This window comes from Phalacrocorax carbo, chromosome 3 (assembly GCF_963921805.1).
Source record: "Phalacrocorax carbo chromosome 3, bPhaCar2.1, whole genome shotgun sequence".
NCBI lineage: Eukaryota > Metazoa > Chordata > Aves > Suliformes > Phalacrocoracidae > Phalacrocorax > Phalacrocorax carbo.
The window spans coordinates 113,400,091-113,472,179 of record NC_087515.1 but is presented as its reverse complement, the minus strand read 5'-3'; positions in this window follow the sequence as shown (position 1 = coordinate 113,472,179).

Below are 72,089 nucleotides of genomic sequence, written 5' to 3'. Positions count from 1 at the left end.
ATGTTTCGCTGGCCACGGTGGCACATGGCTGGAGTACTTCGGGTCAGTGGTAGGTGGTGAAAACAAGGACCTAAGCCTGATTTTTGACTGCTGTTATTCTCCAGGATCCTCAGTCTAATATCCCTATGGGAAAAGTCCTATAGAATTTAACAGAAAAAGTATCTATAGACTTCTGTGGATTTTTAATAACGCTGTAGAATCAGCTATGGAATTATACAGAACAGCAAAGGAATCATTAAAAGATAATACATTTTTATTTGCTTCTGTTAGGCTTTAGAGGTGTTTTGCTTGGCCACTGCCTTTGTTTTTCCAGCAGTTGTGTAGCTGGTGAGTGCCACAGCTCGTGTCTGTCTCGCCTTGCAGCACACGCAGCGGGACAGGATTGCTAACAGCTCTGTGTGAGCACAGCTCTGTGAAAGCAGAGCGGAGGGGAAAGCCGGTCAGGCAGTTAGCATTAGGAAGTGTGACTTTGCCAGCGACGATGGACAGGCAAGCGAACACACTGCATGATAGCCAAATGCCAGAGAGATGCTCTAGGAGGGGAGTGGAGGAGCGTGCAGGCACCTGCCGTCCGGAGTGGTATCCAGGCCAGTTGTGGAAAAGTGCATTAGGAAAATGAAGCCCAGACTCTCCAAGCCTCTTGATCTGTCCAGAGGTGTCCAGCCATGGGTTAATCCATACGCCATCCTGCACCAAAGGTAAGAGGGGAGAGTGTTACCACATAAACCACAAGCAAGTATCCTCTCATGGCATGTGTCTTCTCTGACCCTCTGGCTCTGTGTTAGACTCCACATCTTCCTTAAACTTCATAACAAGAAAAAAATCCTTAAAAATGGACCTTAAAAAAAAAAAGTTTTTAAAAAGTGCATGGACCCGCCCCCCCCTTCTTTGGGGGCTGGAGCCCCCAGACTTCTTTCCCTTAACCTCTGTGTTGTATTTGGTCATGGCTCAGGGAGAAGACTCTATGCTCAGGGAATCTGGTGGCTGCTTTCACTGGTTAATAACAAAAAATATTTTTTTAAATGCCCCAAAGAGAGTGGCATAAAAGGACATCTGAACTGATGAAAATGTTGGAGAATTGAGCACTTTGTTCGATGCTTTTTACTAAGGAAATTTTTGGAGATGAATGATTCAATGGAAAGCATTAGAAGCAATTCCAATTTCTGAGAAATAGGTATTTAGAAATTAAATAAATAAGAATGAAACAGGCAGTACTCCTGTACGAGAGCCCTGCTCTAGCACCGTTGATAACTCATAGGGAAAATATCAGAGAATTTGTAATTACTCAGCATTTTTACAGACAAATGCCACTAAAAATGTGAAAGGTGTTGTACTGAAAATATGTTTAGATTGGTACATGGAGATTCTTGGCTGTATGCGAAGAAACAATGCAAGAAATAGGAAGGTCATTTGAAAAATAGTAAAGAGGCAACTGCTAAATTATCACCTTCACCCGTTAGCACCCACCACTCAGTGGGTGAAAATGGTTTTGGAAAATGCAGAATTGGGTCTGTTGCCTCTACTCTGACTTCTTTGTTGCCATCAAACAGACCCAGGTCTTTAATTTCATTGTTTAATATTAGAAACTGATTCCAGGCGAGTAAGCATGACCTGCTCTTCTGATTTGCTGAGGCCCAGTTCACTAAGCAGGACAGAGATGGAGATCCAGCTACATGTAGCTACTTAAATTTAGGTGTCTTATTTTTGGCGTGTAGCTTTCATTTGATCAGAATTATTTCACAGGATGCGCTGTCTTTCTCTGCTGAGGCACATGGCAGCATTCACTTTACTTCCATTAGCATATCACTCTTAATCAAAGCCAGTATTCAGACCTCTCTGCATCTTGTCATCTTGCCAATCATTAATGCTCTTCACAGGAGTATATTTTTGCCCTATTTAGTATGCCCAGATAATTTTGCCTGGGTCCAATGACTATAGTGGGATACATCCCTGCTTTCCCTCTGCTTGCTCAGATCTGCAGGACAGCCGTCCATCCACTCCTCTGCGAGAGCAAGCACTGGCGGGAGTCTTATCTTTAAGAAAAAAGCAGACTTTTCATGACATTGACAGTAGGACTGAGAAATGTTCTAGTTATGAAAGGCCAAGCTTCACAGTGCCCTTAATCCAATTAAAACTATGTCTAAAATGCTGTTGTTATTTTGGCCTAAGTGATTAAGCAGTGCTCGGAGTCTTGCATTAGAACAGTCAATAAATAAATAATGATTAGGATGTGACAGAAAGTTCTTGGGTATATAATCAGCTAAGGCCTACAATTGATTAAGACCTATAAACCCATTTATCTCCAAGAGCAGAATTCTTCATTTTCAAAAACCAAGTCCCATGGTTTAAGTTTGTTATCACTTTGTAGCAGTGGATGTTAGCTGAGCGACATGAAGACTTTAATTACAGCCAGAAGCTTATACACGAAGAGAATAAAATAAAGAAGCAAAAATGGGCTGTTTAGTGCATTTTATCAGTTTTAAGGATTCTTTTAAAGCACTTGATCCCTCTTTGCTCTGATCACTCTGTTCACAGATTTTTCAAAATTGTCTATTTCTTATTTTGGGAGCCAATTAATTTATTTTTTTTTTAAGGATACTCTTTTGATTTATATTTGTCAATGCACAAAGCCACAGACTCATTGCTGACAACATTTTCCCAGGTTGAGACTACATTTTAATAACTGAACTCTACGTACCCAGTGGCAAGGAAGTTTGTGCAAATTCAATTTTACTTGACAAGTATAACAAGATTATAACTATGTGGAAATTACTTTAATGGACACAGATTCAGTGGTTTTAGACAGAAAGCTAATCTGGAAGAAATCTTTGTGGAGTTCAGTGGGGATAAAAAATTATATTGTGAAGAACAATAACATCCATTTGCAGTTTCTCATAAGAATTTAGCTCTTCAACCCTTTGGAATTTGCTCCATGGGAATTAGCAGGATTAAGCTTTTTTATATTATTAATTCAGTAAGGTGTTCCTTTCATTCTCTATTCCATGTAGTTCTGGCCCTACCTTGCAGATGCTGTGGTACTTTAAGCTTTCAGGTCTTCAGATTTAACTCTTCAAGTTTATGTCAGAGAGACTACCTTTCTCTCCCTTCATCTCATCTCCCCAGATTTATCATCAGCACCCCTTGCCTAATGATCAGACTCACTTCTCATGTCAACCGAAGGACATTCCCATGGTCAAGGCTCTGTGGCAGTTCAATAATATCTTGGCTGCAGAAGAGCCATTGCAGAAAAACCCACTGGCTGTGTTTAGGGTGCAGTTACCCTGGTCTGGAGCAGGTATGACTAAGTGCTATGTGGTCCAAATAGAGTACCAGCCATTGGCTTGGGTTGGTCTGGTTTTTTCCTCATTTTAACTTCTCTCGGAGTAGGCTTTGGTCACATTTGACTATTAAAAAAATGGTTACCACTATTGGTTATTGTCAGTGGTTGCTAAAAAAAAATATAAGTTCTTGTGCAGAAGACTGCAGATGGGAATGTAAGGTGTGGGAGGAAGATCTGGAAAACCAGAAGAGGACAATGACAGAGCAGGAAAATAGGAGATAAGGAAAAGAGTTTGGGAGGACAAAAGGCTGTCAGGACAGTGAGTACCTGGGAAAACTGCATGGAGTAAGGCCAGGGAAGAAGATAATGGGAAACTGGAGGGACCCTTAGCAGGAACAGGAAGAAATACCATGAGAAGAGCAGAAAGTCTTGTGGATGCAATAAGAAGCAGATGTGGTTTCCTTTTCATGAAGGAAAATGTGTACATATGATTCACTGAAGGCAGATTTGCAGGTAAATGTGACTCAGATCTGCAATCAAGTCAGTTAATTTTCCCCAAGCTGAAGTTCTGCCAGCTGAAGTATTTGAAAGGCATTTGTCAGGCTCGCTGTGTTTACTTGCATTATATCGGGCCAGCGACACGCAGTGCCTCTGCTGGTCTCTGTGTGGGTCCAGCCTGCCCTTGTGGTCACATTGTGTGAGGACACTGGGTGGATCATTGCGTTGGGTGCCCACAGCCTGATTAGTGTTTTGTTCTGCAGCAGGTGGGATTCACAGCAATCTGGGTTTGGCTCAGTTTGAATGTACAGGTCAGTGGAGACCATGCCAGCCTTCACACCTCTCCCAGGACTGGCCAGGTCACATACAAGCACAAAGATCCTTCCTTTCCCTTTGCAGACCATGTGGACACATGACATTGCTGCGTTTCCTCATGGTGTACACCAGGTCGAAGGTCTGAGTTTCAGCCATTTTTTGTATTCTTCTCTATGGAGCCTTCTTTGGGGAATTTTCAAGATTCCTTCCCCTGGGACTTCCCCCCACCATGCAATGTAAAGTGGAATTCAACCCAGATCTCCTCACTTGGGCGACTGAAAAGAATTTGGCCTAGGTTTCATCTGAAATCACTGTAGAAAAAGAGGAACCTTCTGGTAGTGCTTATATCTTCTGTTATGGATAGCTAGGACAGGTAGGATATTCCTAGGTTGGACTTTGGGGATGATCTGTATCTGCTGAGCTTAGATATAGAGAGAGTTGGGAAAGACTGACCTCAAACTGGCTGCCTAATGCAGCCTAGATGCCTAGCTATATGGTTAAAATTCGGTGAGATAAAGCTCAGTGTATAATATGCATATGTATTTCTTTATGAATTAGAACATGTATTTCAGTTTGTGGTAGCAACTGTATTAGGAAAAGGTGTGATTTTGTTCCCTATTGTGACATCAGAAACAGATAAGCTAACATTTTATTGGAAATTGGTATTACATTTAAACTGTGGAAGACTTAACTGGGTCTTTTCCAGACGTGTGGTAATTTCTTTAAATCTGCTTGGTACTTCTGATTTATTGTTGTTGAAGACCAGCCACCTTCCTCCCTCACAACTTGTTTTCTTCCTGAAGGTATAACACATATTAAACCACATCATTTTGGGATGTGTTTGTATTATTCATATCAGGTTGTTTGTGAATGGTAAGTAATTTTTCTACAAAAATGGTGAATTACTTATGGACCAGACTTGTGAATGAGCTGGGATTTCTTTATTCTTATTAGGAGTTCTATAAATAAGAAATGCTACTGTTATCTGTGGTACCAAAAAAGGGCCTCTTCTGAAGCATTTCTTCCAGCTAAGTATTAATTCAATAGGCATTCCTGTCTTCCTGTTTTCAGCACCTTTTGAAAGATTTGTGAAGGCAATCAACTTCAGATTTTAACTTCAAAAACCCAGTCCCTTTAAGGTCCCTTAATAGTCAATGGAGAAAAATAGGCACTTTTATGATGCAATGCAATTGCCCTGTTGGGGACATTTAGTAGAGGATGAGGTAAATCACACCGTCAGTGACTGTTTCTCTCCAAGGGAGTATATACTACTAGATCACAGTCATTTGTTTATGAGCCCACCCTTGTTTTGAAGATGTTATATATATATATATGTCTATATGCTGTGTGTGTCTACGTATATACATATATGGTGCGTATATGCACACACCATATATATAAATTATCTCTTCGTTTGAATATATGCTTGAATTTTATAGTCTTACTACTCCTGAAGCATAGTTTCTTTGTCATCTCCCAGTCTTTTGCTTCCTTTTTCTATGCAACAATATGGTCAGGCTGAAATCCTTTCTTTTCCTGGTGAGGTGAAAAGCTCTCCTTTCACATGCCTTTGTGCAGGACCAGAAGTCACCCTAGCCTCAAGGCAGGGCGGATGGAAAGTAGAGGAGGGAATCTTCACAGCTATGAAGCTGTGACCACCACTGACAAGTAGGAGAGTTTGAGGGCTTTACTCAAGGCTTCCCATGGGCAGAGGGTGGGGGTGAAGCCCCTCAGGGTCAGGAAAACTAAGAGTTGAATCAAGCACTTGGATTTTTTTTCTTAGATTTAGAAATGACCTTCCATCAGAAAAATGCTGGTGTCTTTTTGAGCTGGTATGTCCTACCAAAAGTGCATGCCTTGAAGTGAGATTTTAAATCAGTTTTGCCTTCTACCCTTAACTTCTTAGGCAAGATTTGAAGCACTGCAGCTGATGCTAGCTTCTTCTGAATTGCTTTCAGACACTTATGACTGGTACTGGATTTGGGCTATTCTCAGTTTAAAAGTCAACAAATATTTGGGACATCTATTGTTCACATTGTTTTTGGCATGTATATTGTGTCTGTAGGTAAAGGGCAGATGTCCAAGGACACCGCATCTCTCTCTTCCCTCAGGCTAGTTCATTCAGTGATGTAGGGAGAAGGGAAGCCAGAGTATTTGTTTTCTTTATAGAGAAATCTGTTACCCAGGCAATTAAATTAAATGCCTAGGCATGCTAATGAGTCTTTTTTTCCCCCCTCCATCTTTTTAAGACATTCCTATTCTTCCTCTTTTTTTTCAGATGTCCAAATGTGCAAATAATTAGTCACCTCTGTCTCCTTTGCTGAGGTTCATTAACCATTGCCAGGCCATAAATTGAGATTCAACACCATGGTTTCCTGAAGTCAGAGCAGGCTGAGTCATTAAAAAACTGACTGAGTACACAGTGTGGTGGGTTGTAACATTCTGATCCTGTCACAGATAAAACTCCTTTAGAGCACTCGTTAATGATTTATGCAGTATCTTTGATATCTGGAGAGTTTGTGGCCACTTTGATTACGGTTCTAAATATTATCAGTTGTGACTGCTTACCTTCTTAAAGTCTAGCATCTCACTGAAATGTCTTATTTTTCCAGAAAGGAGAAAAGCCTGGAAGACTGGAGTTTCTTCTCAGCTTTTAAAGGAGGTAATCCAGAAAGCCTCTGGTGGTGTTCTTTCATTGCAACAGACAGAGCAGAAACTTTGCAATGAGTTCAATCTTTCCAGCCAAACACAAAACCAGCAAAAAGGTATGCCGCATGCCCCTAGATGCTTCTGCAGCATCCAGCCAGTCACTGCTGGTGCTGTTTGCTTTGGCATTGCAATTAGTGCTTGTCCTCAGCAATTTGCAGATCCACCAAGTTTCACGCGTTATACATGAGACTAAGTTACCTGGCCCGCCTCCGCCATATTTTTGTCTCACATACTGTGAGTGGTGTCTTGCAACATCTCACTCGCTATTCCCACTTGCCACACACAGCAGATCAGCATGTGTGTGATCTCTTGATCGCTTGTATCCAGTAGGTGACATCTCGGGGCCAGAGAGGCAATGAGGCAACAAAGCCCAGAAGGAGCCTGTCTGGAAAAGCATCCTGAAGTAATGGAAAAGTTAATCTATATTTTTAAGCTTATTTCTACAAATCACCTGCTTCAGAGAAGGCAATTGCTATTGTAGAAGCTTTCTTTGGCTTTTGCAAGTAATGTATAAGTGTCTAAAATGACATTTTTTTTCTATTAGACTATGTCCTTTGTATTGGTGTTTCCCTACTATCTGGAGTGCCAAGCCCCCATTCATCTTCCCTTTGCCTGTAAGCAGGCAGGTAATCAAAAAGAGGCACTAAAACCACAGAGAAATGGGAACTGTCCAGAAGAGAGAAAACCATGGGTTAGCTAAGGGAACTGAAGAGACCAGGGAAAAGGAAAGTTGGAGACAATCTTCTGCATCCGCCTACCAAGTCCTTGAATCCTTAGTTTCTCAGGAACAAGCAGGCATCTTTTTGTGCCTATTTAAGCATCTAGGGTGAAAGAATGCATTGAAGATTGGATGAAAAAAAAAAAGGTAAATTTCTAAAAAAAACCCAGTAACTCTTGAGTCTCTCAGCTAACAGGAACAAGAGAAGGGACCTGGAAGGAGATTGCATCTGCTTCTGAAGAAACCATTATGGGGATGGAAATGATCAGTGACTCCTCGGGTATCGCTCAGAATAACAGCTACTCCTTCCAACAGCACCATGGCTATCCTAGCCCCAGCCCCATTCATGCTGCTTATTTTCTGCCCTTCCCAGACCTCCTTTTCCCTTGGGTGTTGGAAGGCTTAATGTGACACCATGCTAAGGTCTGAAGGTAGAATCCCTCTGCATGGAAGCTTGAGGGACACAGAAAGTTTGAGTCACGAAGCTGGTCTGACACCTGAGGAAAAATTTGGAGGAGTAACAGCAAGCAAACTTTGGGGAAAATGTCTTTCTTGGAAGTTCTCAGCAAGCTGTGAGATAGACAAAGGTACATCCTCCAAACCCACAGTGCTCACACCTTGCTCATCCAGCTGCTTGTGCTCATCCCTGCGCTGAGCGTGAGACACGAGTTCAGGTTTCCCCTGTGCTCATGGCTTCTTTGAGCTGCCAGGACTGGGAGAAGAGAAAAGCACTCATCCTGTCCTGCAAAATGAGACTCACAGTGAATGCAGCTATTTTCAATATGCTATTTTGATGTCACTCAATTCCTTTCATGAAGTCATCACTTGATGCTTGTTGCTATAACAACCTGCTAGTCTTTTTTTGCTATTACTCATGCAACACAAATGCCTACAGGTGTGTCACTGTTGTGAAGTTCACCTTTAAAATGTTAATTTAAAAATATCTCTCCTATGCAATATCTCACTGGGAGAAAGCACACAGCTCTACAGAAATATTATTTTGGAAGAAAAGCCAGCTTAAACTCACCCTGTGCTCTCTGAAGAAAAAAAAAAAAGTAAACTAGAGGAAAGAGCGTTCTTTGGGGGAACCAGCATTTTAGCTGAATACTTCTCTTTTTCATGTTCAATATTTCCAAAAGTTTTTTCAAGACCTTTTTTTTTTAACCACTTAAGTTTCTTATTTTAAAAGTCTCAATCTGTGGAGGGGAGTTCAAACAAAGCACCTTCGACCATTGTGGTCTAGTCTGTGGCTTTCTGTATTTGTAATTTTTAAGGAATGGTGATAAACAGAGCAAGTGCCTCAAGGAACAGTGTTTATAATTTTTCTTAGCATTATTAAGCTAATGTGAAATATATGTTGCTTTGGTAACACTAAAGACCAACAGGGAAGATACCAATACAACAGATCATATTACGGATGGGAAATCCCTTTCAGTGGCGTTTTCATGCTGGTGCTGGTTCTGGACCAACAATTAACTCCGTGGAAGCAATGAAAGAGTGTAAGCATGACAGTGAGCCAGACAGATTTAATCATTATCTTGGAAATATCTTCAAACATTCTGGGGTGTAAACAAGCTGATCAATATTTATGGTCTTGCACTGTCTCTTACTGTGGTAGAGTGTGACAGTTGAGGGGACCCCATGCCTGTGCTGCCACAGACCTCAACGCTCAGCACTCATCTCTTGCTCCTTTCCCAGTCACACCCTCTGGCAGCAAACATTATATAGATTGCTAAAAAAATCTAAACCAAATGGTGCCAACAAGCATGAGCTGGTCCCTCAGAGATGCCTTTCTCTCTACATTTACCTTAGGAGAAGCCTAGGGAGGTAAGTCTCCGATATCAGGGCCAGATGGAAGTGTGCAAAGCTTGGATGGGATTGTCCTGGCCTTGGTGGCTCCTACCTGTGGTGTGGAAGCAGCTGCGGCTGTTGGGACATTATCCTTTAACTGATGCAATATGTGTTGTCTGAGTGTCAGAAGTTTGAGGGATGAGCGCTGTAGAATAACCACTTTCATGAAATATACACAAGCTTTCAGACACCATATTTTTAAGGGTTCATTTGTTATTTTGACTTAAAGCTTTTTATTATTTTTTTATTTCCCCTCCAAATTTTAAAATGTATTTTACAGTTTTTAAAGCTTTTGGAGCTCAAGCTAATTTTATTTTACTTCACTTTTCTGTAAAGGGGAGCTATGAAGTGGTGGTAAAAGGGCCTCAGTTTGTCCCAGTGAAGGTGGGTACGTATTTGAAGCTTGCTTGTATTACACTGGGACTCCAGCCCTCCCTTGCACCCCTGGGGGTGCAGACCACTGCTCTGGCAACAGGCATACCCGGCAGGGGACGACTGACCCACAGACAGCCCCTGTGTCCCAGCACACAGCACACATAAAAACACATAAAAACATAAAAACACATAAAAAGCCTGGAGCTCTTTATGGGGTGATGTTCAGATGAACCCTGGCTCCAGCATCATTCACTGTTATTCCTCCAGCAATAGATTTGGCTCACGTCTTGCCAAATACAAGTGGGTTAAACTCTCCAGAGGGGGTTCTACAAAACACGATAAACAATGGAAGTTGAAGCCTAATTCTTTTGTCTCTCAAAAAAAAATAAATTTCTTAATCTTTGGAATTCATGGAAGCAGCTTATGAAGTGGTATTCAGGCTTCTACTGTGGGACGTTCCTGCTTGGAAAAGAAGTAAAAGTAAAGATAAGAGGTACTTAAAGACAAGACTTATTTCAGAGGGGTAAAACTACCATTAAATTCTTCCAGTTTTCAGTCAGATAAACTTATTTTACCGTTTAAAGTGGTGCTTCAGTCAGGGACTACGAATCATTTCTTTTTCTGTTATAGACAGATATTTCAGAAAACTTACTATGGAACCAGTCCAAAGAAACCTATTAGATGGAAATATCAAACAAGTGTACAAAACAGTCTTACACCTCAATAAAAATACGGAGTTCAGCTTGCGTCCCCCTGCAGTTGTATTCATGTAACACTAGTTTAGCTACAGGATTCATGAGTCAGTGTTTCTACTGTCAGGTTTCCGAAATGTGGGCTGACAGCACTTAGCTTGGCCAGTACAATATCACAACATCCAGAGTAAATGACTGCTGCATTTTTTTTCGGTCCTACTTCAAGATCAGGGAAAAAAGCTGTAAGAGATCTGGTCTTGCCAGATTGCTGCATCTGAGATAAAGGCTTTTTAAATTCTTGTTTCCATGTCATTATTGCTTGAGCATGCTGTCCTTGCTCCCTCAGTTTTTCTTCAGTTACGTGATCTGACCTCAGTATTTTGTAATTAACATTGTTAGCGCTGTAACTTGCCTGGGAACCGGGGAGGATGGTGAGATTTGAATGGCAAGGGAAGAGAGCAAAGTACTGAAGAACCCACACATCAGTGATCTGAGCACAAAACAAATGGTTGTCTGAGCTGGGCACATCTGGGTACACATTTTAGCCAAATCCTTCCCCAAGTTGTACACCCCACCCCAAAAACGGCCCCTCCGCCTCTGGCTTTGATTGACTTACTGAACAGCCAGGGATTTGCAGCACTTCTTTGCTACTACCTTAGGAGGCAGCAGGAGGATGCAAAATGCATCTTTGAAGCATTTTACATCATTCTGGACTTGAGACCACAAAGAGATATTAGAAGACTTCATGAATAGGGATTTTTATTAAGTTAGGGGAGAGGAGGAAGGAGAATGATGCCCAGCTGATGGCACAGCCTTGCCCATGTTGGCTCTGTGGAGTGGGCAGGAGGGGGCTACAGAGAAATCAGGAGCCTTGCTTCATTGCCAGAGGGACATATACAGGGAGGAAAGGAGCTAGTAAATGGGGATGCTGAGCAACTTCAAGCATGATGCTAGTCTCTACTGTGGAGCTGAGACAGGCTTACTACATTTTCAGTACATTTCAGCTCTAAAAATGAGGCAGATCTCTGTGGCATATTGGAGCATTAAAAAGGGTGATGGTCAATCTCTTTCTGTGGTCCAAAGCATATTCCCTATTTAGGGGCATGAGAAGCCCGTCAGAAAAGGCCTTATTTGCAGGTGAATTTTAAAAGCTGTATGTAGAGAAGGAGTGCCTGGGAAACAGTGTCCATGGGTGATCCCTCTGCATGTACCAGGCAGGCACAGGTCCAGGGGCTGGCTGCAGCAGTCAGGTTCCTTGCTTTAGGGCATCTCATCAGCTTTCTCTGAATTACCAGGCAGCTTCTCCTTCTGCAAATTGTGCCTGAGTCGGCAATGTATTACCTGAAGTGCTGGTAAAGGCAGCACTGTGAAAGTCTTTGGGGCTTATTTCCATGACATTTGGATACCAGTGCTTCTGTTAAACCTAAACTTCACTGCTGACGTGGAAGGCACAGACACTGCACACGACCAATACAATCAAGCAAATGCCAGTTTATTACAGACACAGCATGGTTAATATAACTCAGTAATCACCTTATTACACACAAGCCTATTGTTTATTATACACAAGCCTATTAATTGTACACAAGCCTTGGGCTTCATCATAAGGATAGCCACTAGCAGCATCAGCAACCTCTGAATGTGGATTGTCCTGGTTTTGCTAAACTGTAACGAGACACTCCCGCCGGTGATATCGGATGCGGCCCCTGTTGACAGAGTAGCGCCTGTGGCCAACCTTGGAGTTTGCAACTTATTAGGAAGACGTAGTGCCATCCTACACCTCCCCACAGTAAGTTTGCACAATGCCACTTTGTAAGTCTTGGTAAATACAAAATCACATTTGTTAGTAATAGCTACATACATTGGTTTAAACTTGCAACATCCTTGAGGCCGCCTTGTTCACAGGCAGATTAAGTCCACACAGTCTGAGCCTGGATTGTTCACTACGTGTCCTTTGCTTTCCAGATATCCCACACTTCACTGTTCGGGAACAAACCCCACAAACACTCCTTCCTTTTCTGCCTGTGGCTAAGTTCGCACCAATTCATGTCCTTCATAGTCATCAAAAAGAAACACTGAAAGGAGAACGATGCCTCATCTCCAGATACGTGCCTGTTAGACTATAAGCATACTACTGCTTGCTTTCTCAGTTCCCTTCCATGTATTTACAAGTATTGCTCCTTGTTTGATGTATTTCTCCATTTGCTGTTCTCAGATTGTCAAACAGATTGTGACTCTCACAAATGTATTGCAAGTAATTGCCAGATATTTTTTATGTGCTGTACTTGAGCCGCAGCTTAATCATTGAAGATCCTTGTGAAATGTTAATTAAACTTTATTTCATAACTTTAAAATACCCTGCTTGGACTGGAAGCAGGAATCATGTGGTAGGTGATCGTTTACAATCATGTCCCCATTCATATTAACAGGTACACTCAATACTTTGTAATATTAAAATCACAGAATCATAGGATCATTTAGGTTAGAAAAGACCCTTAAGATAATTGAGTCCAACCATAAACCTAACTCTGCCAAGCCCACCACTAAACCACATCCCTAAGTGCCATGGCTACATGTCTTTTAAATACCCCCAGGGCAGTCTGTTCCAATGTTTGACAACCCTTTCAGTGTAGAAATTTTTCCTGATATGCAATCTAAACCTCTGCTCATGCAACTCATAAAAGATTAAAAAATAGAAAAGATTTTTATTATCATCTGTGTCATTTTGCTACAGTGTGCTATCAGGTGACTTAATAAACCTTTAATAGGCCTCTAACATATTATTTCTCCTGGACAGTGTATGTTATGAATTAATATTTCATCAGAAAAGGGCATCGTGGTTAGACATTCAAATGTGTTTGTTGGTTTGATTTTCTGCATGGTAAGTCTGTGATAAAAAGGAGTCAGATTTGTATTGCTTACTATGAAAGATTTATTGGTAGTTCTGATTTTCCCTATAAAGGATGTTTTCTTCACAGTAAATGTTATGTACCCAGGAATAAGTGCATCATAGCTACTCTTGAAAACTAGAGGCAGAATTTGGCACTCTCAGATGAGTGAGGATTCCGCCATGGATGTCACCAAGGACAAGTGCAGACCATAGGTTAGCATACTGCCCAGGATTTTGGAGGCAAAACTGAAAGGGGCTGATATTCAAGTAGAGCATCAGAACCCAGGTTGTCCCGTCTCCTTGTGTACACACAACTGCCTGGTTTCTTTCAGGCTGGGTGACTCTGACAGCCAGAGGACTTGTTGCTGTCTTACAAAATGTGTTTGAAATTAATCTCTCCACATTTTCTGCACCTAAAATCAAAACATTGGCTAATTTCCCAACCCTCAAATGTTCCTTCCTCACCTATTAACTTTCTTTAGCCCATGATACCATGTTGTTAGTATTCACTAAATACTCTACCAAATGGTGGTGTCCTAGAGGCAGGCGGTCTGTGGGGATGCTGCCCAGTGCCTAACTGGTACAAGAAAAGTTTCCTTTCGCAAGACCCTGCCTTCTGGTGGGCTGGTAACATTTCAAGCCATTGACTATACTCAAGAAGTAGCCAAATCGTTGTGCTCTGACTAGTCTTGGGTCACCTATTGGCAGTTATTGTGAAAGCATTTGTGCAGTGATTGGAGGCTATCTGTAGGATATAGACATTTTTGCACACTGATCACTACCTCCATCAACAGACCTTCTTTTCTATAAATCCCTACACTGTATAATAGAAATAGTAGATTTCTACAGCTTGTTTTTAAAAATATGTTTTAATAATTATGCTTCAGCTTGAGAATTTAAAATAACTTGACAATCCGTAGACTGCGATCCAAGGCATTTTTTCAAGAGATAACATTCAATTCCCAGTGCTGCTGCAACTGTACATCCTTCTGCAGTCTGTATAATGTCTTCCTCTTCTCTAAAGGAGCGGTATTCCTGTTTTCCTCCTGCACGATAAGGTTTATTTTTCCACAATATGGGTTTATGCTCTCTGATGGATTGTCTCTAGCCCCTTAAATATATTAACCCACAGATATATTTCTTCCTGTGCTGGTAGCCAATGTTTCTAGCCTCTAAGACAATCCTTGCTCACTGATGAAAAACACACTCAAATCCCTGAATTTTGAGGGGAATTACAGACAATCAAAGGATGTGTCTGCCAAGTACATAACCTGCTGCTGCTGTGGTCTATTAAATTATCAAAATCCCATAAGATTAATCAACTGGCTTTAATAGTTACAGGAAATCTTATTGTATTATCAAAAAGGTGTATTGTGTTTGCATGGCAAGGTTTTGGTAGCAGGAGGGCTACAGGGGTGGCTTCTGTGAGAAGCTGCTAGAAGCTTTCCCCATGTCCCATAGAGCCAATGCCAGATGGCTCCAAGACGGACCCGCTGCTGGCCAAGGCTGAGCCCATCATGATGGTGGTAGTGCCTCTGGGATAATGCATTTAAGAAGGGAAAAAATGCCCTGTGCAAATGCAGCCAGGGAGAGGAGTGAGAATATGTGAGAGGAGCAACCCTGCAGACACCAAGGTCAGTGAAGAAGGAGGGGGAGGAGGTGCTCCAGGTGCCAGAGCAGACATCCCCCTGCAGCCCGTGGGGAAGACCATGGTGAGGCAGGCTGTGCCCCTGCAGCCCATGGAGGGTAACAGTAGAGCAGATACCCACCTGCAGCCCGTGGAGGGCCCCACGCCGGAGCAGGTGGATGTGCCCAAAGGAGGCGTGACCCCATGGGAAGCCCATGCTGGAGCAGGTTTGCTGGCAGGACCTGTGACCCTGGAGCAATTCATGGAGAACTGCAGCCCGTGGGAAGGACTCACGATGGAGGATTTTGTGAAGGGCTGTCTCCTGAGGGAGGGACCCCACGCTGGAGCAGGGGAAGAGTGTGAGGAGTCCTCCCATGAGAGGGAAGGGGCAGCAGAGACAATGCGTGATGAACTGACCACAACCCCCATTCCCCGTCCCGCTGCGCTGCTCGTGGGGAGGAGGCAGAGAAATGGGGAGTGAAGTTAAGCCCAGGAAGAAGGGAGGGGTGGGGAGAAGGTGTTTTAAGGTTTGGTTTTATTTCTCATTATGTTGTTCTGATGTGATTAGTAATAAATTAGACTAATTTCCCCAAGACAAGTCTGTTTTGCCCATGATAGTAATTGCTGAGAGATCTCCCTGTACTTATCTCAACCCACAAGCTTTTAATTATATTTTCTGTCCCCTGTTCAGCTGAGGAGGGGGAGTGATAGAGTGGCTTTGGTGCTCACCTGGCATCCATCCAAGGTCAAACCACCACAGAAAGGGTTATGTTCCCAATTAACACAATTCTAAACAAAATCACTAAAGAAAAATAACAACAGATAGCATGCTTTTGCTTTGTTTTATGAGTGTTTCAGATGTTTGAGAACAACAAACAACCTTCACTCTGTTAGGCCTGATGTCCCTGGTGAGTTTTTAAAGTTACCCATCTGCGTTTTTGTTTTGCTGGAATTGCCCTGCCTTGCCAAGCTCACCTCTTGATCCTCCTCCAGTGGAAGTCAGTCTTATGAAGGAAGACAGGAGAGCTCTTCTCTACTTTTCATCTGATTCACTTGCCCATGCCTGAAAGTCTCTGAACCAGGTTCCTTCCATTCTCCCCAGTTCTTTGCACTGGAGCTTTCTCATCTCCTTTTTTAAAGCCGTAATGATCTGAAGCAAGAGCCTATTGGGTGGTATGGATGAAGCATTCTGGGTTTTTCTGGAGGTGGATATATCACAACAGATGCAAGACTTCTCTCAAACTATCTAAATTATGCACTGAAAGCAGTATTCACTCTATAAAATATTCATTATACATGGCTCTTGCCAAACTCATATTTTCTAGTTTATTATATGCTCTTCTTAGAGATAGCATGTGACATAGCAACAATTTAAAATTTGACACTTAGACCACTTTCTCTCTTCCTCTCTATTTCTCTCATTTATATCCAAAGGAAGAGGCAAGAAACCTTGAAATAGGTAGCCTAAGATAACCAGTTTCTAGGGAAGACTCCAGTAGAGAGTAAACCCTGAAGCATTCAGACAAGGCTAAATCACAGAAATGTAAAAACAGTCCATGAGCCACAGTCCCATCGGTCCTTTCTTTCTAAGAATCCATGAGGTACATGGCTCAAGCCATACATAGGCATTTGTCTAACTTCCAGCATCTTCAGATTTTCATTAAAAGCAAGAAGATACTAAATAAGTTCTGAGATGCCATAAATACTATGTCCTTTGGGCAGTAAGTAGCCTTTAGATATTATTAAGGAGAGTGATAAAACCATTATTCAGCTTCTTTTACTATTATTTTCTTTCTTTTCCTGCTTTTCCTTTGTGCTCTGTACAATTGGCATCTGGATTGCTTCCACAATGTGAAAATCAAGTAAACGGATGACCTGAGTGTATCAGTGAAAAAAAATGTTTCACCACAAGGTTTGGATTTCCAGAAAAGGAAATTATCTGTTGCTTCCAAAAGTAAATATCCATTAAGGAGCTTCTCTGCCCAGTGCTTTCTTTTGGATGTGGGCGAGATTAACTTTCACTGAATCCTAAGATCATTCAGGTGGGAAAGGGCTTCAGGAGGCCTCTAGTCCAGCCTCCTGCTTAAAGCAAGATCAGCCATAAGATCAAACCAGGTTGCTCAGGGCTTTATTCAGTCAGGACTTTCTGAGAGTTTATTTTTTCCTGTTAGATAGTGATGCTGTTCTTCTAAAATATTGTATTTTAGCTGTTTGAAAGAAAATAGTCTGCAGTCCTAGTTTCTTATGGAGTCCCTTTACAGCATAAATGCCAGCTTTCACAAGTGCCCTGGGCATTGCTGGCTTTCAGGTGGGGCAGCCTGAAAGTTCACACAGAACACCTCAGTTAATGTTAAGGGATAATAATATTACCATTGTAATAGTCAAAGGATGCAGGGAAGCAACACTTCTAGGTAAAGGTAACGCCTGCATTTAATGTCTTGCTAGAACAAATGACACAGTTGAATAAAGCGATCAAACTTTCTAGTTAAGTCCCTTTGTCATCTTCACTTGAGGAGCTCAAAAGAAAAAAACCTTTTAAACCAGTATACTTAATATTTGGTGAGTAGAAGAGTGTGGACTGAAGGAGGAAGGAGAGCATCATCTCCTTTGGCAGTGGAAAAGTGCTTTGTCATCCTACATGGAAGATGCTGGAAAATGCAAGTTCCCTGCAGGATTTCTCAGACGTCTTCAGCATTTTAAACTCCTTTAGCTCTGAGTAGCCCCACCGATTCTTTTGTAGAAAGACGAATACTAAAGCACAATGAAGACAACCAGAAACTGAGAACCTTAGATGACTGGAAACAGCAAAGTGATGCCAGAGGAGAGATGGAATTGGGCTGCTTTGTGTTTCCCATTTTGTATTTACAGAGTTTAATAAAAAGAAGTTGTGTCAATTGGGAGAAAGAACATGAAATTACATCAAATTATACACAGATCAAACATATGTAAATATAAGAAGCTTCATATTGCAGTAACCTTACTCTTTTGTGGGATAGACAGAGATCTACTGCCTTCAAGTTGGAAACAAGGGTAAAACTGACCATTTCTAGCATCAAAGGTGGCCATTGTAAGCTACTAGCAGAGAACATGAAATTATTCACACTCTTCAGTCTTTGGTTTAGAAGAACATCCCTATTGCATATAGGTTATAGGGCAAGCACAAGTCTGAGTGTATGAAGGAGTTATTGGATAAAGTTCTGTTTTCATCTAGGACCTTTCTAGCCTAGTAACTATCACAGAGGGCCATGACAATAATAATTGTCCTATGAAAGACTCATTTCAGCTTAACATCCACTCAGACAACACTCTGGTAGACCCGCTGTGATAATGCCGGCACCACACACTATTACTGACATTATTATTGACAGGGAGGTCTTGCCTTGGGCGCAGCGAGGGCTGGCTGCTCCATGGGGAAGACAAGCTGGGAGCCAAGCATGACCCAGTGCAAACCCTGCCCTCACCCACCGGCACAGTACCACAGGAGTTGATAATGGGGTCCAGCAGCCCCTGACATGGCAAGCAACGAAACAGGGCCAGGTTCATCCAAGGGCTCCAGCAGAAGGAAACAGGGCCAGAGGTAGGGATGGGAAGAAGCTGGGACATGGCTCCAAAGTCCACCCATACAGATACACCTACAATGTCACTGAGGCAGGGATCGACAGCTGAAATGGGGCTAATCAGGTGCCATTGCAATAGGAATTTTTTGCAGTCAAAGGAAGACAAATGCATCTTTTTATCACAACATTTAAGTGTTCGTTTTTGTTGAGTGTTAATCTAACATCAAACAGCCCTCATAAATAATCTACTAATACGGAGCTTTCATCATAAGGTCACTTGCTTAATCCCATGTAGGCAGTGACAAATGGCAAGCTGTGTCTGACTCAACCATTTCTTTTGCACCCTTTCATTATACACATTTGGAATAAAACTGCTATATTCCCTGCTGTGTAACCTTTACAAAGTGTGCTGCTTGTCGGGTAGGGCTCAAGGGAAGGCAGAGCATTTCAGACTTTGCATGAACAGACGCCAACTTTTAACTGGATTGAATTTCCACAGTAAGGCTAATAATTTTGGTACTAAAAAGCAAATAATTATGATTAAAATAGTAACACAGGTGTGCTGGCTGCCTCTCGACCTGGATGAAAGAACCAGGACTCCTGGTTTAAAAAGCTCACAACAATCCTGCTTCTGCAAAGTTCACTGAAAGCCAGTGGGAATAATTTTCATAGGTGCGTAAGACTCCTTATGAAAGGCCACAAATTTTACGTTCACTCAGGTGTCTGGGAAAATTTATTCAAGGTTAAGGTTAAGTTACCAGGCAAAGAACATACTTGGTCTCTGTGAATGAGCTGGAATTTAATGCAGCCCTCCTGTGTCCTGTAAGAACATGAAATGGACATACTGCTTCAGAGCACATATCCACCTAGCCCAAAAGTGCTCGTAAGCCAATACCTAGGGAAGCATAAAAGCAGGAGATTGTGTCCTGTGTGATATTTCTTCCTGCTACCTTACCCCACCTCCACCAATTTCATCTCAAAGGATTTCCCCTGCCTGTCCTGGCCTGTCTGTTCAGAATCCTCCAAGTGATCTCTTGTTTATGGAATTCCCCATTTCCCCCTTGAAACCGTTGTTTACCTGGTATTTTAATTTTCTTTGCTTTTTTGACTTCTACCAAACACTGAGTTGATGTCTTTAAGGAAATAGCTGCTGTTACCCAAGGCCTCACTCATTTTCCTAAGGTCCTTCCTAACACTGCTCTGTCTGCCTTTGGCCTTACTACTTTGAGCAGCTCTGCATCACCAGCAAACCTTTTGACCACTCTGACCTTACTGGCCTTATGAATATGTGAAGGAGGTGGTCTGGAGGGCTTCAGGGCTGGTAACTTCTTAGGTGTGCTACTTTTATCACTCATTCAGGTTCTTCCTGCACATGGGACTATCTTTTCCTTCAAGCACCCTCCACTTAAAACACATGCAACTTTTAAAAACAGAAATTTCTTTCAAATATTTTTTGGCTTGATTTTCCCAAATGGATTGGTATCTTGGCTTCCCTATATTTATTTATAAATATGACATTCACTTTGCCCAGGAGGCAAATGGTATTACCTTCACAAACTGAATGGTTTTTTGTATCTTCAGCACGCGTACATTTCTGTGCGTTCTCAAAGATGTGTGTATGGAAATACTGAAATCAATATTTAATGGGAATGCATTTGACTCTAGTCTCAGAAGGCAGCGGTCTTTTAATAATTGCTATGTTTTCAAATGTGGCTAATATCAGAAATATAAGAAATCTAAACTACCAATTTAACATTATGCCTTTCCCATGATATTTTGTTTATTTTCACTTCACAGATAAAAGAGTGACTACAGGGACTAAACTCGCTGAAGCCACAGGCTTTCCCTTTATGAAGCTGCAGCATAATGGACAAATAAAACATTAAATTGCTTCTCTTGTATTATCTACAGTTTTAATTTTTAGAAAAGTGAGCAGATTGAGGGGCAAATTAATTTATCATTTGCCAACGCATGATTAGATTCAAAGCAAGCGTCCATCCTGCTCCAAATTGCAATGATCTGTGCATTCCCCTTTGTGACCACTGCTCAGCTGCATGCAGAGGGAAGTTTTTCTCCAGGAAGATAAAAACCAAAACAAATTAACTTTCTTAAAAGCTCAATAAATCCGAAAGCCTGGCAAACATTGTTGCTCTCCTTTTGCTCAGCAGTGATGCTTGAGAAGGGAGATACCATTACAATGTCTTTTTTCAATGAAAGACTTAATTTAGTTCAACAAAGATAAAACAAGTTTGGATTAATAAACTGCAGTCACACTAATAAATATTAAGTCTGTTGTCATGCACCATTATAAATTATGTCTTATTATGTAATTCATATCCACAGAAGTTTAGTGCAAAGACTATAAACTTTGTTATGTTAAAAAATTAATTTTTACTCATAACCTTACAGAGCTGAAACTATGCCTTCTTAGACCTTCTGCATTAAGATTTGAGCTACACTAACAGCCACCATGTCTAGCTTGCAGATGCTCTCCTGATGTCTCCAACTTCTGAAATCAGTGACTTCTCCCATGTTCCAGCTAACTGTAATTTAGCAGTTTTAAATCACATATAAGTTAAAATCTTGGAGGGAGTCACACTGATATCCTGCTTCATCAGACAACAAGGAATAGGTGTTTCAAAGCGAGCAGAGCGGTGGTCCAGTATAAAGATAGGAAACATATAAACTGAAGGCCAAGATTTAAATGTGATCAGCCACCTGTATGTCACATGATTGCTAATACCAGTATTGCAAAAGTATCATAAGAATGGTTTCTCACATTGTGTCAATGTTTTTATTTAGAAATGTCACTGAACATTATCTCTACTAAAATCTGAGACCCTGCCTCAGAAATATCACTGCAAATCTTTGAAGGAAGAAACATGATGAGAGTGTTATATTTAAATTCCATAATGGATACATCTTATTCTCTCAAGGCACTGTTCACTGCTACTGCCTTTATTTTAATTAGCTACCTAAATACATATTTTATCGTAAAATCACGCTTTGCATTTAGCTGGATGTTTGGTGATGATGAAATAAAATACACATGTATGTCATTGCATACATTATATGGGGCCTTAGTTTTTTTAACTCTTCAAGCTTCCTTAGATGCTCATGTCTACTCACAAGAAGATAATCTGTCTTCAACCACTATGTCTTTCTTCCCTCTGTTAAACAGGCTGAGGGCACCTGCCTGTGGTGAGAGCACCTCCTGCCTTGCCAGGGGGGTGGGCTTGGGGAACACCAGCGGCAGTGTGTCCCTCCACATCTGCTTAGTCACCTGAGGCAGATGATGCTACATCATTTGGCATCCAAGATCAGCACTGCCAATAAAAATGAGTTGGTGCAAAACTTCTTTCACATGAATTGTGTTAGGTTTGGAGGTTGCATATTGGTAAATATCCAAGGACAAAACTGTATTAAAGACCAAAGATGGATCTGCATGCTAGACCAAATTTTTACATGGCACTCAGTGGGTTCAAGAGAAGCATATGAGTGAGAAGCTGTAGTTGAAAAAAGATCTGATGTTATAAGAAAAAAAATTCAGATGATATAACATAGATTATATAACATAAATTAAGTTGATATAAAGTAGGATTAAGCACAGAGCTCTCCTGCATTCATAGTTATAAATAATGTATGATTAGGTTATTGCAAAATTATCATATTGCTACCTTTTAGCTATTTTATATGGGCCATTCTCTAGCAATTTGGGCTGATGTGGCCTTCTGCTCTTTTTGGCAATTCTCCAGCTTCTGGATAGAGGTGGCAGCTTCAGGCATGGACAACGTGTTTCTGCTCTCTCTCAGGAGGGGAACAGGGAAGGCGGTGGGCAGCAGGTTGGCAGGACGAAAGCATGTGCCTCCTATTTCTCACCAGAACGGCATGTCTCTGGAGCAGGCAGAAAGGACACCAGGGAAGGAAATCAGCTGGCAAAGGACAGAGGTGTTTGTAAATTCAAGCTATGGGACTGAACAGCCTCTAGGTACTCTGAACTCATCCCAGTTTGGAAATGCCACTGCATCCTTCTCATTTCTGTGCTGAGCCTCCAGAGCCAGACGAGGATGCCCTGGGGAGTGTCTGAAACCACAGATGTGGCTTAAAATGGCTTTCTGAGACTGAAAAAAGACTAGTAACCCATCAATCATGGCATTTAAGCTTTCCCTGAAGAAATGTGAGATCCCAGCCAGCCCAGGTGCTATTTGGGGTTGGCAGATCTCTCACACACAACTTGTGCTTTCTTCCTGAAAGGTTGTTCTCTGGAGGGACGAGGCAAGGGAGCTTTTACGGGCTGACACAGGCTTGGTTTGCAGTGCTGCTCAGGGGAAACCTGCCTCCCCACTCCTGCTTCCCCAGGCTCTGCAGGTGGCAGATGGAGGGTGAGCATCCTCTGCTGAGCTGACTGACTGGCTCCAGGCAGATGGAGCAGGCTGCAGGTGAAACCTCGTCTGGAGTGGAGAGGTGGAGCTGCACTGGGCCACATTTGCATCCCAGGTTGCTCCAGGTGTGCAACCCATTCCCCAGGCTGGACTTGCTGATATCTGGGGATTAGCAAAGAAATTGGAAGGATTCAGTGGCATTTCCATATTGAGGTGAGTTCAGAGTATCTAGAGGCTGTTCAACCTATAGTTTGAAACAGTACAGTTTGCATTAATTTCCTTGCCTTTATGGCTGGAGTTAATAATTTCCTGATGTCCTTCATATGGCGCCAGTGTCTAATATAACCTAGAAAATAATTAAATGCATCAGAAGTCCTTCAGTTCTCTCTTGTGTTAGCTTATCCTTCTGTACGCTGGCTGTTAAAAAGCTCCATTTTTGTGTCTTTCATTAGTAAATATTAGAGCAAAAACTTGCATTGGCCCATCTCAGGTCTTTCCAGCTGGAAGCACCGTAGTTCTGCGAGGAGGCAGCATAAATGGCAAGGAGGAATGCAGGAGGTGGACCAGAGAGTGAACTGAAATTGATAAAAACAGCTAAAGGTGATTGCCAATTTACATTGGAAAGTGATTATTCCTTTGGAAGATTCTTTACCCACAAATGCTGTAAGTAACTTCTGTATAATGTAAGGGACAAAAATCAAAGCCTAAATTTTTTTTGGCTTTGTCATGTTACAACTTTGTACACAGTCACTGCAATGCTGTGGTCAGTTTCTCCTATTCCTTCATTTACTTTAAAATATTTTTACATATCATTCAGAGAAATGAAATCTCAACAGCTGGAGATCTGCTTAGTATTTGTTGCTTGCAGTCTGGCCCAGGCTTGGAGCTTCAGGCTCCTGTGATGCTAATTGTCATGCGTGCACGCAAACACTGATAAATTGGCTTCTGCCCTGAGGAGCTTAGAGCTTGCTAAAAAAAAGAGAGCCTGTCTCCTCATTGTGCGTTTACACATTACTGATCCGTCAAGTCTCTCGTGTTGGCGAGAGGTTCCCACAACTGGCTTTTGTCCCGTGCTCCCGCCTCAGCTGTGCGCCGTATCACCTGTGTGCAGAGCCGTACCCCAGCATCTCCGCTGTCATCTGCCCGCCACTGGTCAGTGGTGGCCGGCACACGAGGTGCAGGAAGGAAAGAAATGCTGCAGAGCTGTGCGGAGATCAGCAGTGTGCTGCCTGGCGGAGACCTGCCCTCTGGGGAGGATGGGGGTTCAGCGTGCTGCTCCTCAGGGCCAGCCCCCCAGCATGCTGCCCGTGCCGCTGCAGTGTGATCTGATGCAGAGGGCTGCACGCACAGGGAAAGGAATAAATCGAGAGATCTCGGCACAAGAATACAGGGTAGGAGGTGTCTTAAAAGATAAGAAAGCCCACAAAGGTTTTGGACTTTGACTACAAACACTCTATGTAAAACGTATTTATTTGTTTTAAAAAGTTACTGGGGCTAAATTGATACTTTAGAGACTGCGTGTTAAAATCCAGTACATCACAAGAGGATTATTACTGCTTATTGTTACTTGCTTCATTAATGGTTGCAAACTCCTTTGAAATCCCCAGATGAATCCTGAGGAATAAACAAGCAGACGTTGTTCTTGATTGCAAAAATCTTTGGTTACCAAGACATGAGGTGTTTGCTACTGACCTGCAGCTGAACCTCAGGTGAAGCTACCTGGGGCAGTCTGCAGGCTGGCAGACCATTTATTTTTTTTTTTTTGGTTTAGATTGACCTATTTCCTTTATTTATTTTTTTTTTGCAAATTTCTATTTCAGTTGGCTCATTCTTATGTCTGGGCTTGCAAGGGCCAAGGACGGGGGTCACCTATACTTGCCTCAACTATATTTGAAGAAAAATCTCTCCAGCTTTGAAGGAGAAAGAGTGGGAGGAGCGAACCCCCTTGAGGCCATTGGATTGATGGATTTCAAAAGCAGATCTAGGGGAAACTGGAGAAAAACAGGAGAGCAGCATCCAGCAAATAGGTGTGATAAACTGATTTTTGGAGGTGAAAATATCCTCTTCTCTGTTTCTGGCAGTTAGGGAGCAGCAAGGGCAGGGAAGGGGAGTCGAGAACCTAGGGCAATACAGGGCTGGCAGGGCAGCAGCCTCCCTGACCACAGCACCAGAGCAAGGTCAGCAGACGGGGTCGAATGAGAGTCCAGTGAGCACCCAACAAGTCCTCAGTGGCAGGGGAGGTCCTAGTCAAGCCAGGGAGCCAAGTCCACAGGTCCAGCTCAGGGAATTGTGAGACTGGATGCAGACATTCCTGTGATGGAGGTGTGGTGTAACTCTGTGCAAGTGCACGGAGTGCACAGACAAAGTGCAAGACCTTCAGCTTAAAAGAAGCCCACAAAGGTGGGGAGAGCATCTCTAGACACTTCCTCCAGCTCTTTCATTTGAGACCACTGGCTGCCCTCTCTCATCTCACCCTGAGCAGGCAATCAAATCCCTGGGAGGGCCCTCATGTTAACAGCCCAGTTCCAAGTGACCCTCCTGGGTCCGGGGTTCTGCCAAGGGTCAGCAGGAACAGCTGAAAACGCCCTATCGTACTGCTGCTGAGGCTTGGTGGTAAACCCAGGCACCATGGATTAGGGGCAAGCTGAAAGCAAGGCAGATGATGGTTCCTATGGCTTCTTATTGCTTCAGTCACACAATTACAGATGTATGACTCAGTTGTAAGAAATCTACAGTTTAAGTCTACTGACCAAATTCTTCATTGGAGCAAAATATTGCTTCTCCTTGCGTTCACTAGAATCGCAGTAGATTTATATATACTGGTTGCAGGTTCTACTGCAGCTACAAACAGACTTCCCAGTACAAAGGCTGATCTTTAAAAAATGAGGAGATATCACCCTATGAAAAAAAACAGCACTTATAGAAAATATATTTAAGCGAAGCTTGCTTCATCTGTACATATCCAAAAAATAAATTACTAAAGAAAATGAGATGTCAGGAAAGTCGACAAAAGGTTTTACGCCAAGTGATTTGATGGTATTTTGTATTGACTGAATGGTGCCCTTTGGGGCTCTAACTCTAAAATATAATATGGATACTCTCTGAAGTAAGACAGTTTTAGAAATCTGGATGGAGAGAAAATGCAGAGCTCTATAGATTACAGCACAGCGACTGCCCCAATCAGCCCAGCACCACTGATCTTGACATTTACTGTATTGCTTTTGTCTGAAAGAAACAGCATCTTTCAGCAACTGCAAATAGGTCTAGTGAAATGCAGAAGATAACACTTCTAAGAATTAATGCTTTGACATGCACTTTTTAAACCATTATTTTGGACAGACCTCTGCTTCAAGACCGAGAGTCCAGGTGTCTCTTTTGATGACAACAATCCTCTATCCTGTCTGTATATCTTTCTAGGCAGCTTTCAAACACTATTTACGGAGTGCATACATTACTTGGGACCTCATCAACAGTAAAGAATCCAGCTACGTGAGCTGAAAATGTGAGATTTTTTCCACTTTATGTGTGAAGAGTCTGAGACACTCCTGCACTGTAAAGGGCGTGAGTGAAACCTGACCATTGCTAAAGGCAATTAAACCTCAAATCGAGGGAGTGGTGTGGTTGCTTTGCCTCAGTACCTCATTGCGATACAGCAGCAAGGTACAGGGCTGGCAGGCACAGAGCACCAGGCTGGGGTGTGAAAGTCTGGAGTGAGAGGGGCTTTTTCCTCAGCCCTTCTGGTTTCACCATTGCTCTCAGGATAATTGAGGGAAGTGAAAAAAGTCATCAAGAGACAAGCCTGCAGACAAGATTTCTGGGTTGTACATACACCTTTCCCACTCACACACACACATTCCTTGCAGAAGACAGTGAAAGAAATTTTGATGAGTTATAAATGAAGACTGGAAATATCTTTACTTGAGTCAGAGGAGGGAGCAGCCCTGCCCAGAGCCCTTAGAGGAGGTTGTCTGCAGGAGGAGAATGTCCTACTGGTGATGGATGCTCATGCAGGCATATGTCTGAAGTGGTGCTGTTTTCTGCATGAGTGACTGACCCCTAAGGGTCTTTCAAAATCATCACTGGATCGACTTCTCTGTCCAAATGCACAGTCATCCCCGTCACAGGGAAACTGCTGAAGAAAACACCCAGAAAGGTACACATTAAGGATTCCCTTCTAAAAAAGTATTCAACCTCTGCTGGAGCCCCTCAGACACTCCTGGTTGTCCTTCCCCTACCAGGGTCTTTTTATTTAAGATAACCCCTGTCGTTTAAATGAGAAGACAGATCAACAGACCGGTGTGGTATAAAAGCTCCTTTGCCATTTACTAGCATGGAAACTTTGGCGTTGATAAGTAGCTGAAGGGCTTCTTGCTCCACCAGCATGGCACATTTATGCAGCAGCTGCAATGCACGTGCAGGTGTTTTAGCATGTCTTCCTTGTAGGTGCTTCATGTGCTGCACATTAGTGGGGACCCGGCTACCGGTGCTCCTGTGAGCCGTCAGGGCACAGGGTGGATGCTCTCTTCTACTCCTTCCCAAGGAGGTGGCTGGGACCTCAGCTAAGCATCTGGTGTGCAAGCACTGATGGGCTCTGAGCTAGCGGAGGCTTTCAGGGAGGAGGACTGTGGACACTGGCACTTCTTTGTATGTCCCCTGCATAAGATTTTTCCTACTTCGGCAATGTATTTCCAGTCTGCATGTGGCACCGAGACCTGGAAGTTTCATGGACCTCAGGTCCACCTATTTTTCATGCTAAATCACCACGTCCTCTCTAATTTTATGTCCTTCATGGGGCAAGAAGCTTGAGCTATGCCTTACCTGTGACACTATGTCCCACCTTTCTGAGGAGCTTCTGTGAACCGTACAGGTTTACTTTGCCACTATACAGGGATATACAGCTCTCACAGTTGGTGTTAGCAATATGTAGGACTGTAACAATTCTGTTTTCCTTCTACTCCTTTCTGTCTGCTTTTCCTGTTTCAGTTCCTTTGTGCGCGAACATGGTTCCCCTTACGGGCTTTGCAGCTGTACAAATGGAAAGATTTGTCGGTGAAGAGGTGATGAAACCATTAAACATTGTTATTATCTTTAATGGAACTATGAAGATAAAACTATATGAGCCCTATTATCTGGTATTGTATGTGCAGAATATGCAAGCATGATTGCAGTGGACTATGGTTATTTCATGGAAAGGTTTCAGTGGAAATATTAATGGATTGAACAAAATAATAAAAAAGAAGGATGGCAATGTCGTAATATTAAAAATGAATATTTAATTTTTTTAAGAGAAGCTCATCTGTCTCAGCATGGTTCTGGAAACATTTTAATTAAGGCTAGCAAGTTTTAATACCTGCCCTTTATTTCACCCCTTTCAGACAACACAAGGAGAATTGTAATTACTGACAACTTTTTAAGTCTAAAAGATAAAGAATGTGACATTTCTTATAGCAGAGAACATGAAAGAAGATTATTTGGAGGAATATATATATATATTTTTTCCTCTGACAAACAGTTCTAGGAATTCTGCTGTTTTGGTTTAGGTAAATCTCCTTGGAAGAAACGGAGTGGCTCTTGGGGAATGTACTATGAACAGAAATTTGTAACTCTACATTGTCCCTGTATCACGCTCATTTCAACCAATCAGCCAGTGAGGGACCTTAAAATATTCCAGTGAATGATGAGATGAAAACATATTTTTCAATTTTCCTTTTTTCCTGCCTCCTGTCCCTTCTGTGATTTTAAATATAGGGATTTATGATTATATTTAAAAATTAAATTTGCAAGCTTAGAAAACTAATTCTTAAAACAAATTCTGCTTCTCCCTTTCCCCTTCCCCAAATGTCACTGTTTATCCACACTAGTGGGTCACGCTGCTCAGCTGAATAAGACTCCAGCTAGTCATGCCGTGTCCATTTTTGTCACATGCAGTCATCAAAGATCTTCTGCAGAGGTAATTTAGGTCTCTTCATTCTTCCTGTTGGAATATACATGGTCTTTCTTCTAGGTGTGTGAACTCACCCCAGCCCTGGCTATGCCCCAGGTGAATCTCCAGACAAGTTGCTAATAATTAATATGCCTATATTCAAATGTGCGGTGGGTTACCACTGACAAGACTGTGGTGATTTATGTGGGATCTTAAATACTCGACTTTCTAATAGAGCCTCATTTCCAGTTACAGTGAGTACACTTCTGCCTGGTATTTACACGTCTCTGAAATGTTAAACTAGTTGTGTAACATCTATAGATTTTCGATTACATCTGCCAAGGAACGTGCAAGTCCACCTACAGTTTCAATGCAATGTCTCTAATTCTTCAGTTCCTATATTTTCTTCCTGTGATGCAATTACTGCTGAAATGACATTGTGGCATTTTTTTATACATACTTTACAAATGGATATTGTACGTGTGCCATCACTGGCACCAATACAATGAAAGCTGTGTTTGGAATTAAGTGATGACTCGGAGCACAGTGATGATTTTCAGTTTGCTAACTAATGACTTGCTCAGTTCACAGAATCACAGAACCCCAGGTTGGAAGGGATCTCAGGGATCATCTAGTCTAACCTTTCTAGGAAGAGCACAGTCCAGACAAGATGGCCCAGCACCCTGTCCAGACAACACTTAAAGGTGTCCAATGTTGGGGAATCCACCACTTCCATGGGGAGATTATTCCGATGGAAGATTGTTCTCATTGTGAAAAATTTTCCTCTTGTGTCCAGTCTGAATGACCCCAGGAGTAACTTGCAGCTATTACCCCTCATCTTTTCTGTGTAACTCCTTGTAAAAAGGGAGTCTCCATCTTCTTTGTAGCCACCCTTTAAATACTGGAACATGGTGATAAGGTCTCCCCTAAGCCTTATTTTCTCAAGGCTGAACAAACCCAGCTCTCCCAGCCTATCCTCATATGGCAGCTTCCCAGTGCTTTGATCATCTTGGTGGCCTTTCTCTGGACCCCTTCCAGCCTGTCACATCCTTTTTGTACAGCGGGGACCAGAACTGTACACAGTACTCCAGGTGTGGCCTGACAAGTGCTGAGCAGAGTGGGATAATGAATTCTTTCTCTCTGCTGGCGATGCCCTTTTTGATGCAACCCAGCATCCTGTTGGCCTTCTTGGCCGCAGCAGCACACTGTTCGCTCATGTTGAGCTTTCTGTCCACCAGGACCCCCAGGTCCCTTTCCACAGAGCTGCTCTCCAGCCAGGTGGATCCCAGTCTGTGCTGCACTCCCAGATTGTGTTTTCCCAGCTGCAAGACATTACACTTGTCCTTGTTGAACTTCATAAGGTTCTTGTAGGCCCACACTTCCAGCCTATCCAGGTCTTCCTGCAGGGTGGCTCTTCCTTCAGAAGTGTCCATTTCCCCACTCAGTTTGGTACCATCAGCAACCTCCATCAGGTTACACTTGATCCCATCATCCAGATCACTTATGAAGATATTAAGCAACATTGGGCCCAATATTGATTCACTTGTGACAGGTTGCCAGTTTGAAAAGGAGCTATTGACCACCACCCTCTGGGTGCAGCTTGTCAGCCAGTTGCCCACCCACCGCATAGACCGCTTGCATAGGCCATCCTGCATCAGTTTCTCTAGGAGGAGGCTGTGGGAAGCTGTATTGAAAGCCATGGAGAAATCCAGGTAGAAAATGTCCACTGCTTTAGACAATGTCCTTTAGGCAGTGTCCTCCACTTTAAAGTTACAAAACTGTATCTGAAATTCACCTTCTATATCTAAGAGACTTTTTTGCTTCCTGGACAAAACTAAAATTTTAAATTGTGCTTTTCAGTTATAAACTAATAAATATCTGTTATGGAAATGGCAGTGTACATTCAGTAAAGTGCCGAGTGTTATCCACAGCCTATGGATGTGTTTGGCTTTACAGAGGGTGTCTGGGGCAGGTTCCCTTCCTTATGCTCATGCATGGTCTGTGAATAGCAATGGGAATCATCTGTCACAGTGATAGAAGAGGAACTCCTTTAATATAGGTAATAAACAAATGCTGCATTGAACTCAAAATAGCATTTACCAATGAAGGATTAAGAAGCAAGGTCAGAGAAAGAAATAACACCAAGACTGAGAGGGGCATAGACAAAAATGTATCTTTTATGTTCTGCTAGGCAGAATTTGGTGATAATAACCTGATTTTGTGTGATAACGAATACCTGCTGTTATTTTTCTCTTCGAGACTTGATTATAAGCATGAATGAGAAGATTTATTTTAAGGTATTTTGATTGATTGGGCTGGGGGTGGGAGGAGGTGCAACCTGTTTTAGAGAGTGAGATGCAAAGTTGATTCAGTTATTAATAAGCATTTGTGGTTGCATAAGCTCAGAGCAGTAGCTGCTGACATGAAGACCGCTCTGTGCAAGGTGCCTTAAAGTGTACAGGGACTGACAGCCCCTGCTTTGAAGAACTGACCTCAGAAATGAGTTGTCCACTATTTCTGTTTCTCTACCTTGAGCTTAACTTGCCCAGCTGGGCATAGGTGCCTTCCCTGTGATCACCAGGTGTCTAACCCTGCTGCGCCCGGTTTACAGGACCCTGCATTTAAGGATTCATACAGCTGTAAGATCTCAATATTTTGCACAGTTGCAAAATGTGCCTGCACTATGTGAGGAAGCCCTGCCACCACAGAGATTGTGCTTTTGTTGTTGCTTGCCCCAAGTTAGTTTTAGGCCAGTGGTTGTGATGTCTTGGCTTTGGGCTTTGGGCACTGAGGTTGATTTGTGCAAGACAAGAAGCTCTCTCCTGCTGCACAGGTCCTCCCAGTGCATGTCTCCGTAACAGATCCTCCACCTTTTGTAGAGGACAGTGTGCTCTGGTCCCTTTGGAGAGGATGTGCAGGGCAGAGGACTTCTACTCCCACCCTGGGCACCACAGCTCCTGCAGCCTGGCTGTGTCTAAGGCATGTCAACAGCTGAGAATGATTTTTAAGGTTGGCTTCTGTGAATCTGCTGGGAAAAAGAGACTCTAAAATGAGCTGTTTAACCTTTTCACACGCTCCTTTGTAGCCTTACATCTGTGAAAATAAATCCTAGGGACACAAGTACTTTATGATATACAAACTCATCTCTTAGCTCCAGTAAGTCTATTCTTCCACTGCAGTGCAGCACTGTGAAGTCAGAATTTATTTCTTATCCTCAAAGAAATGCTCTTCTGTGCTAAAGCACCTTCCACTTCTCAGCACTCTTTCTTCTTCCCTTGTTTTTGTTTTTAACTGACTGTCTTTTGACAGTCAGAAACAAACTGATGCCATTTAAGTAAAAAAAATAAACAGAACCAACCCCCCTCACTGATCTATAGCTGGTTGAGGTGAGATACTTGACACCTACAAAGAGCACTTTCTATTTTTCCTGAGAGTCTGTGATAAAACACACTCTGAAGTTGTGCTCTAGATATTTTTTAGTTTTCTTTTTAGCTTAACATATCTTGAGGAGGTTAAACAGAAGAGTATCTGAAAGTGAAAAATCCAGTGTCAGTCACAGATAGAAGAACATGATTTGTCTCCAATTAATCCCCTTAATCCTTAACAGGTTTATTCCTGCAGGTAAGTTTTTCTCATTTCCATTTAGGATGCTGAAACAGAAGTTGGTATTATCTCAGCATGTAAAACGTAAAGCCAGTATCTTTCTTTATCTCAGTCACAATGCACTTTCAAGTTAAAAATATGAAAAAGTGTAGGACAATGAATGAGAAGTGGGAAACTGGTATCCCTGGAAGTCAGCTGAGGGGTTCCTGCTGATGCTTTTGGGCAGGACTGAGGTGCTCTGTGGCTCACCCCCATGCCCAGCTGAGAGCATGGCTGTGCCAGGCAGAGCGGTGTTATCGTGGCTGTGGGTGCTGGGGGTGAAAGGGGTTGCAGCCACCACTTCTTCCCTCAAAGGCTGGTATCTGATATCTGTTCTGATTTCAGAGAGGAGGAGGGTTTGAAGAGGAAAATTTCTTCAGTCCCTTCTGTAAGTAATGATGGTGTTTAATTTTCTCATCTTGGCTTCTCTTTTTGAATTCATTTTTATCTTTTTCTGATTTCTCTTTCACTACTATTTACCTATCTGGAAGTATTTTTCCAACTATTCTCACTTTCTCCTTTTTAATTTTGCTCCCTATCCATCTCAAGATTTCCTCTAACTCCCTCTGTCCTTTCTACATCAATCGTTCCATATTCCCTCCTCTAGTTTCTTTTTATTCTCTTTCCCATGTTCTCTTACCTCTGTGTCCTGCTCTCTGCCTCCTTACCAAAGGCTGGAAATGGTTCTCCTTGTATGCATGATCGCTGCGAGAGCTCTGGACAGCCTCCACCTCCATGGGCTCCCTTTGCTGTCTTCCCAGTTCTTCCAGTTAATGGCAGATTGGACAGACAAGGGACCGTATAGTCTATGACACAATTTATCTCCTTAAACTAAGCTTAGCCTCTAAAAGGAAAAAAAAAGAAGAAATAAGTTGAGCTGCACAATAGAAGCTGCAGAACTTCCCTGAATTAAATGTTCATTTCTCTGACAATGCCCTGAAGCGGATTTGTAGGAAAAAATACAGGACTAGGACAATCACGTGTTATATTTCCTCTGAGAATTTCTAGTCTCCATCCTGCATTGTCAGAAACTTTTTGAGCCTGCCTTGCTTTTATGTATTTCTTCTCAATGCATAGTATATGCCAGAGACTGTGAGGCTGAGGAGAAAATGTTATCTCCTAAATGAATCCCTGCACGGCTTAGCTCAGGCATTATGTCTTCCTGTATCTTTCTACAGCAGCTCCCGGAGAGTGGCAAGGGCAGCGATCAACGCTCTCAGCCATTTCCCAAGTGAGGAGAGAGAACATGATTCGAATCACTTTCACGATGCTGCTATTTCCACAAAGTTAATGTAAGCCTTTCAGTGCTAAATATGGAAGGTAAATTTTTGCTACCTTTGATCTGTGATATTGCTTGGGTTGAAATTACAAGAATTGGATAACCTTTTTCTTATAACAACACAGTTGTGAATGATTAACCAGTCCCCACCTTTTAAAATCACAGCATGGCAGCGTGCCAGAATGCAGGAATTGGGCACTCAGCCCCTAATGCCTCTTGTTTCCTCTCTGGTGTCAGTTTAGATTCAGTCTTTGCTGGCATTTTACCAATGGTAGCAGAAAAGTGTTAGAATCTTGGTTTTAACTGGTTCCTTCTAAACTCTTGTATTTTTTTTTACTGAACTTTTTATTTGCTAAGAAGAAATACAGATTTGTTCACCCCAGGACTATGCATTCATTTAATGAATTGTGTTGTTGGAAAAATGTTTTTTAGCAATTAGATTGTCAATATTGGAGCTTTGTGCTTCTGATCTTGGTTCTACCCATGTATTTCCCTTTGTACTGACTAGACACAGTCACTGCTGATGTACCAGATGTGGGCTTATTTTTTTTCTTTGCCTCAGAGGGTGCCTTCCTAGATGGTGGCAAGCATTGGCTTTCTCTCAAATACTGCTTCTGATACAGTCAGTGAATCAGAGATATCGGCTGATAGGTGACTTAGTGCATCCCTGGATCCCTGCCTCTCCCTGGGTGAAGCATTTAGATCATCCGTATGGCCCCACACTCCAAAGCCCGGATACATTAGTTAGAACAGTTTGCTTGTTGGACACTTTGGCCTCTGCAGTTGTTGGCATAGCCTTCACAAACAGACCACCATTCAACCTAATGTCTATGAAGACTTTCTCCTTGATAATCCTAATGCACCTTTTTTTTCCAAAGCCTCACTCCTCTGATGGTGGGAAAGTCTCCTAACTGCCAAACTACATACACAACTCATTTATGCCCAACCTTTGCACCTCTGTGTGCATGTGTTTTCTGTTAGCTCTTCTGTGTTCATCCTCCAGCTATGCTTGTGCAGAAATTATCTTGTTCCAGCCTTCATCATGCTTGACTAAATAAGCTAAACTACTAAGTTTAATCTATTAAAAAAAGCTCATCTTTAGCCTAGTCATCTCAATTATCCTTTACTCATCTTTTGAATATACATCACTGGTACACTACATGGTCTCCAGGATTAGGTACAGTTTCATTATAGGAATTGTTTTGTGTTGTCTGGCCCTAAACAAAAACTCTTAGCTTTTATTTCACTAACAAAGACTTTTTGCTGTTGTTTTTTGGTTTCTTTTTTATTATTATTATTAATTGGGTGGACCTCTTCAGAAACTGCTTTTAAGTGTTTTGTTTTGGCACCTGAACTGATAAAACTATAATCCTCCTAGGTGCTTTGTTTGCTTGGTCAATGCATTTACAAGTATTTTAAAAACCTTGAAATGCTTTCTGCTCTTCTAGCCTTTCCAGGGTGCTAAAATGCTAAATAGTCCAGAATCCATCTCCTATCAATCTAAATGGGAGAGAAACCTCAATACCCATGAAGAGCTAGGTCCTTGTCATGGCACCACTTTTATAAACTTCTTGGAGTGTGCCTAAATGCAGTCAGCCATGCAAACCCTCCTTACACCGGGCTAGCAGATGCCATTTAAAGTTTCTATCCTCAAACCGGTCTACTGCAGCTTTTAAAGCAGAAATGGGGAGGAGGAGCTCTGTCCTGTGGCACACTGGATTCAAAAGCTCTCTGGCTTTCATGCACTAGCAGCTGTTGCAGCTGTCAAAACCACAGTTCCAAGAGCTATCCCCACCACTGTAGATGTAATTGGGGATAATGCAGCTGAGCACAAAATACCATGAAGAAGAGAGATCTTATCATAGAATCATAGACTTTTCTTCAGATATGTTCTTTTAAAACTCCAGAATTCATTAAGCTTTTGGTCACAGTATTTCTGACACTGCAGGTGCTTGCAGATTTATACAGAGGAATGCCTCCTCTTTCATGCTCTTCTCTCTCTCTGTGAGTGCCAGTAATGTGAATGCAAACAATCATTTTCATGGACACTGGAAAACAAGCAATTAGGGAATAAAAGCCCTCCGCTTCTGCTGGCAATGGATGAAGTGACAGGAACCTTAATTATGCTCGGATTCACAGTAATATAATATTCAGGAAGTGAAAAAATCATCAGGGTGTGAAAAAAATGGGCTCTTTTGCTTCTTTATGATATTGTGAAATTGTTCTGGACATGGGCCAAATCCACTTCTCAGTGATGCTGATGTAAATTAACAGAATCAATGTTTACGTGCAGTGAAACCTTAACTTGTATCAGTGTAACAGGAAGCCGAGTTTGCCACATACCCCAGTGGGACTGTAATGCTGATCGGCTGTCTAATTGCATGTAAAGGAGTTGGACAAATCGTTGTCCTCTGTATCTCTGAAACTGGAATTCAGGGCCAGAGCTGAACTGTAGTCTTAACTTACCACTGAGAGAGGCTGCACAATGCTGTAGAGAGATGCAGTCTCTGACTAACTTTTAACTGCAGGGGTTGAAGTCCATAACGAAACGCCATGACTTGAGCCTCCCTTGGTAGGAACGGGAGGGAACTCTGCAATCCAACTAGAAAAACAGTGTGAAACTCAAATACAGCCAAGTGGCCAATAACTATATCAAAGTGAGTTAGAGAGATGCTGATCAGAGAGTTCCGTCTAGAAAGCACGCTTCAAACAGCTATTCATTTTTGTCTGATCTACATATCTCTAGTCACTTTCTAAATCATCATAGTTTATAAGAAAAACCTGGACACTTTTTGAAGTGTGAATTGAAATGTACAGGGCAATGTTTTCAGCAATGAGTCGTCTGCAATGTTTGCAATTCTATCTGTCACCCTGCTTTTAGTGGGTGGCTTTTAGAAGTGCACGTAATTGATCTCTGAATTGAAAAGAAAAAAGAAAAAAGCAGAAGTGAAATGTGGTGGGATGGTCGGAGCTGGGGTCAGTTCCTGGGTGACATGAGCAAGTCAAGTGACTTGGTGCAAGTACAGGAGTTTTTGTGGGTGTTAAGTGCATGAGGTCAATTAATTATAGGTGATATATTATTATAAATTATGATTATAAAAGTTTTTGTTAAGTAAAATGGCCTATGGAAGGCTAACCTATTTTAAGTGTTCCTTAAAGTATTATTTAATTAGAGCTTTACATTGCATTCGTGAACTTGTCAGCTGAATGTCTCACTGAATCACTTTGGAATTACTAAAAAGCCAGTTGTTTCATCAATTGACTGATGCTGGAAAAATGCAGATTATCAATATTTCCAGTGCTGGTTTTCAATAGGCATAATTTTAATCAGAACTGCTCCTAATTTCCTAGCTCACAAACTGGGATCCTGAAGCCAACAGGAGAAACGTAATTTATTCTTATAAGAAACAGACCAGACCTTTAAGATAAATTGTGAAAAATCTTGTCTCATGAATTTTAGGCATGTTTTTTCTACTCCATTTTGTCCTACTCTTTTTTTGCTTTTTTGGGGATAATTTTTTGCTTTCTTTGGGATTATAATTGGACTGAAAATGAAACTAATTGGAACAGTTTGTGCAAGATGCTGGGATTGCCTAGCTGACTGATCCACTCACTTTTTTATAAATGAAAACAAAAGGAACACAAGATGTTTTTGACTTAAAAAGGTTAACAGTCTTTAAATATTAAATGTTTTCTCTAAACAATGATAATGTCTCTGTTTCCAGTTTTCTGGAAAAGCCCTTTCAAACACTCTGAATTCTATAAGAAGAGGATAATGCAACCCTATAGTAACAAGACTGTTGATTCTGATTGGGCAAAACAATGCTTTAAAAAGGTTTCTAAAAATGATTTTATCAAATGACCTTTGAAGAAGAGACAAAGATAAACCAGATGATATAAACAACCAAAAGGGAGAATTGAAGATGACAAAGCATGCGAAAAAAATCACTTGTCTAACTTGTTACTGTGTCTTTGCTGAAATGCTTATATGATCTTTCAATAATAAATTTTATTTTTTTTCTCCAAGATGTACATTTGAGTAAAATAATGCAGAAGTACTGAATGGTATAGAACTGAGCCTGTACTTGTACAGGCAAGATGAAAGGACCTCCCTCTTTATGCTCTCCAAATGCCTTTTCTTTTTTTTACATTATTTATTATGTGGAACAGCCCTGTTAAAACCTTGCATGCGGCAGTGTTTCAATCACACACCGGCTTGTCTGTCAAAAGGTCAGTCTCTCTAAATGTCAGCCAGCTCTTCCTTTTGTACTTATTCTGAAATCAGTGATTTATCTGGTGTGTTTCCCAGCAGACCTGCTGTTAGATGACTGGGTTTAAAAAAAAGGCAGTGAGCTGAAGAGAAACTTAATAAATGGTAGACAGGGGTAGAGGGTAATTTGGGAAAACAGTGCAATTTTCTTAACTCTAGCAGATTGATATTATGTAGTTTAGGTACTTCTTTACTGCAGTTTCTGCATACCTCAAGTCACTAAATCCAAAGGGCACTTTGTCAGACAGGGAGGTGCTGCTTCCTCCAACTGGTAGATGGTTGATAAAGCATAGACAAAGAGAACCAAACCCCACGAAAATCAGAGAAGTCTTAAGGAGGGAGATGTGTCCTGAGGACAATACTGCCTTTAGATTTGTCCCTCATCTCCATCTGAGGTTGTCACCTGTGCCTACCTTTGCAGTCCATGAGAGGAAACAGGCACTTCTGGGGCACGAGTCCTTATGCCTGTGTAAATGTCTACCTTAACATGAGAGGAACTGGATCTGAGATGCATCCTCAGATCTTCTAAAAACAGCTGTAAAAGGAAGGTAGGTGACTCACTGAGATCTAGATGTTTACATGTGAGACCTCAGGGGGATTTGCATCACATCAGAAGTGACCTGACTGGATACAGGAAGGGCCTGGTACCCTGGGTTACCAAGTCCTGACTCACACCCTGCCTGAAGGACTGTCCTTCCCTTCTTAACAGACAAACAAACAAAGCAGCCACCAAAGAAGGGGGGAAATTGTGCCTTTGGGCCAATGCAGCATCATGGAACTGTAAATCTGTGCTTCTAGCATACAGAGATCTAGTGTTCATCGAGTGCTTAGTGATGCTGAAGATAAAGTGAAAATGGAGCTGCAAAAAACTATTACCCACACCAGGGATATGACTAAGGATTGCTTTTCTTAGAAAAACCAAATCACATATAGTATTGAGTCATTTTAAAAAAACAGGTGCATGAATTAATGTATGATGGAAAGCATCCTTCCAAAAGCTGGTACCAAAATTCACTTTATAACTAACAGGGGAAAGTAAGTGCCAGAGGGAAATCCAATCTGCTGCAATGAAGGCATCTAAATTAGATGTCTGGTTCCTAATCTGTGTAAATAGCTGCTATATGCCTTCATTGTGGTAATATATCAAGTGGATAGTAAAGGGCAATGACACTCAATGGCTCAATTCAGTTGTCTCCACATATATATATAGTGCAGCGATTCTATAGGCACTGTAGGCTGTCCTACCTAGTCTTCATTTACTGCTAGAGAAGAGCATGGGTCTCCAATAGACCACATGTACATCTCTAGTACCCTCTCCGATGGCAATGCATACCTGTCTGCGGGCAATTGAATTATGCCCTAAGGATGGTTCATCTTGACTAAACTGAGATTTCTGCACAGCAGAGGCCTACATCAGCACTAGTTATGCTCAACTCCATAGTCCCTGAGAGAAACTAGCACTTTGAGAGTGCAATTCATCAACCCGTTTCAGAGGTCTACATAAGGGTGCAATAAATTGGACGCTACAAGTGTCCTTTCTGTCCAGTGAATATAAAAGGAGTCTAAAGTTACCAGCCTAAATGTATATGATTTAAGCAAATTAATCCTATGCTAAGTTACTGATTCAAAAGCAAATCAATAATACAAAAACAACAACTGGCTTTCTTATCATTAATACCTGGGGTCAATCTGTGTTGACATTTTTATCTTTAAGGAAATTGTATATTGAAAAATCAACAAAATATGAATGTTGTTTAAATAATACCATGCCTTTCTGGAGTCATTTTGCCCTACTTAGCGATAAGAAAATAGTTACAAATATGTTCCCATACTCCCACTTATTCCTTTTATGTGCAACTGAAGTTTATTATTCTATTTTTTACTTCCTTTTATCTTTCAGCGTATTTTTTTTGGTAAGTATTAGAAATTCTAGGGTGGTGGGAGGGAATGAATTTAAATGGCTGTTCTGGAAGTTTTACCCGATTTCTCTTTGTTTGCCATCCTAAATTAATTTTTGTTTGGTTGGTTTTAATAATTTGTACTAAATGATTTGTACTCTTTGGATTTTAATTTCTGAGAAGTGCCCTGTTGAATATTTGTCATTCCCCACCAAATAGATGATTACAGAGCAGTTTTGTTCTAAGTCCTTGTATTGTGTTTGCATGGCAAGGTTTTGGTAGCAGGAGGGCTACAGGGGTGGCTTCTGTGAGAAGCTGCTAGAAGCTTTCCCCATGTCCCATAGAGCCAATGCCAGATGGCTCAAAGACAGACCCGCTGCTGGCCAAGGCTGAGCCCATCATGATGGTGGTAGTGCCTCTGGGATAATGTATTTAAGAAGGGAAAAAATGCCCTGCACAACTGCAGCCAGGGAGAGGAGTGAGAATATGTGAGAGGAACAACCCTGCAGACACCAAGGTCAGTGAAGAAGGAGGGGGAGGAGGTGCTCCAGGTGCCAGAGCAGACATCCCCCTGCAGCCCGTGGGGAAGACCATGGTGAGGCAGGCTGTGCCCCTGCAGCCCATGGAGGGTAACAGTGGAGCAGATATCCACCTGCAGCCCGTGGAGGGCCCCACGCCAGAGCAGGTGGATGTGCCCAAAGGAGGCGTGACCCCATGGGAAGCCCATGCTGGAGCAGGTTTGCTGGCAGGACCTGTGACCCTGGAGCAATTCATGGAGAACTGCAGCCCGTGGGAAGGACTCACGATGGAGGATTTTGTGAAGGGCTGTCTCCTGAGGGAGGGACCCCACGCTGGAGCAGGGGAAGAGTGTGAGGAGTCCTCCCATGAGAGGGAAGGGGCAGCAGAGACAATGCGTGATGAACTGACCACAACCCCCATTCCCTGTCCCGCTGCGCTGCTCGTGGGGAGGAGGCAGAGAAATGGGGAGTGAAGTTAAGCCTGAAAAGAAGGGAGGGATGGGGAGAAAGTGTTTTATTTCTCATTTTCCTACTCTGATTTGATTGTCAATAAATTAAGTTAATTTCCCCAAGTCAATTCTGTTTTGCCCTTGATGGTAATTGCCGAGTGATCTCTCCTTGTCCTTATCTCCACCCACAAGCCTTTCGTTATCTTTCTGTCCCCTGTTCAGGGCGGGAGTGATAGAGCAGCTTTGGTGGGCACCTGGCATCCATCCAGGGTTAACCCACCACAGTCCGAAGCAAATCATTCCATGAGCTATTAAGATTAATCTATAGGATAGCAAAATTTCATTCAAACTTAAAAAGAAATATTAGTTTGCAGGTAAGTTTAACATCACAGCTGCAGATTTGGTCAAAGGAGAGTTCCCATTTGACTCCTTCGACACAGCACACAAGGGGACTTGTGCAGTCCTTTACTGTCAGAATTTATAGCCTGCGGTCAACAAGGTCAGCTAATCGAAGATTGCTCTGGGTCTGTATGGATCTTGTGTTGTCTCTTAAATTCTTTAACAGGTTTACTCATCCAGCTCAGAAAACACACTATCGCTACAAAGAAATTTTCCCGATGTATTAAGATGAGAAGGCTTGATACATACCCAGTTCAACCTCAAAATAGTTTGCTTTTTCCCCCTTCCACTATCCCCATGGGATGATTGTTCCACAGCCTTACTGCTTTAAGGAGTAGGAAGTCTTTTCTGATATCCACCCTTAGTTTATTAAAAGACAATTCAACCCAAGTGTTGGATGCTTTGGTACCTGCTGAATGTAATTAGTAACCTGTAAATTACGGTTTTGTCCATGTTACCTGTGCTAATCTCAGTCAGCAGCTGTTGCTGTCTCAAGAAGATTTTTTCATGTCTGACACTATGTTACTGCTTCTCCAAATTAAAACAAAAAAAATCCTGATTTGCAAGAATTTTATTTTGTAGATGCACTTGTTGTGGATGAAATGAAATTGCAAAACGTTGCAGTTTCTTTTTAAGTGGAAGTCCCAAGGTCTGTTCAGCGCAGTTCAACAGCTCAGTACCAATTATGATGCAGACTGAGACTGAGCCAGCAAATTTACTTTGACCATGCCTGTGCTGTGTGTAAACACCGGTCTTTAAGTGCCCGGAGTTAGCAATCTAGCAGTTTTCACACACACTAAAGAAAGATTCACTTAAAGAGATAATATTACAGAATAATCAATTGTTCCCACAAACCATCTGTTCTTCTCCTACGCTACAAAAAAATCTGAATCCATTTCCTTTGTTTTGATTAAAGGTTTCTTTGCAAATTATTGTTTCTGAACTTCAAGAAACAGAGAAGGCCTTAATGAAACCCTGGATTGGAAGAGAAATTTAATTCTTCTCAGTATACTGTTAATAAATGGATGTTAGTTATCTGTGGGGTGTTAACAGTTTTAGAACCCAAACCTCTGTAATTTTGCTGTAAAACAGTGAAGCTATTATTTATATTCATCCTGACAGAGAGTTCACAAGAAAGGGAGTAACAAAATCCCAGGGTACAAGATCTGCCATTTGTGAGAAGCTTCAGCATTACTTACAAATAGATGCTTCTCTGATTTAGGAAAGAAACATTTTTAAAAGACATGTTTTTTGTGCCATACTTTAAAAGCTGCCTCAAAAAGCTTGTCTAATTTTCTCATCTGGGAAATGCTCTGTCAAGCCTCCAGGTTCACAAAATGCAGGACCTACCCCATCCTTTCTCTTCTGTCTGGGCCCTCTCTGTGCTCTGCCTCCTCAGCCAAGCTCCCCTGCCACCAAAAGGCCCTCCAGTTTGTCATCAAAATGTCCCCTGCCATGGTGACTGTGGGGTAAGAAGAAGGATACCCCCACAGTGACACCCTCCCTGACACCAGCCATACCAAAATGATGCTGGCTGAGTCTATCACAAGATAGCACTAGCACAAGTCTCTCTGATGGCCAGGGTCTGATTTTTAAGACCCAGCCTGAGCCAGGAAACAATTTGGGAACCATATTTCCTTGGTACCTGTCTTCTGTAGCCCCACCTTTTAATATCTCAAATCCAAGGGTCTAAGTATATCTAACAAATATAATACTCCTTGATTTTCCCAGAAGCAGTGCATGTCAAGGGGCTGAGGGTGTCTGACAGGGGAGAAACACTAAGCCAACAGAGGCCTTGCTATGGCAGGTACATTTCTGTACCCCTTGGAGAGGATTTATCTCCTCCTTGCTCCCCCTTCAGGTCTTCCACGAGTTGGGACACTGGTAGAAAAGACTGCAGGAAAGATGCTGCCTCCTCTGCAGCATCCTCATCCTTGCTGAAGTAGAAACATATACCACAGAGGAAGATACAAGCAAATGTCACAGGCTACTGGGTATCTTGCATCTTGGCGTGTCTGATAAGACCTACACAGAGGATGGTTGCAGAGGCTGCTCATAATAACAACAGTGCACATGATAGCGCTGATACTTGTCACATAATTGCCTGCTGAGGTGATGTACCAAGACCTGTAAAGAGAGGGGAACTCTCATTTCTAACCTGTTACAACTGTTTTAGCTAATCCTGTTCAAAAACCAGCTGAAACACCTGATGTCCATTCAGCCCATTATGTGAAAAGTTTGTTCATCTGCTAGTTTATAGGTGAGCATGTCAAATTACTACAGATCAGCTTGTGCTGATCTGAATTAGGAGAGAGGGTCTCAGAATCACCAGAACAAACTAAAATCCTTCATGAATGAAGAAGAGTTGATAGTTTCTACTTGCCTACATTTACAAGGTAGATACATTCAGTGCAGTGTATTGCATTTCCCATCACTGTAATGATGAGAATATTTGCCTGGATCCAGTTCTCAGCGATGCCCTGGGATTCCCAGTGGCCCAAACTGCAAGGGAAGACAACCTTGTTGAAAGCAAGGAAGGTTTACAGTTATCAAAGGGATGAGGGTTTCCATACGCTTGTAGATATCAAGATTACTTACCACACTCTGTGGGCCTTCCTCAGTGTCACAAAAGCATCACAGACTTTCTGTAGCAAACACCTATCTATCTGCACAGTACCATCCACTCTCAGTGGATGACAGGTTCTGTCTGGCACAAACTATCAGTGTCAAAAGCATGACAGAATCTCCTTCAATGCCCTATTGTCTTTCAGGCTTTCTCCTCTGGCTAATGTGTTTTTCAGGAAATGTGAACTGGAACACGTCTTTGGAGTGCTAACAAGTATGGTGTTACTCCCTTCCTAATGTCTGTTGCTGGAAAACCCAGCCTCCATAACACTGTCTTTCAGCTTCTCCTTGAGACTGACACATGAATTTATCTTAAAATGTCCATTAACATGGAATTATTTCTAATTGTATGAAACTTATTGCTCATAGAAGCTTCTTACCCTTTTTGTCCTTCCACAGCACCAAGGAAATCCCCTAAATATCACCTCAGCCAGTGACCATCTCGGGTGCCATGACCTCACAGCTGTTTCCTGGGTTGGCCTTCAAAGTCAAAAGAAGAAAATCTATGGTTTATCTAAGAAAAAGCATCAAGTTCATAGCATTTATTTTGAATTCCAGGCCACAGAGAACTTCTCACAAGACAGGTAAAATCCTACCATGGACCTGTTCTGCCACCTCCAAACTCAACAGCTCCAGAAGTCCCATTCTTGGGAAAGCGGGTTACTGTAGAGGAAGTCTGTCAACTCCTTCTACACTATGGACAGCAACAGATTAAACATCTCTACTATACCTGCCTCAGCAAGACTTTCTTCCCTTGTGAAACCAGTAGGAACAGCTGGTCCAGATGTGCAGTGGAGGGTTGCTGTCTGCACTCTTAGTTATTAATCATGGACACCCCTAATCTGGATAATATCTGAACACATTTGGGCCACTAATGCCACGTAGCTCAGCATCACTTGCTCAGCATGCAAAGCCTGTCTGTAGCCTGGGGGTCCTAATCCCCTGAGATGCACATGTTTTAAAAATTGACCACTCAAACAGAGAGAGACTGGAAATATCCACCTTTCTTGTAAAGTTAAAGACATTCTTTCCAGCTTCCAAAAATACACTACTGATTATGTACTTTGCTGTCAATAGCCTATCTCTGGTTTGGTGTTTTTTTTGTCTCCATGCCAGATCATAAAGTTGTTCATCCTTAGTTCTTTCTCCATCATCCAGATCCCTAGCTCTTTCTACATTACCCATTGTACATAAAGAAAACAATAGACCAGGTTTTCCCCTTAACAAAGCTGTCTTCTGAGTCCTGGTGAAGGTAGATCAGGATAGTCTCTACTGAAGCCAGTAGTGATGTATCAGGGAATCCAGTGCTGTGGATATAAGTTTACAGGAGAGAGAAACAACGGGGGCTGAACCAGAACAGACTCTGAATGTTGCTGAGAGCTTAATACCAGCATTTCATAAATGTCTCCTTTTTGTAAAAGGCTGTATTGCAGGGCTGGGGAAAGTAGGGTTGGAAGGAAACCTCTGTCAGTGTCTGTGCTAATAAGGCAGACGAGTCTGTCCTCTGGCAATGACAGCCAGTGGCACAAAACTCTCTGCCTCCATAAAAATAAACTCCCTCTTGTCCCAAATATGACCTCATCTGTACTGCAGAGAGGGATTTATATGTCTCATATTATCCAGAAGTATTATTTAGGAGTGTGCTCTGGGCACTGGAATATACCTTTCTAGCATGAGCAATATCAATTAAACAATGTGGACAATCCTTTAAATGTGCAGGTTCTTAGACCCTTGTTCCAGTACTGTGTAGTTTACAAGCCCAGCTGCAACCTCATAAAGCCCCCCAGTCAATCTCCTGCCCCAGGACAGGATCAGCTCTCCCACCTAAGAAATTCCTCAAAAACTGCTGTTTAACCTTGTCTTAAAAAAAAAAATATTCTATTTGAAACTCTACACCTGCTCTAGGCAACTATGTCCAACGCCCCATACACACATCAATAGAATTTTATTCCTACGGTCCCACCTAAGTCTCCCACTCCCTCACTTTATGCTCATTATTACTCATCCCGTCCACTGAAAGTGCAGATCCAAATATAGGCAATTTGCAGACATATATGCCATGTATCTGGCCCATCACTTGCTTACATTTAAGTGTGGAAATACGATGAGGTCATTCAAATACCATCATGAACGCACATCCTCTTACATGCCAAAGGAAAGGAGCAAGTACTATGACATTTAATAAAGTCGAGTTCAAAATATCATAACTTAAACAATTCATCCTAAGATAAATAAACTGTGAATGAAAACTCTCCACAGTTCCACCTAGCAAAAAAGATGCAGCACTAGGGTGCAGGAATGATCTTTACTTCTGTGAAGCTCAAATGAAACTAGGAGTGTTTCTTTTTGTGACTTTGCTCATTTATAAAGTGCCTGTTGCTATAGCAGTCAAATGCTAGTAACAAACATGGCTAAACAGAAATTCTTGTTATCAAAAGTGTGTTGTAATAATTAATGGCTGATTTCATTCTTATTTCCCAACTAAATGTGTGCGCCATGATCTGACACATGTGGAAGCATTGGCCATTGGGATTGCAAAGGCCATATATAGGGACATTTTTGTTCTATTCCTGTCATTTGCCTGAATTGATGATATATATAAAGCCATGGAAGTTTCCACTGCCATTTAGCACTTTAACAGAATAAATATCTGTAAGAATGTTTTGGAAATTTGTTATCTGGATGTATAAAGTACTCAGCTCCTGGGATGAAGGACTACGTACACTATCAGTACAGAATGACTACAGTCATGCCCTAATTTGGAAGTGGCGTGTTGAGGAATATAAAAGCATACACCAATGATCTAGAAAGCCTTCAGGTCAGCATAAGCTTAGGCAAGCAGAATGTCCCAGAAATATATATCCCCTATTGAAAGTCCTCACAAAGCCAGTCCTCTGCAACTGTACCCAAATGGTGCAGCCGGCAGAAGCTGTTGCAGGCAGGGTGTCTTCACCCTCCACCCTTCTGCCCATTGAGCCACCCTCTGATCTCCTTCCCAGGGCCATCTCTTTCTGCAAGACCCAGACCTGACCTGCTGCAGTGGTGGGAGCACAACCCTGCATAGAAATATCTTCCCAGATGAGTTGCCCATCGTCACAGACAATTCTGGAAAGAAAAGCAAACAGTTTTTGGCAACAAGAAATGGTAATGAACAAGGCATTAAAGCATTCAGGGTGCTGTACACCTGACTGACCTCTTTGATGATATTTTTTAATCAAAATGCTGTTTGGGACACATTTGTCCAAATCAAAGGCCTTGCAGGTTTCCTGTGGCAGCTTTTTCAGGAAGCCCATATCAGATTCTGAAAAAATCAACCTGTAAAAACTATGTCCCACCTGTTCAGATATTGTGGATGCATAGCTGGAATCAAGCACAGGGCTGACAGGGAATGCAGGCCAGGAGAGGGATGCAGCAAGGCAGCAGAGCCCAGGGGATACAATTGAGTGTCTGACAGCATTTTCTCCACAAAATAGGTGGTAAAAATATTTCTGTCTTTTTCTGGCTGTGATGGCAATGTGACATTGGGAGCAGCCTGGTTTGACCAGGTTGGTTACACAGCTGTGGGGTACCAGCTCATGACAGTGAGTCACTGCTCCCCTTCACAGTCTTTCCACCAATACATGTTGGCTTTCACAAGGCATACCTTAGCCCTACAGTGTGACATTGGCTTCTCACTGTTGGCACCCGAGGACACAAGAGGCAGGCTGAAGCAAAGCCTGAACTCCAATCCTGTACTCTCGGCCATGCCTCACAACCCAGGACAAGAGCCTCCTGCAAAGCACACTGCAGCCAGGGTTAAAAGACCAGCTGTGGGTGGCAAAGGGCTCACAGGTGGACATGGAGTAGATCTATAGTGACAACATGTAGATTTGCTCATCAGTGGGATTACAAGACAACTAGCAGGTCACCTGCTGAGCATGGTGGCACAGCTGTGCCCAAGGGGGATTCAGCCACTCAGTGGCATAGCTGTAACCTTTCTGGGGGACTCTGCCAAGGAAATACTCCTGGCAAAGTGAGAAGTCTCCTGCTGATGCTGGCACCATTCTCCTGGCTGCTACTTTCCATGTCACTAATTTGCTCAAGCCACCTCAAATGGGGTGGTAGTTACGTGTTGATTTTTATGCTATTATGCATTATTTTGCATTATGATGTCCCAGGCAGGCTGCACCACAGGGGCATGGATCCCCAGCTTTTCCTGGAGATTCATCGAAGAGCCAGTAGAGCATGTAACTGGGTATGTTAGATCCTGGATTGGCATATATATCCTTACAAAATATGGTGGGTTGACCCTGGCGGGCAGCTAAGCCCCCACCCAGCTTCTTGCTTACTCTGCTCCGGTAGGATGGGGGAGAGAATTGGAAAAGCAAAAGCTGAAAACTTGTTGGTTGAGATACTAGTTGAGAGTTTAATATGTGAAACAAAGCTGCATGCAGAAGCAAAACAAACTGTAAAGCACTTTTAAGCATAAGCACTGCTCAGCAATAGCTAAAATATCCCTGTGTTACCACCCCTGGTTTAGTCACAGCACCAAATCACAGCACCATATGGGCTGCTGTGAAGAGAAACCGCTGCCTCCCAGCCAGACCCAGTACATACTGTCATATACGTTTCTAGCATAGGTCCCTTTGCTTAGTCTCTCTTACTGGCTCTTAGGGCTTTTTATAATTTTTTTAACACAGTGATAGTGCTAGTAATGTTGTTAGTTATGGTTGTTATTTCAGCATTTATTGTAGAATAGCTATTGGTTTTCTATCAAAAATGCATACCTTTTTTCTTATAAAGAACTAACCAGCAAGGGGCTAACATTCTTTGCAATATTGCAGCTGAAGACTTATCCACTTATGGCATTTTCCCTTAGCAGTTGGAATTACACCCTATAGAAGCATGTGGGTAGGAAAGGTTGTGGGTAGGAAAGGCAATGTCTGCAATAGCATCACCTATCAGTGGGGAGAATTGGAGTAAGGAGCACATTATAACAATTAAGAGACTCATCGCTTAATTTGACCAGATGCGCATTGCTTATTTCAAGCGGAAGTGCAAATGAATTAGGTTTGACTCTGATTACTCTGACAGGAGTTTGACAGAGGAATGTTTGCTGACTCATGAAACAACAATGATGTTATTCAGTCTGAACTGTTCCTCGATATACACCAGTAACATATTCCAAGACTAAGCAGCTTAAAATAACTAAATGCAGAATGCAGCCTTAGAAGCAGACAGCGATGGGTAAAGCTGATAGGTTTTTAATCCTTATATATACAAAAGGGAGAACTTCAGTTATTCTTTTTGTTGTCTCTGTAGTGACCCCAAATTCCTTTAATAAGACTTTGGTATATGCAATTGCATTTCAAGAAGTGAAATGCCTGCTGATGGGGAACACCAGTTAGTGCAGCACCGGAGGAGGATGGTGGTGACAACAGTGCCAAACTTCTCTGCTGCAAGAGAGAAACAACCATGGAAGGAACAAAAAACACTTGAAGACCACCTAACATAGGAGACAATTTTTTTGCTAGTTTTGTAGGTCATAGTAGACTTTCAGTTATGGAAAATGTCCAAGCATTTTGTCATCCTCAGGAAGATGCTATCAATGGCATTTACTGGAATAATCTGCTCCAAAATGCGTTTCATTGTGATGATTAGGCCCTCATTTGGAGGCTACATCTGTAAATGAAGCAGGATCCAGTGCAGACCCGATGTCCCAAAGTGGCCGCAGAGTCCCTGGAAGTGTTTGGGCTCACTGCAGGGATCAGCCCCACTGGGTGGCTTGGATGGCTGTGCTGATGAGAAGACATTGGCCAGCCAGTCTGTGTCAGCTGGCCTGAGGGCCAAAGCATTTTGTTTCCAAGACGAGCTGTAGCCAGAAAGGAGCACCCAGAATGGAGCTGCCCTTCTCCGTGATGAGGACGAGTTCACCTCCCTTCACCACTGGTGACCACGTGACCTGGACTCCTCTGTGCTGCCTCTTTGGACGCATTTGCCTCCCATTTAAGGCATGATGAGGCTTTACTGTGATGGAGGATACCAGACAGCGCACAGCCTGCAGGATTTCCTGCATTGCAACCTCATGTGCTATCACCCCTTAGAAAATATTACTTTTACTGCACTTTCTTATCTGTAAGCAGGACTAAGGTCCTCACGAAGTGACAAGAAAACTCCAACTTTCCTCTGCTTTGTGAAGCTTAAAATATCAAGCTGGGGGTAGTACCCGAGCCGGTGCACAGGGAGGGTCCCAGTTCTGCTGTCCTTCACTGAGCAGAGATGCCCCCTGCTGCTGCTTTGTACAGCATCTGCTCCATCCCCAGGGCTGGGGACTGCATCGCACACACTCCCCTTCCCACAGCAGCTCTTTTCTGCCACCTGAGAGCAAACCTGAGGCTTCGTCCCTCCCTGGCTGGTGTGCATGGAGAGCACAGCCATGCTGCCTGGCCTGGCTGCTCTCTGCCTGATGCTTTCCAGTATAAACCTAGTAAACCCACAGTGCTGAACCAAAGCAATTGCCGCTGAGCTAGTGCTGCCTTGGAGTACCCACAGGTAGCTCAAAGGCCCCCCAGCACTGGCATTTTCTCTCTGTATCCAAACAGGTAAACTCCAGGAATTAAGAAAAGAGTCTGGGAGTCACAGTGGGAGAGCAGAGCAAGGAGCCCAAGGAGCAGGCTGTGACCTGTGGGGTTTTGCAAAATCCAGGAGTTTTGCAAGGCCGCAGGTCGTGTCCTTTCAGGACAAGCTCAAAAGGGGAATTTCGGCCTGTAATTCAGAGACTGTTTGTGTGTCAATATTTTTAAAATATTTGAGGAAATGTGCAAGATCTTCCTAGAGGAGATAATTTCAAAGCCTACAGGGGGCAAAAAAAGAAGTGTTTAAACCAAGAGCCAATAAGATTAAGGTGGCAGTTTCTAGAGACGAAAGAACACCATGAAGGAGCAATGCTAGAGGAAAGGATGCAACACACCATTTGAAAATCCACAGTGCTGGAAACCCCTTCTTTTCAGTAATTAATCAGAGGTACTTTTAATTGGATGCTTGCCCCCTTTTTTTTTGCCTCATTTGAACACCTACAAAGAGGTCTGAAGTGTTTTGAATAGTGTATGTTGGCCCTCTTTTCTCCTCTTCTCATTTGTGCACATCCCTCTTTTTGTTTCAGGTGGTAGGAACACGAAGCCTAATTGTTCCTGGGGCTGCCTGGGGAACTCTGAAGTGGTTATAGTAAATTTCACTCTTGGGGAGGTGAGGATACTGAATTCATAGCACAGGCTGCTTTTGCTCTACAGTATTTACCAGCAACCAAGCAGGCAAATGCAAAGATTGAAGTTGCGTTTCTTCCCCTTTTACTTTCAGTGATTTTGCATGTGCCAGTCACCAAAATATTTCCAGTACAGAGAATACTCACGCTTCTGATGTCAAAAGCAAGTAGGAGATATTCTGGACAAATCTCTGGGCTGCCTTTGTTCAACTAGAAAGGTGAACATAGACCTCCCCTCCCCAAGCCACTTTCCCTTCCTTTTGCAATCTACAGCATTGTTTGTGCAGCTAAAGCATAAAGGATATAATCTTTTAAACACTGTAGGTAAGAAGAGTAAATTAAAGCAAGGTGAGATTTGATTATGATATTCTCCATTGACTTTTGAAATGAGAAATGTCCTGATACACCAATCATTTAGCCTATTGTAAAGTGGTAAAGCAAGTCCTTCCTCTGGGCTCACGAGGAGTTTATATATATCAACAGAAGGGTAAATAACTAAACAAGACAGAACAATGGTGAATCATGTCAATGTGAGAAGGGAGTGCTGTACTACTTCCAAAGGCTTTGCTCTCCATCTCCGGTGGCTGGCTGGCTGTCCTGGTATTTGCATCAGCTAATTTCTGTTCTCATTTGATGCTTATTTTATCCATCATGGTGTTTTCTGGAGATACAATTTTTTGAGAAAAAGCTGTAATGTTTGTGAGAGATCCTGTGCTGACAGCATAGGAAATAATTATTTACTCCAAAAAGCAGCCATACTGCAGGGCATTGCACAGCCAGACCCATTCCTGGCCTTGGCCTCTGTCTGTTATTGTGGAGCGATCAGCACAGGAAAGATGGACTTTCAGTCCTCAGGCTTGGGAATTGGACATTCAGTCCAGTTCAGTCCTCAGGCCGCTACCACTAGAAAAGAAGCCAGTGAGTAAGAGGGATGCTTCAGCAGATGAGGGGCAGCGGAAAACATTGCTTATCTCGACTTTAGCAAGGCCTTTGACACACACCCGCAGTACCCACATAGCCAAATTGGTGACTTAAGAGCTGGATTAGTGGATGATGAGGTTAGTAGAAAATAGTCTGCACCACCTGGGGTTGTGATTAGCAGGATAAAATCTACCTGGAGTATTTCTCAGAGACCAATGCTGGGCTTGAGACCATCTAATGTCCTTATTAATGATCTGGAGGATGGGATGGAGCAGGTCCATGCATGATCAAAATTGGTCAGTGGTTGATGTACTGGAGGGTGGTGCTGACATCCAATGAGACCAGGACATGCTGGAGAAATGAGCTGGCAGAAACCTCCTGAAGTTCAGCAATAGCAAATGCAGAAGTTAAGCACCAGGGTTGAAGTACATTAACGTTCTGTGACTCTGAGTGAAAGACATACTTAAAAAGAAACTAAAAATAAATCCCAAAACAAATACAAAACCCCCCTTTCTCTGAAAGTTGTTAATTGCAGCATTAGGACATCAGTTATCTTGCCTGAAATTTCTGCCAGCTCTTCATGCATCTGGTTAATTGTGAGATTTGGTTGTATTGTTTTGTTGTTAATTAGCTTGTTCTCTGACTAAAAAGTAGGATTGTCATTCTGGTTTAACTGGGGTGCATGGAGGGTTTAGAGAGGGCATTAGAGAGTTATAGCCCTAGGGTGATCAGACTTTTTTTTAATAAGGGAATATTAGGTTTAGATTAGATATTAGGAAAAATTTCTTCACCGAAAGAGTGGTCAAGCACTGGAAGAGGCTGCCCAGAGAGGTGGTGGAGTCACCATCACTGGAAGTATTTAAAAGATGTGTAGATGTGGGACTTCAGGGCATGGTTTAGGAGGCATGGTGGTGGTGGGTTGATGGTTGGATCCTAGAGAAAAGATCCTAGAGGTCTTTTCCAGCCTTAATGATTCTATGATTCTATGACCTCTTTGTTAGACTAGACATCACAATTTTGCTTGTCTGCACTGAGTTAGAGATCTTACCACCAAGGCTGGGGACAGTAAACCACTTCCTAGCCATGATCTTGAAAGTGTATCATGTCTTTGAGGAACACATAGGGAAAAATCCCATGTCCTGAAAAAAATATCAAAACAGATGTTTTCCCCAAATTTTCCTCAGGTAACTATGACAGGCATAATATTAAGGCATCACTTTTTTAGAACTACTGGCTGTAGTATATCCCTTATGTCATCTGATGCAATTGTGGCTGTGTGGTTATAGAATATCCTTCAAATCATCCACCATTTATCATAAAATAGTTTAGGCAGAGGTATCTGGACTCCAAGCAGGGCCAACTTCTAAATCATGTCAGCTTCCTCCAGGTCTTTTTTTCCTCAACTTTTGAAAATCTCTGCATACGTCACAGCTGGCCTTGGTCATAGTTTCTAAACACAAAATCAGGTTTGGGTCAGCAAAGCCTGGTTGTCATTGATTGTGCAGAAATAGAGTATTGGTGCTCCAAGAACTGAACTTTTGCGAATGCAACAATTTTATATAAATTTAATTGTAGTTCAAATATAATACAGATTTATGGGATTTTTAAAATGAATTCATATAACTTCTGCCTGTTGTGCATTTCTTATGCTGTTGAAAGAGTGCTTGTCACCACATCTCTGTGAATTTCATTATCTGAAGCCTACTAACGGTTATTTGTTCTTTGCTAATATGGTTGTATGAAACAAGCTCGATTTCCTTTTTGGATCATTATCTGTACTGTTTATAATAACTGTACTGTTATTATTGCTGATGTAACGCCTGTCATGTGCAGCAGCACACTGCCCCTAAGTCCTTCTAAAGAAAGGTATACAAGAAATAAAACTGGTAAAGCTTTTTCAATGTCCTGTCTTTCCAGGTGGCTGAGGGGCCGCAATACTTTGAAGCCCTAGTTCCCAGCCAGACTCAGCACAGGTGGATGTTTGCACTGTTAAGTCCAGTTATATTGTACAGCTGTACTGTCTGGCATTTCATAGGACTCTTGCTGAGAAGGTGCAAGGCTTTTTGTTGTACATCTGCAAGTCGCTGGAAGGGAAGATGCTCACTGCTCATGAGAACTACTAGAAATAGTCCATAGTGAAAAGAAATGCAAAACTTATATTGCTCACAGAGCACCACATAGAGGTGAGAAAATGAACCATGCAGCCATGTGCAGAGATGCCAACTCAGCCCCTTGGTTTGGGTTATTTGCGCAAGTGCTACTGCCAGTTCTGGACCTTGTTGGTCTTGCTAGCTCTGAGGTAGGCATGGCCAGGCCAACCTCATGACATGAGGTCAAGTACTTTTAATTTCTCTCTAAATGGAATGAAGTTCCCTATGATAACATAGGGTAACGAGGCATGCATACACCTATTGTATGGTTTGAGAGTATATTTAAGTACTCTGAAATGCATTTGTTTGAACAAATTGTGCTGGTGTTAGGAGTATCTATTGGCCGCTCCCTGGATAGCTGCGATGCTGTCAGGTGCTGGTCAGTGAGCTACCAGGATCTGCAGATGGTGGAACTGCCTGCCCAGGGCAATTTCCACATTCTGCTTCAAAATATATCATTGCTATCAGCCTGAGACATCACTGCAGAGCCTTCACTAACGCCACAGAGGATGTCCAGCACATCTGGGACAAATGACAGCTCACAGACTGCTTCAGGGCATGCGACCAATGTAGGATAACAGAAACAGAGATATTAGTGTACCTCGCCTTACCTGGACATATTTAAATTACATGCCAAAACTGTCCTAAGCCTCCTTGCAGGGTACTTCGCACACTACAGACTCCAAGACAAGGAAAGGCAGCATTGCATTTATCTTCTTGTGAGATACCAAATGTAGGAGCTGCCATCCTGCTACGTTTCAGCACTAGTACTGTCAAGGCTGCTGAAGCAAGAAAACAACAAAAAGTTAATCTTCTTTGTAGGGCTTTCCCAGTCAGTTCTAGTCCAGCCTGTTTAAGTGGGTCGCTTCAGATATGACTTTCCACATTCAAGCTGAGGGCATTGTAATGGGCCACCATGCTGGATGTCCTCATAATGCCAGCTCTCCCTGGAGCCAGTTACAGCTGGTGGTTATTGCATTTCTCACTGATTTGGGAGTCGGTTCTTATGAATAATTCTTTCTTTCACTTCTGGGTGGATGACAGACTCCAGCCTACCCTTGAGAGTAAGATAAGCAGTTGCTTCATGGCCTGGATAATATATCTTAGCTGGATGGCAGCAAAAACAGAATCAGGCATGAAGCATGCAGTGCTTTGGCACTTCTAAATGGTGCAGAACACATTTCCTTACCAGTGCAACTACCAGGACACCAACCTTTCCTCCCTCATGTGAATTAGCTCCTCACAGAACGCTGAGGCAGGCTTGTGTTCTCAGCCCTTACGGCTAAAGCACTTTATGGCTCAAGGCTAAGGATATGCACAAGGCTGCTTACAGGCTCATGCAGGCATGCATATGGCTGTTGCCAACCTTCCTCCTCTGGTATACCACTTTTACTATAAGGAGAAAGCTTGTCTGAGCAGAATTCACTGAAAAAATCACTGTGAAGAAGTTCCCTAAGGGCCAGAGGTGTATCACAGATCTTGTTTTCAACTCTAATGGAAAAGTTCAATTTTTCAGCTGCCTTTTCTGCCTTAGATACATCATAAATTTGTCTGTTTTTAAAAAGTATATATAAACCCCACAACACACTCTTTCAAAATAAGTCACTCCTCTGCTTTCCTCCCCAGGGAAAATCCCCAGAAGGTAAACCCCAATATAGGAGAAAGTTAGTCATGTTGATTAATGCACTACAGGAAAACCTTTAGGTCACGGAGTGGTAAGTATTACAGGAACTTTGGTATAGAGTGAAACATAAACCTCTTGTAACCAAATACTTCATGTGCATTGAAAATATTGTATATAATGGGGTTTTTAATATTCAAGTAATTTCATAAACAAAAGGTTTTAAGAAGTACATTTTGCTCTTACAGAAACTTTCTTACTTGGTTTTTCCATATAAACAGCAGCACATGAGTACATGTTATAAGTACGCTTATTTTTATATCCAAAATGGATCACAAAGCAGAAAATTTGCAAGTACATAAATACTGTTTTCTGAATGTTTCTATGCCTTTCTTACCAAGTGGCTTGCGATTCTCTCTGATTTCTTGTAGAGCAGAAAGGCAACCTGCATCTTCCTCCCTCTGCTTTGCTCCTTTTCGTAAAATCAAAGAAATAAAATGCTGCCACATAAACATTGACCAGTTGTATTTTGGACCTCTGGAAGAAAATCTTAGCAGTATAGACATGCAGAGGTGTGTAGCTCTTACGGATCTGACTAATTAGCCAGCTCCAGTGATCTTGTTACCAGATTTGCACAGGGGTGGGTTGTGGAGGGCACAACCTCTGAAGTGCAGGTGAAACCACTGGTAAATCGGTCCAGCAAAATCCATATTCCTGGAGATGAGGTTTGGCTGAGAGGAATATTGGTTACCAGGATAAGAGTTAGCTTCACCTTGTACACTTTCTGTATTTGCTTTGTTATTTTATTATGAATTTGTGAACTCCTACACCAGTGTTTTTGCAGAGCTTCAGAAGAGCGTGGAACAGTGCTTTAGCAGGTTTTATATCCTGAAAAACAGTCCTGAGCTATAACAGATTACAAAATGCTGTCAACTGCCTTGGAGTACTGAGCTGGATGCGCTCCAGCAAGCATTACAGAGAAAGGCTGTCCTGGCCTCTGATCCTCACCAGGGACAACTCATAGAGAAGGTAGCTATGCTCTCCTGTTCTCTGGCTCTTTTCTTCTACTCCTGTCTACTCACGCATCTTGTGAACAAGTAATTTTTTTCCATCTAAATGCATTACTTCAAAAATTTACGAAGTATCCCAGGAGGAGAAAGATACTAGTTTTCCCCTTGTGGCTTCTAACATTCCTCATGAGTGGCTCAAAAATTCCTCACAGAAGACCCCTTGGAGTGGTCAGACAACAGACTGGGTGGTTTACCGCAACAGACTGTCTTGGGTTACTCAAGTTTTCTCCTGAGGGGTGCTGAGCACTTGCAGATGAAACTGATACTACAGGGTCTTAATTTTAGCTCTCTTCCTTTTATGTACCAGCAATCTATTGCTTTGTATCCATCATGTGGTGCTGAAGACAGGGAGCTGTGCTGGGGTGTCTGTAGGGAAGTACACTGCCTTTCCCCCATGATGCTGACATTGCTGAGTCACTATCTCCGTCCTATACCTCATATCACCTACCAGACCCTTGCCCTTGCCCACTCTGTGTCCTGAAGATAAATCTCATCCTTGAGGGTTTTCAGCAGCTGGAGATTCAAAACAGTTGATGGATTTAAAAAGCTGAAGGTATCCAAATTTTTTAAAATGTGCTACATGAATTAGCAGAGCAAAATCCACCGCTGCTATGAGCTGCTGGCTTATGCAGTGCAGAATACATTCCCCTGCAAACTCTTAAAGTGTTTCTTGAGGAAACCTGAGGGAAACAGCTATATTCAATGGTTATGTATTAGTTCTGCAGAGTAAAACAATGAAGTGCAGAGAAACTCTGGGTAAAAAGCATTGAACTCAATAGTGGGTTTTTTGGTGTGTTTTTTTTAATTCCTTTTATCAACCTTAAATAGATTGGTGTGAAAACAAATTGTGCAAAGCTTGTTCCCGGCTGATTTACTAGTGTGGATGTTTAAAACTGTACAATTACATGTAAATCCAAGAAGAACTAGAAAGACAGTCTAGCCCCAGGCTGAGAGCCGGTTTATAGGCACTTCTGAGGTTTAATGGCTGTTGTTATTGCAATGATTAAACCATTTGTGAGATTAATGGCTGAGATAAAATCCAGATATCACTGTTTCTTAGAGCTGTGGGGATACTTACATACCTAGACAGCAACTTGTTACAGATAGTTTGTGGACGGTGTTTGCTTTTGAAAATTCACTTAGGGTATCAGATCCTCTGTCTCTGATCCCATTCACCCAAAAAGAGGCAACAGAACTTTGGTGCCCTGAATAAAACCCTACTTCTAGTTCGTACCCTCTCTATCATGCTAACTGACTTCTGAAAGAGCTGGTTTTTAGGGTACCATGAAGAACACAATTCAACAAACTTTTCTTCCCACCATACCGCCCCCCACCCCCGGTAATAAAGGGAAAATGCTGCAATGGAAACTTCTCATGATGTTTCTTTTGGAAGAAATAATTTAATGAGATCACAAGAGAGTTTGCCTCCTGCAATCTCTAAGACTAGTGCTATCTTCGAGCTTGGCTTGGAGACATGTCACAGCACTGGAACAGGCAACTGCTGCTGTGCAGTCTGCTTTCAAATCTGTGGATACAAATGGGAAAAATTCCTTTATGACTTTTATCAATGACTTTTCTACAGGAGAAAACCAAAGTCCAAGGTCTATGAATCTCATAGGAATTTGCATGATGAAATTTGCCCAGGGATGATATCTGAGACATGAAAGACTAGAACTGGGGCTAAGGGCTAAATGCAGATTTGTGCTATTTAATTAAACTACGCTCTGACCCCTGTCCTGGGTCTTGATTGTTGATTCTGCTCACTTGTGAGACTCATCCTTGCCATTGGTTCAGCCATACCAATTAACTCCCTCCCAAAAACTTCCCAGTCATTGTTTCCAAAACAAAAAAAATATTTTCCAAGTGCCAGACAAATGAAGAGGATGAGAAGGCTTGGCCTATGAGCCCATGAAAGTTGTCACTCAGCTTTGTTCCTGGTGCTAAGGGGAGGCAGGGCTAAGGGCTCATCTTCCCCATGGGAAGTGGTACATCAAAAACACATTAATGCCTATTATGGTGCTTTCAACTTCTGGCTGTCCAGCTGGGCATCACAGGAAAGACAAAATGGCTTATAAGGAACCATTTAAGAGGGTCAACTCTGAGGAAAATGAAATGACAGCAAAAGGTGTGTCTGAGAATCAGCCTGATGCAGGGCTAGTTAGTGAGGCAGACATAGGCTGAAAGAGGAAGTGTAGAGCAGCCATGAAAAAGATGCTCTAAAAGCCCAGAGGTACTCTTCGCCTAATCATATGGCAGCAGAGCATGGTTATATTGTGGGGTGATGGCAATTTCTTCACAATGGACAGGGTGTTCCTAGCAATAATGTGCACTTAATGGGGAAATATCTTCCATCAACCTAAAAGATGGCTAGATGGTTTTGAAGAAGAAAGAAAGAAGGAGATTAATGGTTATATAACAAAGCTATAAAAGGTTATTGAGCAGTGCAAAGTTACAGCTTTTGGTCTGTGTCACTAAAAACTACTCTCTAGGGGGTTTTCTCAAGCAATCCACAGCAATTTGAATGCTAATGACAGCATCTGAGGCCAGAGAATGGTGCTTTCAACAGTAGCTGTCCTACTCTGATGAGACAGATGTCTTTAAGTGGCTTGGACACTTGTGAAAATAGCATCTTAATTGCAGGCATGCTAACACATGGTACTCAGGATGGGCTACAATCCTGCAGAGTTTAAGATGTGATTCAGCTGGGCATCTGCACTGCTCCATCGCTCAAGAGAGCGTCGTCTTCCCTAAGGTACTTTTGCAGCATGCCCAGGTCAGCAGCTTGGTATGGGTTTGAACTGGCGGGTGTGGGGTTTTATTATTTTTTTTCCACCTTCTTCCAAAATACTCTGCTAGAAGCTGCAGCTAGCTAGGACAAAATGTACAGAGTTTCTCCAGTGGCTGTAGCTATAACAGTATTACCTCTCCTATGCTCTACTGTACTAAAAAGCTGTTAGTTAAAAATGGAAATAGCTTGTGTTCTTTGGCTCTGAAGTTGCATTTGATAAGGATCAAGAGGATTTGGTGATGAAACTAAATAGGCCAGTTACTCAAAGGTAGTGTTCCTGAAATAAAGTGTGCAAACACTTTCATGATAACTGATGCCAGTTATATCAAATACCACTTGCGTAGGGAAGGAGTGATAGTGTCAGACACAGATTCTTGTCAGGAGGATGAGGGAGAAGGCTCTTCAAAGAGCTCCGGTACGCTAGGATGGATGGGTCTTAAAACTCGTACAAACTCTTTTTACTTTTCTTACCTTTGAGAAACATTTCCTTCAGATAATAGGCAAACAATAAGAGCTAATACAAACAGCTTCTGGCTACAAGAAAATATCTGCTTCTGGTGGGTTATGAGCATTGCAAATTACCCATGGAAAATTCATACTGGAAGTAAAATTAGTGAGTATACAGTGACTGTTTCTGAAGTTGTTCCAAATAACCATCATTCCTCTGTAGTTTCTGTCAGCCCAAGTTTTAAAGCATTTTTCACACACTAATTACTTCCACCTACCATGTGGCAGGGCAAGAGAAGAGATGATGATGCAAGATGATGACTGTAAGAACAGTATAAGACAGTCTGCATGAGTGTTAGAAGATACCCTGGCGAGGCTGAGGTCTGTCCTTAATGCTTCATGGCTTTCAGTAAAGCAATGCCAACTTCCAATTATCTTCAACTGGATTCCTCAAATGATATCCACTTCAGTGGCACTATATATATGAATGAGACAAGTACAGGAGAGTTTAAAAAAATGTAATTAAGAACAGTTTTTTCTCTTGGAAAATGTATCAACTCTGGGCTTGCTTACAACCAGTTACTTAGGAAATGATTGAGTGCTTCGGCTGTATGTGAACTGTGGGTCTTAGTAGCCCTAATTACTCTTCATTGCCTCTGCCCCTGAATACATAATTACCCTTTAAGAGTAATTTATCTACTAAAGTGTCATCTCACTCTTAAAATGCCCATGTATTAGTGAGTGAAGGGATAGAATGGAATATCCAATGGAATATCCCTCTTTACAAAGTAACTATGTCCAGAGTTTCAGTACTGACGGTCTGGGAGCCAAAATAATGTCAAATAAGTCTGTAAGCCTCAGAGAAGCTGCTTTATCCTCTCCCCAAAGGCAGGGTAATGCTATGTGCCAGGAGCATTGTCCTTGTCCAGTTTCCTCCCACCCTCTAGTAATGGGGACTGTACAGACCTCACCCCGTGCAACCTGCTCCTATCCTGCACAAATTTCTCACTCCAGAAAGCTTTTAGCTATTGAATGCCCCCTTGCCGTAAATAAAGCCCATTAAACTAAGTTTTCTGCAATGAGCATGGGGAAGAATATGTTCCCCTATGTAAGGGAGCGCTGATATCTCTCCCCTTAGGCCACAAGACAATAGTAGGTTTCCTTTGACAGCAAAGCTGGCTCAAAGCAGTTCTGCTCTACTTGCTGTAGGGTAGTCCCGTCTTCCCTTGCTCGTGCCAGTCCCTGCCTGCATGAGACTCTGCCCCTGACTGCAGGGAGTTCAGCACAGTAACTGAAAGATTCTTCTCTGCTTCTCTTACAGGGGGTTATCTAAAGATAACCTCAGACCTGGAGCCCAGCCCAGCTCTTGAGCTATTGATATCAAACTGCTGTGGAGAGGCCACTTCCAGTGGCTTTACACCTGAGGAGGACACTACAATATTGATACTCTGTCTTCTCCAGCTTTAACATCCCAGCTATGGACTCTTTACAACTGCATACTCCTTGAAGCACAGAGCCCAAAGCAGTAGGAGATTTGTCAGTCTCCATAACTCCTCACTGGAGTGTAGTTTTTTGCCATGTGTGTTAAAACGCAGCACACCTCTTCATATTTCCTAGCACGCCCCTAGGTATGTCTTTGCCTTCCATAAAAGTGGTATAGACTGATTCACATTCAGTTTGTGACCTACTGTGCTTAAATATGCATATCTTGACTATGTCCTTGTGTTCACCCTAAGTGTTCTTGAGTATACAAAGCATAGTTTTTTTTCTCATATCCTCTCTACAAGAGGTTTATTTCTGCCTGAAATGAAGCCTGTATGCAGTATCCCTCTACAGAGAAAGAAATGTCCTGAAGAAAGCCTGTTTGCTTTGTAACTAAGTCTCTTAAATGTTGAGGGCTGTGTGAAAGCTCTATTGGAAACTGAATTGATGTGAGGTTTTTTTCCTGGAGTGGGTTTCCAATTTTGATTTTTATTTATTGTTTGGTTTTGATATTTTTAATGTGGGGGCAGAGTTTGACTTGGCTTGTTAGACTGCTTAATTATCAGGCACATAATCCATCAACATCATTCTGTGAAGTAAGTGCAGTCCTGTACAGCCCACTCCTAGAGCTGTGAGGAGCTATGTGGAACAAACTCAAAGCCTCTGGCACAGATGTCCCCCTCCTCTGCCCACCAGGGTGAGCGCTGGCAATGATGCGGTGTCACTGGCAGGAGGTACTGCTGTCCTGGGGTGGACAGTGCTGTACAAAAACTGACCCTCTGAAATCCTGCTGGCCTATGACTTATTGCGCTCTTGCATCTTACAGCAAAGCTTAGGAAGGGATCCTTGTGTGCTTGGTGAAAAGGAAGGGAGCTACCATAGTAAGGACACCCTTGCCCTTTGGAGATGTGCTATGAAAGAGGAAAAGAAGATCAAAAGCTCCTCAAACAGATCTGTCAACCTGCATTTTTTCCCCAGCAAGAGTTTTAGGAGATCCAAGAGCTTCTTGTGGTGTTGATGGTGACTTTATACTTTTTTTTTTCCCCTGAACTATATTTGACATCAGCAGAACAATCAATAAATATCACTTTTTAGAGAAGATGAAAGATTATACTCTGTCTCTTAGAAGCAATCTACTTGCTGCTTGTCAAGACCAAAATAATTCTAGGAATCATGAATCCTCTATGAGGTCAAATTCAAAGCATGTGAGTACCTGTGATAGTTTGCCTTACCAAATAAAGTTGAATCACAAAAAGGAGCTTGCTCATAATCTCTGTTGTTGCCAGTGCTCAAATCACTTCAAACTGAATTAAGATGTACTTCAGATGTGCTTATATCATTAGCAAAGGGCTTGTGTGTGCAGGCTGGAATATGAGTAAACTTGAGCTTTTGATTCAGCCCTGTATTTAAGTAGCATGTATATAAAACCTACTTGCTCTGGAGTGCTTGAAATCTGACATTTCACTGCCTTGCCCTATATGCCCTTACACATGTACAAAAGTAAATAAAAGACATCTTTTCAGTGGAGAGGGTGTTTCGCTTGTAAGCCTAGGTCCCACTTCAAATGGCCTGTACACTCAGTGGTCTCTTCTACTGTTGTTTTATGCAAAGGAATGAAGCCTTATATATTTTCAAAATAGTTGAATTATTCTCCTTAACTCTCTTATGGGAGTCTGACAAAGATATTTATAAACATTTAACCTATTTCCTTCTGAAACTTACGATCTTAGAGTCCTCATAAGATGCTATGAAACTATAGGGTTCTGGTAACACTGGCAATGAAGACCTGATTCTTCACAACAGTAACATGAGTATTTATGTGTCCACATGTATCTATATCACACTGGAGGTTTGGTGTTGTAAGGACTTGAGTGGGAAACTTTTATTTAAATGAGCTACCTCATTTGGCGTTTATGGGTTCTAGTATATCAACTTTACTAAAGATGGGTTGAACTGCAAATTTTTGATCCAAGGTTAGGGTGCATATTTGGGCCTTGGGATCTAACTTAGTGTTTTAATTTTAGTAACATAGATATAAGCAGAACAATTCATGTACACTGCTCAATTTGCACTACAAAAGTAGCCAAGTATTTAAATAGATCAACTAGTCTTTATACTCTTGTGTTTTCAGTTCTTTTCAGTTCTTGGAAGATTAGAAATGAGACAAAAGACCTAATTTCACAGCAATGTTCCCTCTCGGAGTTCATTCAGCAATTTCTGATCTTTCACAGCTGACTTACAGCAGTCTTCCCTCTGTAAGTCCATTAAACAACTTCTGATATATGATATTGTGAGAACAGAGCCGAGCTGGGCATATTTTGCATTCTGTCAAAGAGCTTAAACACACAAGACTTTGACAGAAAAGGTAGCATCATTCATTAGTGGAAAACAATCTGAATGAGCATGATACCTTAATTAATTATAACTGTGTATCTCTTCATTGAGACACCTCATATTTTGGAGGCTAGTAACATCAAAGCAGAAGCTTATAAAGAATTTGGTGCCTATAAAACTGACAAACTTCAAGGATGCATATGAAACAAAGCAGAGGTGTCTCTTTTCCTCTTTGAGGAACAACAAGCTGATGGAAGATGGTGACATAAACAATGTTTTGGGGGTCAGGATGGAATATTTTATATAATATGAAACATAACATTTAATTATATTGATTTAGGGAAGGTTTTAAACATATCACTTAGACTACTTTATGACCATCTCAAGGTAAAAAGTGTGGAGAAAGTAATAGATCATATTTGATCGCATTCAAAGGCATAAACTAACGAAGACAATGTTGAGACCTGTGGAAAGGATCAGTGTTTATAATAATAAGTACTAATAGCAGGGAAAAGTAATGCTTTCTTGACCTGAAACTAGCAGCAGTGAAATAAGAAAAACTTATAAGGTGCACATCAGTGTACTCCTTGGGAAAATCTCTTTAAATTGGTAGAAGAGACAAAGAGTAAAGCCACTACTGGCTCTTCAGCAGTTCACTCCCACATCCTTCCCTGCCTGCCCCTTCCTTTGTCCCCCAAAGGAAATTATAGTAGATAAGATGTCCCAGATTTCCCAGTCTCATGTGTGAGTGACCTTGGCCATGCAGTTAGACTAGGTCAGCTGTTGAAGTAGTTGCCTTGATAGCAGAGAATGGCAAAATACAGGCTTATACCTACACCCTTCTTGCCCTCACCCACCCTTTCTAAAAGACTTTTCTCCAGGAACTCCTAGGTAGTTTGAGAGTATTCCACTTTATTTTTCTTAGCTTCATCAATAAGGTCAACAAAACTAAAAAGTTTGTATGAGTAAGAGCCAGGATCCCTGGCTGCCTCTTGCTGGGCAGCAATGAGGAAGGTCAATTATTGAGTTCAAGTCTGTGCTTTGAATTAGACATAGGATCCCAGAGTACCCCTGTGCTGCCAGACCAGTTGCTCAGCACCCTGCTGACCAGCCACCCTGGCTCTAAGCATTTGCTTTGTTTGGGCAGGATAGACCATCCTGAACCCCACTGAGGCAGGAGAGCAAAAGCCATGACTGGTGTGAGAATTGGAGCACTTTAGTACTGAAGGACTGAGTTGTTCCAATGTGTTGCATCCCTCAGCTGCTCTTATGGCAGTGCTATTTCTCACACTGAGCAATCAAGTGGGATTTTTATGAGGCTGAGGTTCCCAAAACCCTTAAGTCCTGTTGATATTAAATGAAATGGGCTAAGAAATAAGCCTACTTCTCCTCCCTTTTGAAAAGAGTTGGAGAGTTGTTGACTTGTGAGTGGGATCCGGAGTGGTAGGTGCTTAGTACCTGGCAGAATTCAGCCCATCAATGAAATCTGACTGAAATAAGGGACAGAAAAGTGTTTGAGAATTGGTCAGAATGGCTGAATGCACAGTGCAGGCCCTTAACATCCTACTTGGCCTGCCGTATTTCTCTTACATTTCTCTGACAGCTTTGAACAATGTTCAACAGGGAAGTAGAATTGACTTTTGTAAACGACCCAGAAAATTCCTGGGTATTTACAAGATTGAAGTTTAATTCTTCATTACAGGACTTGGTATTCTTTTCTTTATCTACTGAATTTCTACTAAACAGTCATACTGAAAGTTTTTAGACCAGAATGTAATACATGTACAGAATACTATATGAAAGACAATTCCTAGGTTTTCTGTCATGGTGCTGCTACACGTGGGGTACTGTGAAAGCTTACTTTTGTGGGGGAAGAAGAAACAAACCTCTTCACTTCTAAGATTATTCAAAGTTTAGCAGTCTGTGAAATTCAATTTACAATTTGCTGTCATCATTTCTTAAATTTATATTGTAGAAACAATAAAATTTTATTAATATCTGTGAAAAACCTTTCAGTTAGGAACTTTTGCTTTTTAGCAGTTGATTTTGGACTGACTTGCAACCTTCAGACAAGATCAGTAGTATGAATGCAGCACTTCTATGAATTTATTCATTTGCCTTCCAGAATCCTAAACAGACTGTTAGGTGTTCTGGTTATGAGCAAAACCATGCTTTGTGAACTAGAAGTTACCAATGCATAGAGGTACCTTCTGAAAATCTCCAGTGTGTGAACATATTTATTTTGTTATGCTCAGGTTGTCTGGTGGGAATGATTTAAATGCCTGTTAGCAACCAAATTTCTTAAGTGGGAATAAGATGATGTCTTTACATTATTTGACAGTGAAAAGTTATGATCAAACTGTCCTGTAGCATTCAGAAAACTTTTGAAAATAGTTAAATTATGTTAATAACCTAACAGGAATTTATTCTCCATTTGGATGCTTAAACAAGGCTTATTTTGAGTAAGTACTTGGAAGCCTGTTTAACCTGTTCATTCCCTTAAGCAAACTCCCCATTTTCAGCTCCACTGTGAGCTGAATTTCAACCTCCCACATACTCTACTGCCCTGTTACCTGTGATCTTGAGGGAAAGGACTCTCTTTAAAAGAAAGCTAAGGAGAGATAATAAGGAGCAGCATGTTGAAAGATGGGAGGTGTATGCTCTGGGAAGTAAAAAATTATGACTAATGAAGGATTAAACTATAGCCAAGCCCCATTTGCTCATGTTGGTGGGACTTTTCAAGCCTCTTGATGTATTGAGATGTCTTGTGAGAAGGGTTGTGTGGTGGGTTGACCCCAGCCAGCATTTAAGCACCCACACAGCCATTTGCTCACTCCTCTTCCAGGTGGGATGGGGAAAGAACAGCTAGAGCAGAAGTGAGAAAATTTGTGGGTCAAGATTACGAAAGTTTAATAAATGAAGGAGAGAGGAGAAAGAAAGCAAATGATGCAAAGGCAATTATTCATCACCTCCTACAAGCAGGCTGATGTACCAAGCAATGGCTACCTTGGAAGACAAAACTCTCCATCTCTTTATTGCTGAGCACAGTGTCATATGGAATGGAGCATCTCTTTGGCCAGTTTGGGTCTGCTGTCCCATTTGTGTTTCCTCTCAAATTCTTGCCCACTCCTGACCTTTTCACTGGAGTGGGACAGGGTGAGAAACAGAGAAGACCTTGATGCTGAGCAAGAAATGTTCAGCAATAGCCAAAATACCGGTGTGTTATCAACACTGTTTTGGTCACAAATCTAAAGGGCAGCACCATATGTGCTATGAACAATGTTAACTCCATGCCAGGCAGAGCCAGTAGGACAGCAAACTGGGGACCGCGTACCTGATAACGTAACTTTGGTGAGCAAACCATTGGCAGGTGGATTTTTTTCTTTTTAAATTTTCATAATTTCCAGCAGGCAGTAGATTTCACATGAACTGAAGCAAACTTGCTCAGTACCCATGCCATGTAGAAGACAGAGTATACACAACTGCTAGAAAAAATGGGCAAAATCCTTTTTTTCTCTAGAAATCTCACCTTTCAAATTACTTTGCATTTTTGGGGGAGAAAAAAACACTGATACGGTTTCTCACACATGTTACTCAAGATTTTTTAAATTTGTTTTTCTTGATTTAAATTCTATCCTACCTTATTTATACAAGCATGTCTTCAAAATTCCCATGTGCTCCATATAAAGTACTGATGGACTGGCAAGGTAGAGTTTGAGTTTTCTATCTGTTGGGGTAAATGTGAAGGGATCATAATACTTTCCTTTAGGAACAGGGATAAAGCCCCCATCTCATAGATAAGTTGCATTCCGGTTGGTTGCTCTTTGTGGGTTGCCTGTTTAGTACAGTGATGTAGTAAAATGTGATTGTATTTACTGAAATGGCAGTGCTGGCCTCCTGCCTTTTCTATAAACTCGGGTGCAAGGAGACTTCTAATTACTGCTTCTTGCCAAGTAGTAATGAAATTAGTTCATAATGTGATGCTCTAAAGCAGTTGGGTCCACAAAGCCATTTGGCTAATCACGCTAACACAATAAAAAATCAGAGCTTTTCTGTATTTAAAAGTGAGTTTGGAAATCTATTCCCCTTGAGGTAATTGCCCAATGATTAGAGTTGTGCTGAAGTGGAGAACCAGGGGACAGGACATTCCTGGGGTGTGGGAGGGCTCTCCCTGCTCCCTAAAGGCCAAAGAGGTTTCAATAGGTTTTAAAGGTCAGTGTAATATCCAGCCTCATTGCTAGCTCTAGTGCAAAGGAGATAGCTTGGAAGAACACACCAAGTGACTGATGAGGTGAAAGTTGAATAGGTTAATTTTGCACAGCCTTTATTTCATGGATGAAGTCCTGGTACCTGATGAAATCTTGCCTCCTAAAACCCACAGCTTAAAATCCACAATCAATACACAGGCTTACCCATAGCTGCTGTAGCTACATAAAGTCTGGAAAAAACAAAGGTTGGAAAGGACTTATCCCCACTTCAGAAACACTGGAATCCTCCCTTAACAGTGTATGCAAATAAAATGCAAATAAACTTTCACTCTGAGCACCTCACTCTCTTTCTGTTACCTCAAAATTTGAATACCCCCGACAGGGCTGTCGCTTCCTTCTGGACTTGCCTAAGCTCTGTGGGTGTTTAGCACCTCTGCAATTAAATAATTTCTTAGGAGTGTAAAGCTCTAATACAGAGTCCAACAAAACCCAACTCCTGAAGCAGAGTCTTGAGGCATGTGTACATGCTCTCTCTGTGAATATTACGTCAAATGACTGAAAATGAAATTACTGACTTGTTAATCCTACATTAACCCACTATAGAGGGAGCTTTCTGGGAGATGAGGAAAAAGTATATTGGATCATTATCTCTACCATCTTTGGAAGAGTGAACTACCTCTGAGTTACTGTCTAAAGGAGTTAACTGCCAATAACTTTTCACTTTGTAGAAATGGCTTGCATAATTCCTTTTTGTGTTGTCTTTCAGCAACTGACTTTACATGCCTCAGGGCAGGAATGAGGCAGGATTTAAGACAAGGCAATTGTCTCAGCATCCAGTCATAGCTGCTAGTTGAGAGTGCCTCTTGCTCAAATGCTGCATAAGTACCTACCTTGTGAAAAGTATGCTATCCAAGGGTGACTTACCACTGCACATGGCAACATCTCATTGTCAGTTGTTTGATGGAATTTGACTCCAGGCTGAGTGCTTGGCCCCTTGACAGGACTGTTGTTAGGTCAGTGCCGAACAGGCTATATGAAACCCAGCCACCAACTGCCAGTAGCCATGCTCTTCTAGCAAATGTCTTGGTCATCATTTTCTGCTTAACTGTGCTTTGTTATTGCTTTTTCTTCTGTTTGAGTAGAAGCAAGAGGATCTGTAACTGTAACTGTAACAACTTTCAGGAATAATATGCATTTCCTATGCGTAATTCCTTTGGAAGTTAAAGTTCAGGGGAGTTCCTGGTTTTTCAAGTCATTTTGGCTCTTAGTTATTCCAAGAATACTTCTAAGGTGAGGTGGATGTTTTCTGAGACAATGGGTAGGGCTCATGTAACCTGGGTTAGTAAGTAGTAGGTAAACCCCTAACACTTCTGATGGGAGATCAAGTCTAGATTAAGTCCCCTAATCACAAGAAACTACATACAAGATATCTAAGCTTCCCTTACCATTAATGAAGATCTAGTAAAAGTAATCAGTGAATGATTCAGCTGAATGGTGAGCTGAATTGCTCTTCAGGCTCGAGTGACTGTAATGGGAGCTTAGAAACCTAGTGCACCCAAAAGTACTTAAATTTAGCTTCTTGTGTCAAACTGATTCTTGTACCCAATGTTGCATAGCCAATGAAGAGCAACAGGCAATTTTAGAGTGCTTCATTGGACCCATTTTGGAAGTCTGCCTTAAGGAATGCATTAATTTCCTCTTACCTAACAGGAAAGCAGGGCTATATCTTTAAGATAGCTATAAAGGTAATCAATCGTAAAACTCTCCAATTGATTCAATCCCTATATTGTTATGACCAGAACCTAAACTAAGATATAGTTCTTGATATATGTTACCTATTTCTTCAAAAAAGACCTGGAGAAAAAAACCCAGACAAACAAAACCAACCCATATATATGTATAGCTTCAGGATCAGTCAAAGGCAGAAAAATCTTTTTTTCTCTTATATCCATATTTAATTTTTTTTTCATAAAATACATAATCAGTGTTGTGTTCATTCCTGTAAGATGTTGTCTGAGCTGAAATTTAGTAGAACAAAAATAGTTGGGTTTCTATGTGTGCTGTACATGTAGAGTTAAAAATGTATGTCTCACTTCTGTATTATTAATCAGAACTGCCATGTTTAGTTGTAATACCTCTTTAATTCCTAGTAGGAAGGCAAGTCATTACACAAATTAGAGATGTGAGACCTGCATAGCACCCTGAATGGCAGCTCTTAGAAGATTAAGGACTAACAAGTTCTGTGGCTCCAGCCCAATAAGGCAATTCAGCTTTAATTGAGAAAACCCTTTTATGTAAGGGCATGGAACATTCTGACTTCTCCATTTTTTTGTTTACATTAATTTAACATCACTTTCATTATTCCTTTTGATACAAGTAGCCTTCAAGATACTGTAAAATGCCCGCATACTGGCTTCTTTGGCAGCTGTAAAACAATCTTCATTTTTCTGAAATCATGAACGCTTGAGCAAAAGGTGTGTGATCGAAGGAACTTCTGTAAAGCGGTCAATATAAGTAAAAGAGTTTTGCATTTAATGTAAAACCTGTGTCTATATCAAAAGATGCAACGGAAATCAAACATCCTAGAGAAGTAAAAACTTCACAGGATATCTCTGGTGTTCACTCACAGGACTTCAGTCAGTAATGAAATGATACTGAAGAATCCTTTTAAGCTCTAGTTACTGACATTCACTTGACATTAATTCCTCTTTATTATCTAGTAGATGCGCGATTAATTTTACTGCTAGTAATTTGCTCGTCCTTATAGTTTAACAGTTTCTTCTGGAATGCACATCAGAAAGAATCAGCCAGTGCTGGAAAATAACCTAATGAGCTTTTTAGGAGCCTAGATTTAGGGGAGCAGAAGTCAGATCCTCTGGTAATTGTTTCCCACTGAGGGCACAAAAGTTTGCCTGAACTGAGTAAAGTGGATAACTGAGCTAGAGATGCTCAATTATTTCTTTAAAGAAATTTCCCTGGTCTGACAGAGCTCCCAAAACTGATCAGCTTCAGAAAAGCTGCTGTCTAATCTCTGCTGAAGACTGCCTAAGGAAATAACCAAGCTCTATTCAAGAAGAAAAATAAGTATTGGCTACCTTCCAAAAACATTGAGTTTTATATTATGTTCTTCTGTAGAGCACCTTTATGGTCACCTTGTGACTAGTAACATGATGTGGATACCTAAATCTTGAAGGTTTCAGGCACTCACTAAGAGCTGCAGTGGTACCACTTGTTCTGTCTTAATCTTCCTCATCTACAACACCCTCCTGAATATAAATTCTGACATTTTAAAATGACACCTTATCTTACACCTGACTTTCCCACCTTTTAGGACCTCTTAAAGATAATTATTTTGGCTTCATATCATGTTCTTAGAGAAATACCTCAACAATTCCACCTATCCCTTTTTTTTTTTAATAATGAAAGGAAAATGTTGGGAAAGAGTGCGCTTTGGTTCTTGGTTTGGTTTTTTTTTCTCTATTGATTCAATTTATCAAGACTTGCACACTTGTATGTTATGCATGCACACACACACAAATCTATTTTGGTATGAAAGCAAGTCCCTGATGAACATTTTAAAATGCTTATTTTTAGCTAAGATTCTATTTATAAAGTGATGACAATACGAAGATAAGCCTCAAAGACAAAATGAGACTTCCAGCACAATAATTAGTTTCCCTGGAACAGCAGGCAAACCACTCAGTAAGAGGGTATAAAAGGGTTGTAAACTACAGGCCTGCAAAATAAAACAAAATACCCTCCTCCTGGATAAAGTGGTGAGGCAACACACTCCAGTCCCGCTTGTAAGTTGGGTGACTCATCAGGACTTTGCGGTACCATTACGTATTTGTCTATTACTTCATAGTTCTTCAATTATGCAGGACCTCTTGGATTCCAAAATCTGTTTTAGGAGGAATGTGATTGCAGGATC